A 72,089-nucleotide genomic window follows, 5' to 3' on the forward strand; every position below is an offset into this window, starting at 1 on the left:
CTCTGTGCGCCCCGTTGCCGCCGGGGGTGTTTATTACCTACTTTGCGGACGATACTCACATCCTGGCAACGGGGCGTACATGGGAGGGGACCAGCCGCCTCGCGGAGCTGGGAGTCTCGGTGATTGTTTCCGCGATCCGGGGGCTCAGGTTGGAGGTGGCTCCCCACAAAACCGACGTGATGGCCTTCCGCCACACATGTGGGGACTCGCCTCCGGCCGGAGCTCTGATTCGGGTGGACGGGGACGAGGTCCAGATCGGGTCCGAGATGCGTTATCTCGGACTCCGACTGGACAGCCTCTGGAGTTTCGTTGGCCATTTCAACGAGCTGGCCCCCAGGTTGGAGCGCGTGGCAGGCGCGTTGGCGCGCCTATTGTCCAACCTGCGGGGTCCTAGCGAGAAGCTTCGTCGACTCTATATCGGGGTCGTGCGAAGTATGGCCCTATACGACGCCCCAGTTTGGGCAGCCGAGCTGGCCGCCAGGCGTCGGTCGCAGATAGTTCTGCGACGTGTGGAGCGGCGACTGGCGATCAGGGTGGCGATGGGTTACCGCACGAACTCCTACGAGTCGGCGATGGTCCTGACAGGAGTAATTTCCTGGAAGCATCAGGCAGAGGTGGAGGCTGAAGTGTATAGACACCGAAGCGCCCTCCGCCGGGTGGGGGTTATCGAGGGTGTCCTGCCAGGGCCCAGCGTCGAGGAGGTCAGGCTCCAGGCTCGCCGCGTCGCTATCTCCCGCTGGCGCGCGGATCTCACTGCCAGCGGGGCCGCGGTGAAACGCACGGTCGGGGCGATCCTTCCACGCCTGAAGCAGTGGATGGATCGCGGCCACAGGCGACTCTCGTTCCGGGTCACGGAACGGGTTGGTGATGTCCCTTGTCAGAACTATGAACTATGCGAACTATCTATTTTTACGCTTGAGTTTCTTCTTTTTAAAACCTACGCTTTTCCTTAAGCCAACCCCCGACTAGGTGGGGTTAACCAATTAAAGAAACCTATATCCCGCCAAATCATACGACCTCCCTCTTATGCCCGAAGCACGCTTCCTTGAAGCGGGAGTACGATTTGACGGGGGTGCGTTTGCTGGCAAAGGTGGCAACGCAGCGGAATTTCCCCGTGCCCTAGGTTAGCTACGCGGCCAGCCGATGGTCGCTTGACCTCTCGATGAAGGCCCACGGGGAAACCCAGGGTTTATGACACTTAAGCGTTTTACTGTTAAGACCGTTGGCAAAATTCTAAGTACGATCATGCTTTCACTAAAAATTCTAAAACGGTTTCCTCAAAAACAGTTCCGCTGTCGTCCATGTCATAAACCGTGCTAGCCGTTTGCACGTTAAAAGCTATTTACAAAATTTACAGATTTATAGTTAGCCGCTACATCTCCGATGCTCCGCATACACTAATTTCATAATTCTTCAATTGGTTCCTTTTTTAATTTCTAATCTCCTAATTTCAAAGTATCTCAGCTACCAAAATTACTGATTTCACAATTCTTCAATTTCTTTACCTTTTTGCTTGTAAAATTCTCAACTTGCCAATTTGAAGCTTGCTATTTTTTTATTTTATAAATTTCTAAAATTTTCTTTTAGTAAATGTTCCAATTTCGTAATTCATAAATTTTCAAAACATTTAATATCTAAATTTCGAAATTTCTCACGTTTTAAAAACCCCAAATTTTATGGATCTTCAGATTTTTCATTTCTTCAGTTTCTAAATTTTCCATTCTTCAACTATTCCATTTTGCATGTATATAGTTTCTAATTCTCAAACTGTCTAATACTGTACTTTAAAAATTTTGCAGTGTTCAAGTTTCTCAATTTTTATGCTTGTTAATTTCCAAATTCCTCAATTTTTTATTTCAACCAGTTCTACAATTTCCAGAAGATCTGTTTTTTCAATTTTCCAAATTAAAATATCTGCGATTTAAAAATTTTCCACCTCTCCAAGCAATGCCCACACCATACCGATTTTACCGCAAAAAATATGATTACCAATGACATTAATACAATGATACAGAATACTACAACTAGCTAACGTAATTACACCTCGAAACCACTGGAATAAAAACTAATTACATCAGTAACGGAATTAGTAAATACTTCTCCTTCTGTATATACATTCAAATAAACAAATAATGTTTATTAACATTTTTGTACACACAAAAGTGTCCTATTTATAGACCAACAATTTAAAAAAAAATGCTTCCAATTATCTCCATTAATTCCGGAGATATTCCCAAAAGTATGATTTCAGTGCTTATCTTTAACGGCTATTTTCATCACTTCAATGTGAACGATGGCCGATAAAAAAAATATGTGTTAAATATTTTTTTGCGTTCTATATCATACTCAAAGTGTGTCAAAATCGGCGTGTGTCCCTTGTAAATATAATTTTCGTTCGTAACGGCTAATATTCAGTGTCTTACCTGAAAACTTATTTTTTAGTCAAAAATCATAATGTCAAAAATACATGTCGTTTTATTATTTAATGTGTATACTACCATTCTTAAAATTCTTCTAAAAATACTTAAGCTTTAAAATTAGATTTTCTTTCTCAAAATCAAAATTTCTTCACAAGGTTGATGTGACTGTTACGTGTGGGAAGCGCGCGTATAAAACCTCGAAGATTTGTTTGCCCTAACAATATTAATTCTTAACGGGACTTAATGTTTTGTGGATCCGGAGATACGTTAGTCCCATACGGGCCCTTTCACAAGATCGCAATGATTATAGGATATGACGGAGGCAATAAAAGAAATGTAATTCAAAATAATTAAAAGATACAAAAGATTATATTTTATAAAATATGAAGAGATTAGAATGGTAGCGTATATGATATAATGTGAATTACAATGAACTGAACAAAAATATTGTAAATATTCGAGACGCGCAATTCGTAGATTTGAAGGAGAAACAATTACTCAAATACAAAATAAAATTATAATTCAGTGAGGGAAATCCCAAAGTTAAATAATTAACTACTGATTTACTTGCCGAAGAATTCATAAAATAGCTGGAAGAATAAAGGAAACAACTCACCAAAATGTCTGTGCTTGTATGAATTTAGAATTAATCAACCTCTTGCAAAATGTGAAATAACGGCTGCGCCTGGTTCCTGGGAAGAACACACACACATGAAAGCGCTCCATCAATGAGAATTTTGAACTGACCAATCGTGAAATTCAATTAAACTATAAAATAAAATTATACTTTAAAAATTAAAAGAATAGAATTGAATATAATTAAATAGAAAAATAGAATAATATATTGAATTAAAATTTAATGTGATTATTAACGTGATAATTTAACGCGAAAGTTTTACGTGAAGATAGAGTCTTTGTCTGAATTTTGCACTTTAACAAATTCAAGAACAAACTCGTCTCTAAACCACTTCACGGACCCTCGACACGCACCTCGCGATTATACACCGAAGAGTGTCGCCACTTGCACCTCTCGGAGAAGACCAGAGTGGGCCTAGTCCGAAATTGTTTATGTTGCATTGATATGCGCCTAACGAATTAGGCTGCGAGGCTAATGCGTAAGAGACCGTGATTCGTTAATTAGGTGGTGTTGGTGGGTGCATGTGTTCCTCCCTTGTCCAGCTCTTATCTTTCTCTCTTTCTATATAGTTCTTTCCTTTACTCTTGAGCTATGGATTGTTAATTAGCTATTGAATAATTTTACATGCATAACCAATACAATATAAAATGTTAATCTGTATACAAAAATTTAGAATGAAACATTATCTATTTCGTTTTACAATTATTAAAGTTAAATCGCGCTCGGTACTGTAACAATTGTGGAACTGATTGACGTGTGCGTATTTATAATAACGGTATAAAGAAATACTATGAGTAATTTATATAGTTTTGTAGTGTTGCAAAGACAATTTCTATTACAATTTTATATTGCGTCGTGGGCCCTTGAGGAACATTCTAGAACGCTTGGCGTTATCGGACCACACGAGTGTGACTTCCGTTTATATTCGGCGGTTCGGAGAAATGAAATGATCTAAGATTTTAGCCGTGGGACCACGTTGATTTCAAGGAAGGAATGTGTTATATTAACAATCATAGTTTAGTCGCCAAAAGATAGTCTATCTAATAAACATTGAAAGACCGTTACTGCGTTCGATCAGGGTGTTCCCAGAATGCAATACGCATTATCGATACGCATCCGGTCGGTGAGAACTACAAAGGAAATTTTGAAAAAGATTCCTGTTCGGAACGTAACATGACCTTAAACACTCAAGAAAAAAAAAAAGAAAAAAATTTTTCTTCAAAACTGTGATTGACGGAAAAAGGTGGTTTACAAAATCTTAAATAGTGCGTTACAATCTACAGGAAATACTTATGTGATATATCTGAACATAACAAAAATCATAATGTGTTCCGTGGGGCTATAAATATATAGTTTTAACATGAAATACAGTCCACTCATGTTTTTTATTTATTTAATCTCTGTAATTGTTGTCTTGTTCGTCGTATGTAGAAATTGATACTCGCAATTCTGAGCTGACTTGCACCATCTCTGAATCTCTGTCCCGTGTCTTCACCAAACCTCCTGTGGTGCTTTCTGCGAAGTCAGAGATGAGACCTATCAAGAGGTCTTTTCATTAAGCATACTTCAAGGACGTGGGTTCCCAATGTATCGGGCTTGAACCATATACTAGTTACCACGTGCACCACAGCAGCAGGATTTATGGCGGGCATACAATGGAAGTGTCTACGGCTGATCAAAACTAATGTCATATCTTTTCAAAGGTCAAACAACCACTTGATTGGTTACCTTTGATGACATTCATGCTAGACCAACTTCCGGAAGCTCAATCGCTAATCAGATTGGACAGGACAGAGAAATGAATCAGTTTACAAGAAACTAATAAGAGAACAAGTTCAGTTCAGACAATTGTGCATATTACTATTGCAATCTATAGCGAACAGACACATTCAGAGTGAAAAGGTTTTCAAAGTGACGATCACTTGCATTTCGTCTAGCGATCAGAGCAGTTTCATTTATCAATCGAGTTCCAGTTTTTCTTTACAAGCATTATTTCATTTTTAAAAGAAAGGCATTTTCGGCTCTTGAAACATCCTTACTTCCGTAAAAGGAGTAAGGAACGCGATTAGTGCAAAGATTAATCAGTAATAAACGAACAAAAAATCGCGTAAAAGAACATAATGCGTTGGATAGTGTTTGCAATAAATTCAATTAACCAGCAAAGACATGAGACAATAATGTAAATAATTAAAGATGTTCCATGTAAAATGCAAACTTAAATTAATCGGATGTCCTTATAGGAAAGATTGTGTTATAATGCATGAAATTATTTGTACAATGTCCTTCTTTCTCTATGAATATTTTCATCAAGGTATAAGCAGTTCTATTGCCAGAAGATTAAAAGCGATCAAATTGATAAACATTATGGTTCATTACCACCTGTTAACTTAGTCGGTTCATCCTTGATTTAATGTCTATTATTACGTATAAAGTCTATTATTTAAAGTTGTAACTCTAATATTTAAAGCTTCTGACAGGTTTGACAAGGGCCATGTATCGTCGAAATCTTTTCAACATGGAGAAATTTCGTGTTTTAAAAGAATGGATAAATTTGATTGAGGAGGAGGGTAAATAAAAATTATTTATACTCGCACAAGATTCAACGTTCGACTGACTGTGTTTTTTATGTAGAAAAAATCGCCTGAACACTCTCGCCTTTCCGAGGGTGACAGTTAAGAAACACTCTATGCGTTTGTTTGTTGAAACTGTTCAAAAAAGAGGGGTATATAGCTGTTAGCTTTTTTATGGCAAGCACATTTTTACGGTAAGACTGGTTCGGACAGGATTTGATAGACAAAAGGGTCCTTGGTGACCCGTATTTCGAGGTATAAACTATTCACGGTGGTCTACGCGCCGAACCACTTGAACCCTGCAATAAATCCCTTAATCTCGGTTCGCGACCGAACAGGCTATGTCCACAGATCAGACATCATTCGCTACTATTTTGTCATGACCGAAAGTTTATCACGCATTACAAATAGTTTATATAATTTTTCAGCAAGCATAAACCGAAGAATTTTAGTAAAAAGCATTCGACCAACTGGATTTATTTATTTTATTTACCTTTGGAGTAAGTCCTTTTACAAAATTACTCAAAGAAAATAAGGTACAAATTATAGTTCAATAAAAAAAAGACAAAGAGAAGAAATACACTGCTCAAAAGAAATATGGCAGCGAATTTTCACTTACTAGAAATTGCAGATAAAGAACCGTATTTTATGCTTCTGTAAACTGTATCTTAAAAAAAATGTGGCAAGTTAATGCATTTCGTCAAACTATATAATTTTCTGTATAGTGTGACATCGTGCGACGACGTTTGATCTAGTTGCTTAACACGTTCCGTGCTGGACCGTTTTTTCAAGACTTTCCGTTCGCGCATACGCCCCACGCGGCACGGAACGTGTTGAGAACTATTTGTCTAAGGATTATTATTATTATTAAGTATTATTATTAAGTATATATATTGCGTTTCTGACATAATTAATTGTAAGACACAGTCCCGCGTGCGTTATAAATAAGATAGCATAAGTTTCACATTCCTTTACTCCTAGGTCCTCAAGTTCACCCTTTATCTTAACCTAAACATTCTGCTATGAATATCCGAATCTAATTCCGCGAAACTCTATTCACATCACGCAATCTCCAGACAATAACAGATCATAACTAATCTCCCTTTATTTTCTCCTCTGACACCATCGAGCAATATAAAAAGCCCAGTTCGAATAGGCTCGTGAGCAGTAGCAGTTTGACTAGTCACAGGGTTCCATCTCCTCGTGCTGGACTCTGCTAGTTTCCATCCTAATTCCACCCATTTCCTACCAACTCCAAACTACGCGTTTCATTTATATTATAACTCTAAGTTCATTTGTATCAGTTTATATTCCGACATCATCTTTAGTATTGAATTAATTATTTCCCATAAACCCGAGATCTCTTTAAGAGCTTTTGATTATTTAAAATACGCATACTCGATTACGCTGGATCTGGTGGTGCGAGACATAGCCGCACGAGATTAATTAAATTGCGAAGTCGAGATAGGTAATCCACATCGCCACAGTGGTGCAAGACATAGCCGCACGGCGCGCATATGATGTGTTTGATGCCTCTGCATTTTTAGTCAGCTCATGGAGAGACAAAGACGTGGAGGTCGTAGATACCAACTACGTAAGAACCTACGCACCTTATACCTACCCTGTCTAGCTCCTACTCCGCGACCAATTATCCGCGAAGTTAAGTATCAGTTATTACCTATTGATATACCTGTGAAGAAGATCATAGTGAAGGATTTACTACCTAAGGATCCGAGACGAGAAATCTATTGTAAAAGTTACGGAGGAAGCTTCGGGTAAGTACTGTGTCATACTTGTACACCCTGGGATCCCTGACATACGACGGGCGCACGTACCGCGTGGTCTAAAAGATTGTCAATTCAAGAGCGATTCCGGACCTTCAGCAAAAGTACCATCCGGGACGTAACAATAGCAGACAAGCCTTCACATTTATGGTGTTACAGTGGTAGGGCTCTAAATCTAAAATTGGACTATAGTATGTTAAAGTAAAGATTTCAAGCTTTAATTTAAAAAAAGAACATGATTTTACGATGATTTTTCACGGAGTTATCGTCAGTCTTTGGCCAATTTCTACCTAAAATTTTTCTATGACATGTTTCTTTTGAGCAGTGTACACTGTAACAAAGTATAATATATAAAACATATGTACATATGGCTTACTATCATGAAAGTATAACATAATTGATAATTCAAGAAGATTGATGATTGATTGATTGATGATTAATGTTATGGGCATCGACTGCCATGGTCATTAGCCCAAATTCAAGAAGACAGGGTAACAATTATTTTAAAGGTGCTACGAAGTTTTTGAATGCTATTGAGATGAACATAGATAACATAATTTCCTCTTCGATTTATGCAAATAAAATAATTGTAATTAGTGCCATGTTGTTCAGTATGAATTAAGGCAAAGTTTCTTATGCAATTTTTAATTATAATTATTTCTTATGCAAATTGCGATTATTATCAGATTATTATCAGTAAGATGTCAGGCCTTTAACTATCTTATAGAAGAATATAACGTTAAATGTTCCATAATTGTAAATCTTTAAAGTGGCTATAAATTCTATGTATTCTGTTTCTCGAGAAAAACAAAATCGCAAGTATCAGCTATTTCTGAAGTGATTTGACGAAAGGTTTCTCCTAAATACTTTCGGTTGCGTCGTAAACTTGCTTGTCGATTTGATTCAATGTCTTTAACATAGTTCGACTCAACGAAGCGAAATCGTGTTCTGGGTTGATGTGCCCTTAAGCGAAAATAAATTCGCACATATCGCGTCTCGCGTTTTCTGCGATCCTCTTGCACGCGTTTCACACTGTTACGACTTTCTGAGAACGGCTTGCGAATATGCAGTGCTGCACTGCTTTTTATTCGCCGTAAACGGCTTTAACACCTTCCGCATGGAACCATTAAAGACGGCCGGGCTACCTTTCTTACGATGCGTCAAACACATGGCTGTAACGTTGAGACTTTACGTCGAGTATAGTAGCCGAACGAAAGTTGAAATTACCAGTGTACTGTTTCCTCAGACTCTTCTCGAATGACGGTTTCCGGATTAAGAGAGCCGCGCAATGTTATTTCCTGTAACATGAGAAATAACGCGTTACAACTCCGTAGTGAAACAAACAGTTACTTGGCTGCCACGTTTTATGTTTTCAAAATTGTGGTTCTTCTGTTAGAATACACTATCCTTTTAAATTTTTAAATTCTCAATTCCTCAAATTTTCCAGTTTTTCCATTTCTTTTAATTCTGAAATTTATTATTTTTTAAATCTTCAAACATTCGGGTCCTCTAATATTTCGCACAGGACACTCCACTATATCACACCTGGCAAGTCTGGAGACCCACATTCAAGTTCGTCAATAAACAACATGTCCTGGCTCTCAGCCTCGACAAAGAAAACGCTTATGACATTGTTTGTAGACACTGAGTCCTACATAAACTTCATAAGACAGGAATCGGCTGCAGCATATGGTATGTCATTAAAAATTTAGTCGACAATAAAAGTAAATCAAGTTCGCTGTAATAACAGTCTCAAAAAATCGTAATCGATAACGGTATGTCGCAAGGTTCTGTACTGATTGTGAGTTTCATATTAGTTTTAATAGTCATTAATGATGACTGTGGAATCACCGAACGTCCTGTTATCACAAGAGTATTCTCAAAATTCTTCAGAAAGTTCAAAACTTTCCAGTTTTCAAATGTTTACATAGACAAATCTTCAAACTTACCTCTTTTAACATTCTGAAATATCTTACAAATAATATCAAATAATATTTAAATATCTTATGAATGTCCACATCCTCGAATTGTGAAATATTTCAAATCTATAAACGTCTAATTTTTCTTTGAAAATCTTGTATTATTTAGTTTCCCTATTAATTGTTTCTGGATGTCAAAGGACATGTCTTTTATGCAACGAAAAATACTATCGGTTGACAAACGTAAATTCGATATTTTCGTTAATGCAACATTTCCTATCATTGATTCAACTATTTGTTTATACGCAGGTAAAATCACAGTTTCTCCTATTGTATATGGTTGCGTATTCTTAGCAATTATCTCAGCCGCCTTATAACTCGCTAACAGCTCTTCTTCGGTGACTGTTATCATTTCCTCCGTCGATTTAGTATCTGATTTATGCTTTTCGGAGAAATAGTCATATTGTAATTTACTTAATATATCACTGTGGTCGGTACCTAGATCTTCCTTCAGTTTGTTTAACTCACTTTCTTCGCTCATTTGTATACCACATATAATACACTTTACAATTTTAGTATCCTCAGTATGTATACAAGGTATGTCCTGAAAGTAATGTCAGTAAGTCGATTAAAAATCATTTATTGAACTGCTCGTTACAAATGATTAAAAATCTTCAAAATAGGCTCCTTCTGCGTCAATACATCGGCTCTAAGCGAATCTTCCAGCTCTCGAATGCATTACATTAGGTCTCCTCCGGAATTTCCTTCAATGGCGCTGTACAAGCTCTTTTGATTCCGTCTATTATCCCGAAAATCTTGCGTTTCATGAGTGTTTTGAGTCTTGGAAACAAAAAAAAGTCGGGGGGAACTACGATTGGGCTGTATGGGGGCTGGGGAATCGTTGGCACCCCTGCTTTAACTAAGTAGTCGGAGACGATAAAGGCGGTATGGGCCGGAGCGTGGTGCAACCTCCAGTTGTCTACCGATATGGTTCGTGACGATGTCTAACACTTGAGTTTTTGGAATATTTAGCATATCGGCCATTAAACGAACACTTAATCGTCGGTCTGAGTTCAACAATTCCTTCACTCGTGTCACATTGTCGGCTGTAGTGGTCGTAGATGGCCGTCCGGGACGGTTCTCGTCGTCGATCTCTTCCCGGCCCTTCAAAAAGGCCTTGTGCTTGCGAAACACTTGCTGATCTGACAGGGCATCTTCTTTATAAGCTGACTTGATCATAGCAACCGTTTCCGTCGCAGTCTTTCCAAGTTTCACGCAAAACTTGATCGCAACTCTTTGTTCTAACGAGCGCTGCATTTTGACTTTTACAGTGACACAAAACAATTCTCACATATAGGCTCGTCCTCACTCTCCGGATGCTCGGAGCACCTTCAGCAGCGGAGATCTGTTTAGCTGACGTCCCATACTACCAATTTTAACCGAAAAAATCGCGGTCCGACGTGAAGTCGCGTCACAATAAAGTCACTGACATTACTTTCAGGACATACCTTGTAAATCCGTACTTTACAATAGGATCAGGATAGCTGCTCACATCATCGGATGATGAATTGGACTGTGATAATACCTCCGTGCTGTTGCTTGTTTCAGTAGCACCGGTTATGACCTTGCAATCGTTATTCTCGCTCTATAATAAATCCATCTTGATTAAAAATATAAATATGTTGCTAGAAAATTTTGCAATTTAACAAAAAGCAAACTGTTCGGTGACAGATCAGTGACAGAACACTGAGTTAGTAAATCATAGTTTTTATTCTATTCTTCATTGAATGCTGTTGATTGGTTGAAGTTTCCTATCACTTTGTTGAAGTGGTCAGCGCATTTCCTGAAATTATTCAAGAATTATCTCACTCGTCTTGAACTGAACGTAATAAAGAGGCCACACGTAATAAACTGACCTATGTATTATTTAGATGTGACATAACATAACCCTTGTAGACCGTTATAATTTTAGAGGTAAAACTATTTGTTAAATATCAAAGGATATCCACATCAACTTATTAATTTCGGAAATATTAATAAAAACTTTCATCATAATGCATCGAATTCTGCTTATACATCTAACATAACTATTTCCCTTGTACTATCTATCACTGTAAATAGTAGCTGAGTCAACCTGAATATTCCCATATGTATAAAACACATTATTTTGTAAATTGTAGCTCCCATTTACTTGTTGTCATGTGCTGAATATGAATATGATTCTTGTTTTTTATGAAAATAACAGGCTGTAGAAATATTCACAAACTTTGTTAGAAATATAAACAACTTTGCTACAAAATGTGGACCTACGCTAAATTTATCACTCGTACATATACGAATAGAAAATAATATTTCTTTTTGTCTACAAATACTTGATCATAGTATAAATTAGGTTATATGTTCTGGAGAGGGTGTGTTAAATTCGTCTCTCGTTTCAAAGCATGGTGATAATTGTTTTGAAATATTAAAATTATTTTATCTCACTTATTAAAAATACAGAATAATGCAGCGGTCGATGCATCAGTGAAATTCTTAGTCAAACATCCTACACGCACTCAAGTCATGACTGCCTATTGTGTCATCGATTACTCATCACTTGTCAGTAGTGGCTACCACAGCGAAAAATAATATAAACAAAATTGAAAATAATATGAATAAATTGAAAAAAAATTGGCAATCAATTGAAAATTGTATGAATATAATTACAATTATGTTATGATTTTATTTCTTATATTAAAATTTTCAAATCTATGCTGTTGCCTAAGACTTCAATATTATTACTTTGACAGGACCATTATTACTTTTAGCATTCACTGTTATTACTTTTGTTAATAAAATTTATTCATACGATTAGACTTTTATTTCCAAATGTTGCAACATAATTACATTCCCCATATAAAATAGGTATATCAAATAATTATGTAAAATAATTAAAATAATTTTTGTATAAAATAAATTTCAATCAATCCATGAACATTTGACAGAATTCTTCTTTTTCGAAAACTCAACAATGAAAATTACACTGCTATTATCTTGAAACACTCATACTACACATACTACTCATATTACCAGTTTTAAGTGCAGAACATGAAAGAACATAAATAAACAAAGATACAATCACAAGAGAATCTAATTTCAATGTACACTGAGGTAGTAAAGAAAAGAGATCATCTATAAATAGGAATTATAAATAAAGTATTATAGAAAGTAACTCAATTATTATGATCTGTTTGAGTGTCATTATCTTATCGATTTACGCGCAGAAGCTGGCATATTCGTTTGCGAAGAACCGCACCCACCATTGCGTAATTAAATCGTTTTCCCCTATTTCTGGAGTTCCTCATATCTCTCTTAACACCTTGTGAACCACTTTCGTGCCAGAGCACATTTTAGCACATCTCGTTGCCGAGCCCGAACACGAGTTACTAAAATTTTACCGAGTGAGTCTGTTTGAAGATCTCTGAAGTATATTAAATTATACGTTGCCCCGGTGCTTTTATTTTACACGGCGTTAATAAGAACGTGAAATTTAGAAAAGCAATAAAATAGTTTAATATGACAGTTATCAAATAAATTTACCTGAAGTAGAAATCAAACTGTATAATTTTAAACTTTTAGTACTCATTATGCACACCTTACAGAGTTTTATATATTGATTATAAAGTTGTTAACTATTTGACAGGTGTCGAGAAGGTTATTTTGACTTTATACTTTTTAACCCTTTCGTTACGGGCGCCGACTATGGTTGGCGTCCATGATACGACCTGTATATCGGGTGCTAATATAGTCGACATGTACATATGTGATGACATAAAATATTCACATGTTTTTTATATAATCATACGAAACAGTTATTACGTCGCTCCTAAAAAAGTGTACATACAAAAGAATATCAACGTAGCATTAAAAGACACAATTCGCCGTGCCGCGTCCAGTTCAATGGCATCACTACAGTGGAGCGTATTGTTGTAACGAAAGAGTTACATTTAAATGAACTAACAGGATGATCTACGCTTACATACGGAGCAAATAGTTCAAGCTAAAAATTTATTGCTGAATTTGCTCATCAAACATAGACTTGTCATATATTGAACTTTAGTATAAAAGAATAATACGTACAAGCACATGTTAATCGTACGGGAACGTTGCTGAACTGTTTGCGGTTCGATCGCAAATGTAATAGATTCTGATCTAGCAGTTATGATTTCGAAGAGCGAGTTATGTTATAATACATCTGTGCAATAGATAGGTTAATTTGTCACGTGTGGACTCTATCATGTTCAAGGTGAGTAAGATAATTCTTGAACGAGCTCAGTAGTAGAAAACTTCAACCAATCAACAACATTCAGTCTATCACCTACGATAGAATGAAAACTATGATTGACAAACTCAGTGTTCTCTCTACTGAACAGTTTACTTTTCGTTAAATTGCAAATTTGTATAGATTTAAATATATCGAAAATATCGGATTTGTAAAATATATTGTATGTAAACTCGTATAAAATATTACTATTTCTTCAGGAAACTTGAATCAGATACTAAATTGATGAGAGAAATGGGTACAAGTACAGAAAAGGAGCAGGAAGCGAGAGATAAGGTGGCTGAAATAATTGCTAAGAATAAGCAACCATTTGCAGTGGGAGAAATTGTTGTTTTATCTGATTATAAAAAGATAGCTGCATCGATAAAAGAACGTGTTGCAATGACGAAGTTATTGAATCTACATTTGGGAAACGACACAATTTCTCGTTGCATGCAAGATATGTCCTCTGACGTCCAGAAATAATTACGCGAGAAACTAATTAATACAAAGTTTTCATTTCAAATGTATACACTCGGTAAAGACTGGGTACTAAGCAACGTAAGATTTCCAGATGGAAATACTATTGCTGAAGACTTTTTGTCATTCGTGGAATTTTCTACAGCCATGAATGGAGAAGACATATACTATTATTTAACAACAGTACTTATAGAAAATAATCTACATTGGAAAGATTGCATATCACTATGTATGAATGACGTGTTGGCAAATAATGAAACAGTTAACCATTTCATTTCGAAGTTGAAGGATAATTTTCCACACGTGCACTACACATACTGTTTTCCATATTGTGGATGCCTAATGGATAGAACGTTACCTGAAGAGTTAAAAAATGTACTAGATTCAATAATCCTAATGGATAAGTATATTAAAAAAAGTAAATGCAGTACTGATACCCTGAATGACATGTGTCATGACATAGAACCTACTCATGAAACTAGGATGCTTCACACCAATATTTGTTGGATGTCCATAGGTAAAATGTTCACCAGATTGTACGAACAAAGGGAAAAGTTGTTAAATATCTTCAGCCAAGAAGCACCTAGATTTCCAATTCAGATAAAAAATAGCGCATGGTGTACAAACTTCGCGTACTTGGCTGATATCTAATGGATATTTGAGTAATTTTAGTGCCAGCGTACCAGGAAGTGAAGAAAATATCATTACGTGGAACGACAAATTGAACGAATTTATGAAAAAAATTGCACTATGGAAGAAACAAATTGCACTCAACGACTTTACTATGTTCCCTATTATAGCTGCTGTCAATACAGATGTCATTTCTTGTTTGATTATGGAACATCTTTCGGCTTTAGAGAAAGAATTACCGCGATACCTTCCTTCCTTCGATCTGAAAGAATATATTTGGGTTCAAGATCCTTTTGCTATTACTGCTAATGACATAATACATATGAAATTAAAAGCAGCAGAAGAACTGATCGAACTTCGGGCAAATCAAAACTTTTAATCGTTGTTTGAGAAAACACGCTAACTGAATTTTAGAATATCGTACGACCACACTTCCCTGTATTAGCAGAAAATGCTATATCTACATTACTCCATTTCTCACCGACCTCCATACTTGCACTAAAAATTTCCACATTGCTCAACATTACAAATAACGAAGAGGCACTACGTTGTTCTATTGAAGATAAATTGCGTGTGTACTTGTCTACGATTAAATCCAGTATTGAATCGCTAGAAACTAAGCAACTAGTTTTTGCCTTCAAATTGCTTAGACGTAATAGAAGATATTTAAATAGTAAGTAAATACATGTATTGTTACTGATCTGATTCTTTATTTTTAGTTAACCACTTTTGTGATTCTAATGACATTGATCAGACTATTAATTATTATTTCACTGAAACATAACTTTGTGTTATACATTATAAATAGGCCATCGTCTTTCTCAGATGTAGCTTAAATGTACTTTCATGTATATCTACAGTAATGCACATATGATTTGTTTTTGTCTAGATTCTGACGATGAGGAATAAGGCTTTTTTACTGAAAAATGATCAGGTGACAAAAAACTTTTTATTCAATGATTCCTTGGAATTTTTGAAGATTTAAAAATTTAAGAATGGATTACCAATTCGGAGATTTTAATACACAGTATTTTCTACAATTAACCCATCGCCATATTTTGACGAGTTTGACACGTGATATACCCACAGTTCCAACGTTATAAATCTTACTCGAATTCTTTATCGATTTAAAATTCCTTTTATTCGGCTTAAAATTTAAGTTCTATTATAATTTGCATAGTCAAGAATCGTTGAATACAAAATAAACATACCATTTTAAGTTTCTTTATTTGTTTTAATATTTGAACAGCTGATAGCTGACTGAGACATTCGACAAATAAATCGTATGATAAGTAATTTTTGTTCATAATTTCTTTATTTTCAGTTAAATTCACACTGTTATATCGTTTTCATTTTTTAAATAAAATTAATATTGTTGAATTTTCTTAAAAAAACTTTGTTCATTTTATCAAACAGTTAACCGATCGTAAAAGTCTAATAGCTACAATTACGCCAAACGACTTAATTGAAAGGATTCCACGTAGAAATGTACGTTTTCGGCAAGTTGGTGCAGATCAATTATTTAGAATTCGGCATCGGTAAAACTCGAGGGTCGTGCACGCAGAAACGTCATCGAAAGTCATTCGTCTTCTTCGGGGTACGCGGACGATGGGCACACTTATCTGGATTATCAATGAAAGCAACCGAAAGAACTGGTGGAGCAATGCCAAACGATACGATAGATGCGAATCAAATGATGGATGCGCGCAAAAATTTCACATTCCTCTTTTCCCACGTCACTTAAACGGGAAGATCCGTGGATGGCCGAGCCACTCCTTCTTCGTGAGAAACCACGACATTTCTATCGCGTGATTGATAAAAATGCGATTTCATGTACGTTGATAGTAATTTCGTTTTGGACGCGGCTTAAGATTCCCCATTTCGCCGTGGTCCCACCATCATTTTTCAGATTAAATGGACCACTCGAGAAATCGCGCCGCGGACTGTCATCGAGAAGCATCTGCGATAGAGGATCTACGTTATTGTGAAACCGTATTCTGAAAAGCAGCTGGATAACAAATCTGTGGACGGAATTAAAAATGGTTACTTCGATCCAGAATCAGTAGCACATTTGCTGTTGCTGACGTAGTATTACCTCTTAAAATGTATGGCAGTTACTGCTGACGTGGTGGAAATTCACTAAATCGGATACCTCGGTAAAATCAATGTCTAACATGCCATTATTATAAAACGATTTAAAACTTTTTCACACTATTGTGAACAACGAAAACTTTGCGAATTTTTGTAAATCATTTACGACAAAAATAAATGTATTCTTTATTTCTTTGTATTTTCATTATGGTAATGACAGGAAGAATTAAAATGTATCGAACAGTTATTGTAAATATTTTGTTGTAACATTTAGTGCACGGCCCATATATTGTATGTAAAATATTTGGCGAAGTTTGATTTACACCCGCAGCAATTAATATTATTACGCCCGTCGCACAAGTGTCGTGTTTGTGTATTGCAGCTTTTAGAATTATAAAATAATTTAGCTGTGAGTCACTGCAGAAAGAAGATACCCAAGATACCCTTGAAAGTATCTTTCAAGGCCATTGAAATCAACGAGGTGTATCTTATTCTACATTGTTACGGCGTAACAAATAACGTATAAATCAGACTACACATAAAAATTTTAGGAAAAGGTTTACGACGCGACGTGGCGAAAGAAAGTAATCGCTTTTGAAGACCTTCAATTTAGTATCCGTACCATCTGTGTACCAGCACTAGGATGGTACGTGACAATTTAGTTTTTAGTAAATTCATTTATTGATACATCATTAGTCGAATCTTTGGCTTCAGCGGTGCAGGCCATGTCATAAACCTTGCGGACCCAAAGGTCGAAGGGTAACGTGGGCCTGGAGAGTAACAGTTCCAGGTCCCTCAGGAAGACGTCACAGATTTTGGGAAAAACCTATTTTCTGTGACGTTGTCCTCCCCCATACAGACAACCCTGTTCCCCTTCCAAAAATGTAGCACGCCAAGGGCGCAAAGGAAGGGAGAACAGAGGTTTTAAATACAGCAACATATGCCGAAAAACGGCAGAAATACAAAGTCAAGCAGAAATACAAAGTCAGGCAGAAATACAAGGTCAATCAGAAACACAAAATCAATGAAACAGAAAGAAAGCAAAAATCAATCATCAAGGCAAAGTCAAACATTAAACACTCAACACATTAAATCGTTTAAACATAACATTCAAACACACCCTAATTATACAAAAATTGTTAGTTCACTGTCATTGTTAAGTAATAAATAAGTGTAATTGGTTGCTAAAAACAGCATCCATTTTTTAAACTGCAATATTCACTCGCCGTTAAGTCAGCGTGTGAAGTGGAGCATTCCTGAAAGTTCCTTTCAAAAATAAAATTTTTAACCTTTGCTCTGCTAAAACATACATAATTATCAGAATCCGAACTCATTATTGAACGGAAGCTGCAACATCCTATCGACATCTTATCGAACGCCGTATAAAAGTGTCTCCGATTAATAAAGTTGTTTGCTAGCGTTAGGACCTTTTCAATGCCAGTGATTTTAACCGAGCGATAAAGTCAGATCCTGAAGATATCCAGACAAGCTCATTAAGTAAAATCTTTCCGAAGCAGAATCGGGTCTGCTTCTACAGAGGAATACTCGAATCAACCGAAGGAGTCGTTAACGAGTATCAAGACTAGATGAACGCTTAGCTCTCTCTTTCTCTTTTGCGACTGCTACTCAGGGTTTCGAGTGGCATACCATTCCCCACCAGATATCATCGTAATTTATAGCGAAACACACAGAAGTGAGGCTTGATTATTCCTTGCCCATCTTTCAGCCACCCCTCGTAAACCGAAACACCATAGTCACTCCATTCTCTTAACTTTCATATTACTGAACACTTGAAATACGTTTCGAGGATACTCGAACTTCAGCTATTGTTTCGTCGTATTATTGTCGTCGAGGGCACTCGGGTAGTTGGATGTTCGACTTGGAGAATAATATCTCGTTTCTGTTTTATAACTAGCAATTGCATGTTCGATGATATTCCGATCTCATAAGAAACTTTTAACTTTTTTATGCTTCTGCTTTTCAATAGAGTTTTCAGAAACGAACAGGAGACATATTTTCTATCGTACTTTCAAATGAAATACGCAAGAGTTATGTCAGTACAGAAAATACGCGAATGAAATTGAAATTATTAAACATAGAGATCAAAGTGGTGGCAAATATAATGTGTAGACAGTAAAAGTTTAAGAAAACTAAAAATAAAGATAGATTAAATATCGAGTACGATTAAATCTGTTTACGTACTTCAATACGTGTAATTTAATTAGTTATATAATCTACCATTTGCGTAAATATAAAATTAATATAAATAAAAAATATTAATCTAACTAGCATTGATCATCTACATATGCAAAACAAAAGGTCTCCAATTCACATATCTTTGTTACAACTTCATATTATTACACCATCGCAATTAAAACTGCATGATGAAATATTACTTCTCTTTTATCTATATGTATATAAGAAAAGAAAAATATCTGCGTTGTGATTATTATAATATCTGTTCAATGCTTAAAATGCAGCAGATATAATGTTTGCAATTACACAGGTTACTATGCAAAATATTGTATTTGTATTAAATGTTGTGCTATATTAATTTTTAGTATGTTTTACATGTATAATACCACTAACAGAAAATTATACAAATTATGTTTATTAAACATTTATTTGCACGTTATCTCCGGTAATTAGTTTTTATTCGGCACAATTTATGAAGTTCTCTTTTGATTTTCCTCGACTTGCCGACAGTAACGGCATATTTCATTGCATTTCGAAATATGTTAGAAATTTACCGAGAATGATTTATGGAACAGTCGTTTGTTTCGGACCTGTTGTCTTGCAATGGAGTAGTAGAAGTGCTTGATTACTCTCCCTTTCCTGCTCTTCTTCGTCTCGGTCATTAGCCTGTAAACTAAATCTTGACACCCACACCATTTTCTTAATGTACTGGAATTCCTTGAATTTCCTTTCATATCTTCGGGTAATTTGGCAAAATGATACATGTCTGAAGCTTATAAATTTGAACTTTGTTACTGAATTAACGCGAAAAAATGATCTTTTCCATTATGTTTAACTTGGTAGATTTAAATTATTTGTATTTGAAAGTCAAATATTTAGTTGTTCTGAATTAGTGATGGATAGATCAACTGTCTGCTAAGAATTTATATTTCTGATTTCCACATGAAGTTTAGAAATTTTGAACTTGAATTTTAGAATTAGGAAATTGACAAATACAGAAATTTATTGAATGAACAGTATGGAATTTAAAGATTTTAGCAAATGTAGAAATTTAGAAATGTAGAAATATATAAATTTAGATACTAGGAAGATTATAAAAGGCATTTAGAAATTTGTAAATTTTAAAGTTTAGGAATTAGGAGCTTAGAAATTTAGAAATTTAGAAATTTATATATTTAGAAATCTAGAAATTCAGAAATTTAAAAATATAGAAATTTTGAAATTTAGAAATGTGGAAAATTAGAAATTTAGATATTTAGATATTAATACTTAGAAAATTAAAACATTACAAATTACAAATTACAAATTTGGAAATTAAAAAATTTAGAAATTTATTTATTTAGAAATTTGGATATTAATAAGCTTAACTGTACTTTCAGTTAAATGACTTTTTAAAAAATTTGAGAAGTTACGAATACGAAGTGCTAAAAGATTAAATACTACATAATATTGCATGATCAACCGTATCAAAGGCTTTTATGAAATCAGTTGTAGATATCATTATCGATATGTGCCGATATAGTATGTATTGCATATACAATTGATGCTTTTTCACGTATTGTTGTATAGTCTATATATAATTGCAATAATTTACTGTGCGAATTGAAAATAACTCTTATATTGAGAATAAATACAAAAATAGATAATTGATACTTACTCGTTGTAGCGTCAATATTTCTAAAGTATAAGTTCGTTTAAAGTAAAGAACTAGTTCGCAATTCATAAACAATAATAATTTTTTACATGTTTCATTCAAAAAATTTTCCATTAAGTAAGTCGTGTTGCACATTACACACTTATGTAAATAACCAATCGCTACTAATGAAAATACAATATAACAATTGCAGAACTTGAACTACTAAAACATGTATAGGACAGTATAAAAATTGCAAAACTGAAACTACTGACAAATTTATGCAACAGTACAAAAATTGCAGAATTTAAACTGCTGAAAATGTATGGAACAGTATTTAAGTTGCAAAACTTGAACTACTGAAAATTTATGGAACAGTAGAAAAATTACAAAATGTAAACTGCTGAAAAATTTATGGAGCAAAACTGCCGATGGCAAGGAGCAATATACCGTGCAATATGTTATCCGACTAACCAATTAGTGAACAATTTCCACCGACACGGAAATGACTCAGATTCGTTTAGATAAATGTATCCCTGAAAAAGAACTGTTCGTTGATATCAAACAGACCTGGATTCGTAAAGGCCATGGTGATTGCTTCTCGAGATCCTCGGGATCTTCCTCGTGCAGGTACCAGAGCGGCAACGAGTATCAAGATATCCTCGTAATTTATGCGACAGTCGTTTGTTTCAGTCCTGTCGTCCTGGCGATAGTGGGCCAAGAATATACTTTGATCATTCCTGTGTTGCCATATCCAAACCTGTGCCATTTATTGCCAGAAAGTTTCTTTTTTATTCAATTTCTACGCTACAACTAATTGATCAGTGACACGTCATGTGATCCTCTAGATAAATCAAATTATGTATTTCTTTGAGTTATTAATCCTCTTGTTGCGGAATTATTTTTCAGTCAAAATATTTTGATTGCATTTTAGGACACTATTTTTAAAATTTTATTCGCGCAATCAGCTATCCGATAAATATGGAATACAACGATTTAGAGTGTTCGAATCTGTTAGGAATCAGAGTCTGCTTCTCAAATTGTTATTTAGGTATATAATTTTGGTTAAATAAAGAAAAAACCGAGTAGTAGTGATTATGTTACATATTCAGTCGCTCTGAGAATGATTTACAAATCAGTTTAAATTTTTACATAATTCTAAAGATAGACGAAACAATAAATGAAAATACAACCCTGTCAGTAAGTTTGATGGTTGTTGGATGTTAAAGACACACCATACTCGTGCAAGTGATTATCTTTTCTTTTTCTTTTTGAACAAATTTTATTGTGTATTTTATTGGAGATAAAAGTAATATAAGAGCGATACACGAATTAGCATTAACATTTGTCTCCATCTAGCGATGTTAATCATCATTGTTTGTTCCTTCTTGTATTCGCATGTTTCGATTCAATTTTGTTCTCTTATATTCCTCTCACGTAATTCTGATTGTATTTTATATCGTTCTTGAATAAATAGTTTTTTCTGTTTTGTACATAATTAATTACGACACTTTATTCGTCCACGGATCTCCTCACCTTCAACAGGTTATGGGCCCAGAAGATTGCGGAATTAAAAGTGTACGGAAAATAATTAATTAAAAAGCCTGATCGTTAGTTTTTTGAAACGGTTAATTTTTTTTGTGTTAACGGGTATCATGGCTTCTGGAATTGTACGGATTGATTCTCTTAACAAAGAGAATTATGATACTTGGAAGATGCAAATGCAGGCTTTGCTAATAAAGAACGATGCATGGATTTATGTGAGCGGTGAATTCAAGAAACCGATCGTCGTTGCCGGAGACATCGTTTCTGAAAATGCTGCGAAAGAATGGACAAAAAACGACAGCAAAGCAAAATCGGACATTATTTTGTCGATAAGCCCGTCGGAATTAAAGCAAATTAAAAATTGCGAAACATCTCGTGAAGTATGGTTGAAACTGGAAGAGATTTATCAATCTAAAGGACCAGCGCGAAAAGCCACATTATTGAAGAAGCTGATGTTGCAAAGAATGGATGAAAACGAAGATGTTCGTGAACATATTCGGAAATTCTTTGATATCATCGATAAACTGAGCGAGATGGAAGTCCATATAAATGAAGATTTATTAACAATCATGCTCTTATATAGTTTGCCAACAACTTTTGAAAATTTTCGTTGTGCTATTGAGTCTCGTGACGAATTGCCATCACCGGAAACTCTGCGCATCAAAATTATTGAAGAAAGTGACGCTCGGAAAAACGACGCACGAAGCAATGTTCAAGGCGCCATGGTTGTAAATAAAAGTTTTCGGAAATGGAATCAGAAGAAAAAGGCAACGGAAAAGAAAGACGTGAGTGTTAAGGAAAATTTCAAATATCAGTGTCATCGGTGTCGTAAGTACGGTCATAAAGCCGCGGATTGTAGAAAATTTAAAGACGATCGCGGATCAAATCCAAATAAAGCTGAAGATGTCGGATTATGTACGTTTCTCGAATGTACTGATAAACATGAAGTGTTGCGAGTAGACAGTTCGAGTAATGCCGGTAATTGGTGTATAGATAGTGGCGCAACTTCACATCTATGTAACAACTTGAACGAATTCACGAACATCGAATATTCGAGTCTCGGAAAATTAAATCTCGCGAACAGTACGTCGACCAAAATAACGGGAAGAGGAACGGTTTCTTTCTCGACAAAAGCTTATAATAATGAGAAGAACATTCGGTTGGATGATGCGTTATACGTACCGGATCTTCGAACAAACTTGTTATCAGTCGCGAAAATTACGGATAAAGGTTTTAAGGTTACATTTACTAAAACTAAAGCCGTGGTGACAGACAGTAACGGAAGTACGAAATTAGTAGCAAATCGTATCGGCGGATTATATTATGTGCGCGGAAATTCACACGGCGAGTGTAATGCTATTTCGCAAAATACATCGTCAAACGCGCCGGGTACGTTAATGTCGTGGCATCGTCGTCTTGGACATGTTAATTGTAAAGATCTTATCCAAGCGGTACGCGGAAAAATGATACAAGGAATTGATTTACCGGAACGTGATTCGGAATTGGAGTGCGACATTTGTATTCGTGGAAAAATGACACGAACGCCTTTTCCGAAGAAATCAACGCGGGAAACAGATTTACTGGAGATCATTCATTCCGATGTTTGTGGTCCGATGAAGACTATTTCGAATGGGAAAGCTAAATATTTTGTAACTTTCATCGACGATCATTCGAGATGGACTGAGGTACGTTTTCTCAAATCAAAAGACGAAGTCTTTGAAGCTTTTAAGAAATTTAAGCAACTCGTCGAGAATTTGAAAGGTAAAAAAATTAAATATTTACAATCCGATAATGGCGGAGAATATATGAGTCGCGAATTTAATAATTATTTGAGGGAACACGGAATTTCAAGAAGATTATCTGTTGCAAGAAATCCGGAACAAAATGGTGTTGCTGAGAGAAAGAACCGGACTTTATTGGAAACTGCAAGGTGTCTTCTGTTGCAGGCAGGTCTTTCTTCATCATTTTGGGCTGAAGCAGTTAATACAGCGAATTATATTAGGAATCGTTGTCCAACTAGAAGTTTAGTAAACAAAACGCCGTACGAAGCTTGGACACATCGGAAACCAGACGTGGGAAACATGAAGGATTTTGGATGTAAAGTATTTCTTTTAAATCGAGAATCTAACAGAGATAAGTTTCAGTCGCGTTGCAAGGAAGGTATCTTTGTCGGCTATTCTGATAATTCCAAAGGATACAGGATTTGGTTGCCGAAAGTTCGAAAAGTTGAAATTGCGCGTGACGTTAAATTTCTGGAAAATAAAGGAACTCGATTTGTAGATCATGAAAAAGTAACGTTCGACAAAGAAGACGAAGCGGAAAAAGAAGAAATACCTCACGGAATTGACATTGAGCTGAAGCCATCAATCAGCGTTGAAAATAATGATTTTTCGGGTAATGATTTTGACGATTTTCAGGAAGATTTGCCAGATGAGCAAAACGTCGAAGAGGAACGACCAGACGAAACGCCTAGAGTAGGTCGTGGAAGATCACGTGGAAGACCGAGACTACTTCGTACTGGTTTGAGGGGAAGACCACGGAAATTATTTCAAATGCCAAGCGAACTTGCAGGTAATGTTGAGGAGAATTACGCATTTGTATCGGAAATTACCATGAAGCAAGCGATGTCCAGTCCAGAAGTGAATGAATGGATAAGAGCTATGGCAACCGAGGTAAAGTCAATTATTAAAAATGATACGTGGGAAGTGGTTTCTCGACCGAAAAATTGTGACGTTATCGGAAGTAGAATGGTTTTACGAAATAAATGTCGACCGGATGGAACTATTGAGAAAAGGAAGGCGCGTCTTGTCGCTCAGGGATTCTCACAACGTCCGGGAATTCATTTTAATCAGACATTTGCTCCTGTAGCTAGATTAAGTTCTATTCGTCTTTTAATTGCTATAGCAGCGCGTTATGGAATGACTATTGAACAGCTTGATGTCACAACAGCATATTTGAATGGTGTACTGGATGAAGAAATATTTATGTCACCGCCTAAAATGTTAAACGAAGCGTTGGAATCACTTATTGAGTCAGAAGGTAAAAATAGTCAAATTAAAATTAAGGCACAACGCATGTTAAAGGAATTATCGTCTGGGGACAAAGTTTGTCGTCTCAAGAAATCTCTATACGGCCTACGACAGGCTGGAAAGTGCTGGTATAATCGATTGGACAAAGCTCTGAAGAAATATGGAATGTCAAATTGTCACAGCGATCCTTGTGTATACCATGCAGGTCAAGGGGAAGACTTATTGCTGATGACGGTATACGTTGATGATATTTTGATAATTTCCAGAAATGTTAAGGCGATATCGGCAATGAAGAGGAATCTTTCCCAAGAGTTTGAAGTTAAGGACCTTGGTAGTGTTGGCTACTGTTTAGGTATCGAATTTGCTCGTCGGGAAAACAATATCACTATGCATCAAAAGGGTTTCATCAGGGAAATTCTGGATCGTTTTGGAATGACCGAATGCAGGCCAGTCAGTACTCCTGTCGATCCGAATGTGAAGCTGACGAAACCGGAAGGCGAACCTGATAGTGATATTCTCAAGCTGCCTTATCGAGAATTGGTCGGAGCTCTAATGTACCTGGCGGTTGCTACGAGGCCAGATATTGCGTTTGCAGTTGGATATTTAAGTCAATTTAATGACTGTTTTGGGTCTATTCATTGGACAGCTGCTAAACGTGTATTGCGTTATCTGAAAGGAACCATGAATTTAGGACTTTCTTTCTGTTCAGATTCTGATACAATAAAAGGATTCGTGGATGCAGACTGGGGAAACTGTTTGATTGATAGACGATCATTTACCGGATATGTTTTCACCCTAAGTGGAGCGGCCATATCATGGGAAGCGAGAAAACAGAGAACAGTAGCATTACCATCAACTGAAGCTGAATATATGGCTGTCACTGAAGCTGCAAAAGAATCTATATATTTACGTAATTTCTTACAGGAATTGGGATTCTCGAATCTTACAAATATTGTATTGTACAATGACAATTTAGGAGCCAAACGAATGGCTGATAATGCGTCTTTTACGGCCAGAAGCAAACATATAGATTTAAGACATCATTTCGTACGAGAAGTTTTGAAAAATCGAGAAATGAGAATTGAATATATTTCTACGGATGAGATGCCTGCAGATATGATGACCAAGGGCCTTCCAGGGCCTAAACACAAGAAGTGTTCTGAAAGAATTGGACTTCGAGCGATTTCCTGCTGAAACGTGCGAATTAATGCAATTAATGCGTGTCTCGAGGGGAAGTATTGGAGATAAAAGTAATATAAGAGCGATACACGAATTAGCATTAACATTTGTCTCCATCTAGCGATGTTAATCATCATTGTTTGTTCCTTCTTGTATTCGCATGTTTCGATTCAATTTTGTTCTCTTATATTCCTCTCACGTAATTCTGATTGTATTTTATATCGTTCTTGAATAAATAGTTTTTTCTGTTTTGTACATAATTAATTACGACACTTTATTCGTCCACGGATCTCCTCACCTTCAACATATTTTTTATTTATTTATTTTTTTATAGATTCACATTTTTGTTGTACTACCTACAATACAGTTTTATGAGTATTTTACAGATTTTTAATTGACAAGTTATTAAATACATTTGTAGTTCTAAAGTGACAAGTTTTATACTAAAATGCATTGCGAGTTTTTATGATAAATTGTTAAGATTAATAACATGGAATTAACGATGAATTAACCAGGAAATATAAATTTGTGTCCATATTCAATAATGGGGATATCAGACTAAATGTAACTTAATTAATAATTATTTTCAGAAATGATTAATGAACTAACATTCAATAATCAATCTCTTGTTTAACACATGGGGAAAAAATAAAACAACATAATATCATAGAAAAACTACTAAACTTTACATCTTAAACTTTTAGTAACAATTTTAATTTAAATCTAATTAAAAAGTCTAATTTTTTACGATCCTGATAATTTAGAATCGTGCTATTCCAATTCACTACTGCTTTATGAAGTGAAAAAACAAGTAAGTGACAGAATTGTTTCCTCTTATTATCTGATCAAGTGTAAAAATCATATGCGAACAATTATCTTAAATAAATATCAATTTCAAGCTTATAACTTACTTGTAGTAGTCGCAGGTGTTACTTGGAAAGTTCTAATGAACACATTCATAAAGTACCCATATTTCACACAAGTATTCAACACCGCATTTTTTCTTTTCTTTTGACATGACTATTAGCCATTAATTGAAAGCATCAGTAGATTTCAAAATAATACCACATCATGTTAAATTTTATATTCTCGATTTACTTCAAAGTTCATAAGTATTTGAATGATAATTGTGAATATTCATTACTTCTGCGACGATAATTTTGATCCCTTCCGAAAAAAATTGTTTAGGTTCACAGCAATATAGTTACCAATAGAGACGTAGAAGTTTTTTACGTGCTTGAATAAATACATTTAAGGACTGTGTCTTAAAAGTACGATAAAAATACAATCACATTAACTAAATTTACAATTTAAAAATGAACATTCCATTTTATCCGTGTATTGTACCTACGAGTATACTTTTCACATCGAAATTTAAAGGAAGATATAGCAATTTTTTAACGGAAATATCAACAAAAAAGCGTCATTTTTAAATATTACATGTACATGAGCTACCGACCAGTGACGACCAGTTTTCTCTTTTCATTTCAAAAACAATCCAAACCGAAACAAATATTTTTTTAAATAAATACGTGTATGACTTTATATCGACTAGTACACGTTGTATGAATGTATGTATTTAATGACTATGAATTATTATCTAACTTAAAACAATTTCTCATTTCATGGCCATTTCCAACCAGATGTTTCTGTTCCAAAATAGGACTATGAATATTAACTTCTAATTTACATGAGAATGTTAAAATTAGTGGATTCAATAATTATGTACTCGAGTGCAATGTAAGCACATTTCAAGAAATCAGATATGTAAAGTCGAAAATGCTCAAATTCCCAAATTTCTAAATTCTTGAAACTCAGATGAATACATTCTCTAATTTGAAAATTGTTATATTTTTTAATCACTGAATTTCCATATCCTGAAATACTTAAATTCTCAGATTCCCAAATTCACAAATTTTTGAAGTCGCAAATTCTTAAACTTCTCAAATCGTCAAATTTTCTAACCCCTGCACTCCCATATCTTGAAGTGCTCAAATCATAAATTTCCTACATTTTCAAGCTCCCAAATGCTGAAATTTTGTAATTTTCAAACCTCTTAAATCTGCCAAATCATCTTTCCTGATCCTTGAATTTCTGCATATTCAAATTCCAAAATTCTCAAATTTCCAAATTTCCTAAGCCTTGAATTCTCAATTTTTCTAATTCTCAAATCTTTTAATTTCCTCAAATCGTCAAATTTTTCACACCTCCAATTTTTTCATCCTCAAGTTCCTAAATTCTAAAATTACCAAATTTTGAAAGATTTATATTTTCGAATTTGAAAACTCAGAAGTTCTCAGGTTGAAAATTTGAAAGTTTGTGAATTTACCAATTTAATAACTGTAAACCAAAAAGTGATGGTTTTTTTCTAAATCTCCATTTTCTCTAGATATCTTCAGATACATATCTCTACAAACCTACGTCCTTATATACTCATTGAAATAAATATATACAACTTTAAAATATTTCAGTACCAACCGAAATATTGATTTCATATTTGTGTTACTGCGAAATTTGATTCATTTCTTCTTTTTTCTATAAAATGTCAAATGTGTTTCCTAGAAATAAACTGCTTCTTTGAAGAAGTCAGTAGATCTACAATTCTTTTCTTATAGTTTGAGTAAGGAGAGACATACATTCACATAGAATGACACCTCTGTTAGTGAACCTCACCTTCAACCTAATTTGTCAACTCTTCTCCCCTGAGGTGTAGAAATCCTCGTCCGTCAAGCAAGGTACCTGTCTTTATCCCAACCTCCCATCCGTTAACTTTGCTGAGGTATCGGATTTCTTCGTCAGGATTACTTTTGTTGCTAAAATTTACTGAGAGTATGTACCTTTTTCTTCTATTCGGAGTTTACAGGTGATTATGGGGAGAGCGTATATTAACCTACATTAAAACGTAGCTTTTAGTGTCATCGAAATTTGCAAAACTTAGAGTTATTGGATTCCGATGTTTATTTTATTTTATTAAACTTTTGTGAGCAAAAGTGTGACAATTTACACGACGTTAAATGGACCGTTGCTAGTACTATAACAATAATAATGGAACAATAGTAACGTCTGTTTTCTAAAGTTAAAATGACTGTTTTATGATTGGTAATAGAAATAAAGAAGTAATAGGTGGAAGTAACAGATTATGAATTTTTAGACTAGTGCAGTAAATTCAGCCGATGAATTAGAACTGTTGGGTAATAGATACAAAGTTCGTAAGAATGCGTAGTTATGTATAGAAAATACAGTGAATGAAAGGAAAATTTAGAATTACCTTAACTTAAACTGAGTATATGACATTTTTACAATTTCTCTAAGGAAATATTTACAAATTTAAAGAGGTATCCAATCGAAAGTGCAATTAGAATAGTATTAACACAATTCTTGTAGCTATGAGATCTATCTCAAGACAAAACTAAATTTGTAAATACTGTAATATTTTTGCTGTGGTGAAAAACTATAAAATAGTTTACAATAATCTACAATAATCTTTAAAATTATAATTTCGTTCTTCCACTTTTTTTCACATAACGAAGAAAACAAAAATTAATATAGAGAAAAAGAAAAAACGTAATAACCTTCTTTCTATTTTTTTATCATAAACATTATGCTTGTTCAGAAATGTATATGAAATTAATACCACTCATATAAAAGAACCTGAAAATAATATTGAGTAGTGTATCGAAAGTGTAATACAACGATAAAGTTTAATTAACCTAACATATATTTTGCAGTTTATTTTCCTTATAAATATGCTAAGTCAGTAAATATTATTCAAGTATCCGCACAACCAGAAAACTATTTCTTATTTCTAGTACAAATTTTCATTTCCGGAAATTACATTGTAAATAGTATCCGCTGCTCCTATTGCCTATATTCAATAAATAATATAGTGTTTCTATTTATCGTAAATTATTTATTTGACATAATTTCACAGAATTTTAAGGCACTTCACGCTTCGTTATTTCGTATTTTTACTGTAATACTTTTTAGATAAACCAGAGTGGTAATTTTATTTCTTCGTGGTCGAATCTGTTTTGTTGGTTTCATCGTTTCACGGTTACTGCGAGTGAAACACTGGAGCGTAAGTTATTTTCTTCTCGGCAGGAAATTTACTTCTTGTTAAAATTTTACTGTTACGTCTATCGTTGTATAACATTCTTTCCTTTTCCAAGCAGAGAAGTGGAAATTTCTTTTACACTCAAATATCGTATTATTTTGCTCTTGCGAGAGAAATTTTTAAATACACTCGATTTAATAACGAGTTTAATGACCTGTACCATTTTAATGTATTTGAAACTATTTGCGCTCATTATGTAACGAGATAACGTAATACTAGTCATAAAACAGGATAAAATTTGACGGAATAAAAATATTTCGCTGCAACTATAGTGACAAATACAAAAGAAAATTTCTGCTTTATTTCTTCTATTAAATATTACATATTACTGTAGATATTAGGTTACTGCACATTAATAATCAATCCTCATACGATCCAATAACACACGTTACAAAACAGCACGCATAGCACAAGCAAAACATTTCAGCACTTTTTTGAACGCAAACAGACTAATTCTTTATTGAAACCAATAAAGAACCAATTATTTTTGGAATATGTGTGTTTTATGTTTCCCATTAATTGAAAATATGCATTTTCATTAGAATTGAAATATTATGAAAATACCCGAATTTAAATGTATACTATTTTACAAAAAAATGTAAAGAAAATGGCTTTGTAGTTCATGAATGTCTTCAATGCTTCTATCTTGGAAAAGTTCACCTCATTCTATGACTATGAAATAATACTCAGCTTAAGACGATTCTTCGTTTTAAAACCATGTTTAATCAGGTACCCTCAAGTTTTAGTTCGGGACAGGACTATGAATTTCAGCCATTAAAGGTCCAGTCAAGTAGTAGATTAGGAATCTCTGGCGGCAAAACTGAGAAACTCCGATAAATCTTGTCTATATTGCTAGAGAAACGAAGACAGCAACAATTATGAAATAAGAAATTAATATTTTCTGATAGTTTTTTTCCTTAAAATATTGTCCTTATACTATGCAGATTATTACAGAACTCAATTTTACTATTTAGTTTATAAAACTGAATAAAAATATATATATATTCATTAGATCTATTAAACACTGTTCTGCTTTATAACAAGAAGTAACAGCATCAAGGTAATTGTATTTATTTACATAATTGCAAAATTGCTGATGGCAAATTGCACATTATTAAACATATAATCTTTTGTTGTGACAACATAGTAGTTCCACTACTTTTTGAATTTTGGAAATATGGGTTCAATTTTCACAGGGCTAAATTACAGTCTATTTACTCTAATTGTTACTGTATGTGCTGCATGTGCGTCACAGCGTCAGCAGTAGCAAGTGACAATTAAACGACGCGTGGAATCATTAGTATTTCCAACAAGTGAATACAAGAGGTTACCTAAAAAAAATCCAACTTATTTGTTTTTAATTTATTTATTCAAATTGTAAGCTCAAACTTTCAATCCTCTTCAAAGTACTCTGCACTTGCAATAATACACTCATCTAATCTTTTATTCCACTTTTCAAAACATTGCTTAAATTCATTTTTTGTAATGCTTGACAGCGCCTTTGTTGTCTTTTTCTTCATCTCAGCAACATCAGCAAAATGCTTTCCTTGCGTCTCTTTTCGTTCAAGGAAACAAAAAGAAGGCGCGCGGGGCGAGGTTGGTTAAAAATGAGGAGGGAGGAATAGGGGTCATATCATTTTTAGTAAAGAATTGTCAGAAACATAAAGGGAAAGCATTTTGATGATGTTGCTGACGTGAAAAAAAAAAAACGATGGAGACGCTGTCAGGCATCACAAAAAATAAATTTAAAGAATGTTTTGAAAAATGGTATAAAAAGGCGGGTGTATTAGAAAGTGCAAATAGAGAGTTCTTTGAAGGGAATCGAAGATTTGTGCTTATAATTTCAATAAATATGTTAAAAAAATAAGTTTGGTATCTTTTAGATTTCTTACGTATAAGTGGATTGCATCTAAGAAATGAATTTATTTTTTAACGACAAGAGTTTGTTCTGCAAATACTTTAATGACTTTGTTCAAGAGTTCCTCTTCGAAGATTGTTTACGATTTACAAGTACTAACTTTTTACTTTTTAAAAGTTTCGAGTGGTCGTACAATTTTCGCGTCTTTGGTAAGGGAAAAAGTTTTTGACTTTCTATTGGTTTGGCTATAATATGACTGGAGATGGAAATGCAATTAACGTACGAAATGAATCTGTTTTTTCGCAAAGTGACCGTAGCAAATAATAAAATCAATACCACATGAATAGCAAACTGCAAACAAAAGACTGCTGCTAAGGTTAAGGGTTCATAACCAGATATCACTAACAATAAACCAATACTCGCTAGAATGCAATGACTCCTCGGGTTTTATTGCAGCTACGAATAAAGAACTATTGATTTGAAACTATAAATGTGTCTAAAGGAGTAAAAAAACCTGTAAGCTATTATGTCGCTGGAAACTTATACTGATCGGGAAGCCTAATCCTTCCACTGTAATGTGCATTCTAAGTCCTAATGAACTTATCAAATTTCGCACAGCCTTCAGACACTTAAATTGTATAAAACGAATAAAATATTACGGTGTAAAAATTATTCTGAAAATTGTAAGCTGCATTACAAACGTTTAATCCTGTATTAAACCAGACCGATATAAAACGCAAATGGAAGACCACGTGCAACTATGTTCAACGAGCTCGAAATCAGGGGCGGATTTATAATGCGAACTATAGGGATCGGCAGTGTTCAGCGGCAGCATAGAAATGCAAAAACAAAAGAGCTTGGAAAGTGCAGTTATACGCAGAAGAGACGATACCAATTTCCCTCAAAAAACATTAAATGTCCTAATTGGCGGTGCTCAGCCACACGGGGCCATGTATTTTCCGTGACCATTCATAACCTTTTAACGCGATTAAGCGTACCAAGTTAGCTACAGGCTAAAGAGCATGAATGAGCTCATGCGTTGACCGTTTCAGAGTCAATGGCGTATTTTTGTTAGGAAGGATTAAGTCTTCCCTGGCACCGAGTAACTGCCCATGCGAATTAAACTGACCGCTTCATTATCTAACCGTACCCGGATTAATAAGACGAGATTGCGTCATGTGTCTGCCATTGAACCCCTCACGTGATGTACAAATACATTCCCTAAGGATATCCGGATTATGAGATCAACACATAAATAAGGTGTCATTTGTTTTTTGTTGCTGATGTTGCCTGTGGAAAATGGTGATGGGCAGATAAAATGCCCGCCGAAAGACTCACTCCTATCGGCATGCTTGTTAAGCGATGAAGTGCGAGACAAATATTGTGGTACCGAATTCTTTGTCATCGTTTAGATTTCGAAGTTTCATATTTAATAACTTATGAATTTGATAATTTGAATATTTCGGAAGTTGAAAGCGTAGAAATATGGATACTGAAAATTTTTAAACACTACATTCACAAATTTATTGGATATAAAATTCCAAATTGATGAAATTAGGAAATTTGTAGTTTGAAAATTTGGAAACTTGGAAATTTAAAAATTCATAAATTTAAATGTATAGAGATCTAAAAATTTGGGCAGCCGACATAACAGACAGTTTTAGATGTTGCAATGTACTAAGCTTTAAAAAATTAAAAATGAAGAAATTAGGAAATTTGAAAATTTATAAATTTTAATTTTTGGAAACATAGAAATATGGACATTAAATAACATAGAAACACGAAATTTGAAGGTTGATAAATGAAAAATTTATAAATACTAAAATTCAATTCATAAATACAAATTTAGTAATTTATAATTTTTTTAATTCACAAATTTAGAAATAATGGAAACAGCATTTTAGGATTTCTAAGTTCTCTAACTGAAATATATGGAAAGAAAGAAATCTAAGAATGTAAGAACTTAAAATTGGCCGCTCAGTCTATCTACCGCGCGCGGTGCGATCGAGAGAGTTTTATTGCACTTACTACCTGTAAGTGCGTGGAGGCTCGCGGCGTGTCAGTCGCCTCTATGTTTCGAATTTTCTCTTAATTTAGGTTCATAAAAAACTCGTTAAAATTCGAATTAACTCTTCCTCATTGAAGTTCGTATCCGCTTCTGAAGATATCATCTGGTCGTTTGTAAAGAAATTTAAATATTTCTTTACAACTCAAACCGTACACATACTATAGTATACTGCACTATATACAATATTACTATCATACTACTATAATATATCATATCCTCCTTTAATGTAGTATACATTAATGTGTATATGCGTTGTATGTGTATATGTGTATATGATATATAATGTGTAGTATACAATTTTGGGAAATAATATATACCAATTGTAATGTATAGCTTACAATAGCATATAATATACTATTGTATATTATTGTATACGTATTATAATATGTAGAATATATATATAACCTTTGTTAAAGTGTGTAATGTACAATTTCGAAATACGTGTAACGATTTTTATCAAATTCAGTTAAAATCTTTCTATTTTGCAGTGGATGAAACTTAATATAACCGAATCGTAATTAATTATCCAGGTTAATCCATTATCGTGGTTATATTCAGTGCGTCCACGTAGCCGCTTTTAAAGTCGGAGGATATCGTCGTCTCCCATCAGCAATAATTAGCTGGCGGCATCATTCGAATTTTCCATTAAGAGGTGCCGCGAACTCAATTTGTGAATTTAATAAATGACACGCTTTTATCTGGGGCCATCACGATAAAACTATTATAAATGACCTCGCCAGTCTGATACACAGACCAACCAGGTTATTTTTCATTAACATCCTGTCTGTATATTTTAGCGTGTCTCGCTGAGAAATTTTCCGGGTTAATCTACTAAGAGACCTTGCGCATCCACTTAGTAAGGTTTAAACGATAATTGGGAATTGTTGTGCAAGGATCCTGCGTTTAATTCAAGGCTGGCTTTGCATCGGGTTTATCCTAAAATAGCAGCCACGAATTCTATGCATTTAGTAAAATACGGTTGTTATTAATAATTTGTTTTATAAAATTTGGCATTTTTTATTTTTGAAGTTATAAAATGTCTGAGTGCTGTAATAAATCTCGATATTCAATAACTAAACAGAAATTTGATAATGACTGTTTTTTATCATAGAATATAAAACAGTATATTTTGTTTTTATCGATTTACATATCATTTCAATATTTATTGCTTTCATTTGAATTAATTCTATAACGTTGCAAAAACAAAAAATTTCACAATAAGTTTCGTTTAACCTAGGTTCTCAACCTTTTGCATGACAGTACTAATTTTTACAAATTATATACAGGGCGATACAGAAGTATTTGTAATGATAGCACAGACGTATTTTATAGGTGGTAAAATTACATGTAAACATACAAACATATGCTCAAAAATACGCACTACCGGGTACACCCTCTGTTCACACTTCCCTATCATCCATCACCGAAGTTTTAAGAAAAATTTTTTGCGTACTAAATAAACTTGCACTTCGAATTTTTGAAAATTGATACAAAGTAAATATCCTAGTCAATATCTAGTATCCTTCAATATCATATTCTTCTTTTTGAAAACACTCTAAACTTAGTAACTAGTAACAACTCCTAATATTTAATTAAAAAAATAGAAAATACTAAGTTACTTGTTCATAAAGGTGAGCATATTGACAACGTGCTCCATGAAATACAAAAGTATTTTTGATCAAATAAGGATCATCCTAATATATATATTTAAAGTTTAAATGATTACAGAACTGCCACATCAAAGGTACATAGTATCAATTATTTAAATGACTATATTTTAATTACAATCCATCTTACCAAAATATTATATTTATATTATTTTTCCGATAGTTCGGTTTCAAAATACATTCTCGTTATCATATTTCGATCTCCATGTGAAAATTATTTTCATTCTTTCCAAAATAATATATTTTATTTCTCCCAAAAGTTTTCAAGCTTCCACTTAATAATTATTTTTAAAAAATTACTAATATAACTAAATTATGTACTTTTTGATAAATTTTCTAATTTCAACAAAGCCAAATAACGTATCACGATATAGATTTGCTGTAGTTTTTCATATTTATTAAGAAATGTTTCTTTTTCTGTATTTTTCATCACAAATTTGAACATTTATCTCTAATTAAACAAAACAAAATCTAACGAGACCTTAAATGTCCGTATGCCATTCCCACAATCTTCAATTTGAAATGTACAATCCTGTAAACAGCAAGCGGGAGCATCACCAATTACGAGAAACAGCCCATCCCGAATAAGAGTTTTATTTCATCGTTCAGTCTTGTTACCGATAAAAGGACCAGCAAATTAAAAATAAACTATACTTGACTCATTGCGTGAAAAATAAAGATTCAGAGTAAACGAGGTTTGATGGCAGATCAAAGAAAAGCTTCAACGAAAGAAACTGAATGGGACAAAAACAGAAAGTTGGTTTAGTACGGTATATCCTTTAAATAATAAATAATTAAATCGTGTAACTGAAGAGTGGTTGAGGTATTTTCGGACAGCGCACAAAGTAGAGTATGCATGCAATATGTTTAGAAAAAGTGGTGCTTTACTCATTATAACGACGTTACTCACAAGTAATGGTGTATAAACTGATATAAAAGGCGCATGGTATAATGAGATGCCTGCATTACAAAATAAAGAGCCAACTGTTTAGGGTATTTGTGCATCCATTTTCAATACCGTAGGATTACTTTTAAACAATTGCTTACTTTAATTGTTTATAAATTTTGTGTATACTTAAAGTTACTTAAATTTTATTTGCTCAATTTCAATTAAATACACACAACTAATTCTGTTCTTTATTATAATAAATGAATATTATTTTTAATTGTTCTGTTCAGTTTTTACTGTTCAAAGGTATCACCAAAAAAAATCACCAGTATCAACAGTATCCCAAAAAAAATGTGACAAGTCCGTGCAATTCGTCAATCTTTGTAATTTTCAATATTGTAAACATGACCTAACATTTACGGTGTTATTGTGATAGGGATGCATCAAATCTAAAATCAAACTGCAGGGTCTTGAAGTAGAGATCTCAAGCTTTAATTTAAAAAAAAAGAGCATAAATATGCAATGGTTTTTCACGGAGTCATCATCAGTCAAATTTGGCCAATTTTTGCCTAAAATTTTTCTATGCCATATTTCTTTTGAGCAGTGCATTTCAAGTTTGGAATGTTCCAAATTTTGTAAAGCATCGGATTCAAGGTTCGAAAATTTAAAAATTTAGTTTGAACCCATCCCTATATGAAATCTCCGCTGTGCATAAAATGCACACATGACTTGAAATTAAAAATGAAATATAAAAATAAATAAACAAGCGATGAAACATAAATTAATATAGATATTAATTCTTTATCTCGATAGATTTGAGGAAAAGCATTTTAATACATTTCTTAATAAATTATGAATCTTCAATGTTCTAATTTATGCAAATTGGAGCTTTCTAATTTTTAGACTTTGGAAAATATTATTGCAAGCAGAGGGGTTATGACAAGCTTCAGTTTTCAAATATGGTTTTGTATTTACAAAGATTTGGATGTCGTACCCCAGTTACATTTTTATTTTAATCTAAAGTTACCACTTACTATGATTCTACGATAAATTTCTAGGAAGTAATTTATTAACATATGTATGAGTAACTACCAATATTAACAAAAAACCAATTAAATACAAAAGCAAGAAGTATTTTAACGTTCATAAAAATTTCAACTTCGTAAAGTCAAATTTAGTTTACGTAAGATTAAGTTGCTTTATGCCTTCCGCAAATGCTAATTATCTACTATGACGTAAAATATTTCTTATAACATGATAAATATTGAATTAAAAATGAATATTTTACATGGATACAAAATGTAGAAGTCTCCTGTTTCTGTTAACAGGTCGGTTTTACAATTTTTGGTAGGAATCAGTTATGGTACGGTGCGATCCATTAATCAGCCGCGGATCCAATTGTCTTTGCGATGGTTTTTTAGCTTGACAAATAGTTTTTTCCTGTCAGAAATCAATTTTTTTTCACTCGAGGCAGGTTTTTGCCAACATATGTTATTTGTTAACAGGAAATACTCGTTTGGCTATTTCCCCTCTGTCAAGTCAGTCGAAATCAATCAAACTTCGGAGCCGTTTTCCCATTTGATACCTTTTGGTAACGATATTTCACGTTATTCTATGTTAATCGAACAATACCCTTTTTATCATTACCAGAATAGAAATGCATATGTTGATTATAATAATACAGTTTAGTGAACTACATGCAAACAAAATTCTACTTACAATTTATGTCATCAATTATTACTACAAAATTAGTCATCTAGATAACTACCAAGATTAGTTTATGAGAATTAAAATTTAATTTAAACAACAAATTAATCTAAATTTTTTTACTTTATTCGTAATTATATTCGTAGTTTCTTTTTATTTTCTAATTATTTTAGTGCTATACAGTAAGTACCTGGTACTCTGTTTTTATTGATTAACACACTACTTCAATATTCATAAATTTTCATTTAATATAGTGAAGTTATATGAAGTTTTATTTAACATAGTACAGCATTAATTTTTGAACACTATTAGTATTCCCGAATTATTAGTTATAAGATAATCGAGATGATGAGTCAAAAGATGAAGACGGACAGATATGGATGGTACGAGATTTTAACAAAGTAAGAATTTTCGTACTTTGCAAGTAGGTGCTATAGGTAGCCGAATTTTGAGGTTTGAGACCGGAACGCAAATACAAATAATTCGATCAAGTTTTACTTTTGCAAGTTTCATCGTATACGTCCAAGACGCCAGCAAACGGAACGTTACTTTATAAAATAATCTACACAATAAATTGTCGAGGTAACTGGCAGTCTAGAGAGAGTCGGTCACTTGCAGTATTCTTCGGAATATGGGAGATATTCCGGGAACACACATTTTCTATCTATTTTTTATCACGATTTTGCGGTACTAATTTTTGATTCAACGCCTAAACTGCTGCGTTTCTTTCCCCTTTTACAGCAATAACAATATTAAGGGGTATTTGTGAACCTAATCAATTTTTATTTGAAATGGGTGTGATACGAATGTGTTTGTGTTAAGTGAAACACGACCAAGGAATGAGAAATAGCACGGTTAGAAGTACAAGCTAACTTATGACACTTTTATTGTAGAAGTTCGAACTATTTGTATGACCGTTCTTGATTAACTTTGAATTTGTCTGTGTGACTATTTGTTACGGAAACAAGTGATTTATACAACTATTTGTGACTGACGTGATTCCTTTTTGGTTTCTTGTAAACCAAGTTACCAATCTGCTCATGTCAGAACTTAGTCAGCGCACAAGCCTCGGGGAGCTGGTTTAGCATGGGTGTCAACGAAAGCAACCAGTCACTGTGGTGTTTGACCTTTGACAAAATGCTAGCCTGCTCTAACAAATCAAACGCTGTAGACGCTGATCTTGTATGTTAGTTGAAGGTCTCACTTGCTGTTGTGCACATGGTAGTTGGTATATGGCTCAAGCCCATCACGTTGGGAACCTGTCCTTGAAGTATACTTGTCGAGAGAACCTCCTAGTAGGTTTCATTTCTAACTCTGCGGACTGTGCACCACAGAAGGTCCGGATGTAATATTGTATGCCCTGGTGTCGAAATCGCAGACACGGTTAAACTATTCTTTGCCGACCATCATACCATTTCTGAGAAATTCCAAATGGCCCTCTCCGATAAAGCAGGGAAGAAGGGCACATGGCCGTGAAACGATGACCACATCGGAAACATAAAACAACCCCGTGGCCCATGAGTTTCGCGCGGGACTAGGAAACCTCCAGGAACTGGAAGAGGTCTTTCTAGAGAAAGTATCCAAAGACACGACTTCGCCCTTGAAACAGCATTTCCGTAGAATACATAGTATTTTCAAAACGAACTCAGAGTTATGCGTCACTCATTTTCCAGCATTGTCTTACTAATAATGGACATGCTACGAATATTATTTAATTACTTTGCCATAAGAACATTTTCAGATTTTAATTAACTTAGGACTCTTCCTTTCGCAAATGGAGATTATTATTATTTTAGCTGAGAATAAAAATTGTACCCTTCTGAATTTTTTGGTTTTACACTGTCTAAATGTAAAATAAATTTTAATTATCTTAACGCCTCCCTTAATCGTGTGACGACTGAGATTTACCATACACACATATTTTTAAGTGTTACATTCACTTTGTTGTCAAAGACAGATTACCAAAATTTCAAAGGGGATACAAAGCTACATGTCTGTGACAAAACTCCTGTGTAAATGTAATAAATTTACATACATCTGCTGTGTTACTGCGTAACAAGTATTGTACAAATTTATAATTGGTTTAGGTGACCCGTGATCTCTCAAGGCAACAAAAATTAACTGTCTAGGTAGGGCAATTTTGAAAAACATATTTCGAGGAAACATCCTAAGATCATAAAGCCAAAAAATTCAGTAATATACATAATTACCCTTATAGATGCCAAAAAAGGTCACCGGTTTTACACACTTGGGAAAGTCCAAAAAGTTTACAATCTTAACCGCCCTATACATCGCCCTTAACCGCCCTAAACTCCAGAGAACCTACCTAACGGTAGTCCCCGCCAAGTGTATGCCATTTCCCAAAAATACAGAACATTTCAAATACCCAATCAGGAACGTTGTTAGAAAATGCCCCCACTATAAGAAGAAGTTAACGTCGATAGAAAATTTTGCGAGAACAGACAGATAAAAACATACTAGCATACGAACAACATTAAAATCATACTTTACGTGCCGTCCGATAGAATTTACAAACTTGTACTTTAAAATTTTTTGTAGTTGTGTTATTAAATATAATAAGTGTTACATTGACCTTTAACATATTATTCACTATCTATTATTTTCAAATATTCACTCGCTGTGAAGTCTGCGTGTGAAGTGAGCATTCATGAAAGTATCTTTCAGTATAAAAAATTGACTATTTTGCTCACGAAGTAACATGCTGTATTTTACGTAATCTTTTAACAAATATTGTAAAATACTGATAAAAAGTATCATGTACCTGAAATTAAGCCCATGTATACTCGATATTTGTAAAGAATTATGACCCAGACTTTTTTCATAAATTTCGCTCAAATTTAATACTGTAACTTGTTTGATTAATAAAGTCACAGATATTTCATATGTTGCAACCTGATACAAATTTTGGTACAGCTGTTGGTTTGCAGCTGCCCAAGTATACACGTTTCCACAATAAATTATACACAGCAATGATTATTCATCGTTGCTGCAAACGTTCATTTGTACACATAGGTGATTACATGATCGACGTTCAACCCTATTGAAACACTTCGACAAGTATTCGGTTCGTGTATGTACATGAGTAATTCTATTTAATAAATTCTATGTGCCAATTAGAATAAAACATTACGTATCCTTATTGCGTATTAGAGAAGCTTAAAATTTATTTTCGTCTTTCCTCTTGATTTATATCTTTTATTATTTTTGTCAAAAGAATTTCATTCGTAAGCACAGTATGAACCTTTAAACTTAAAAATATTGGTTATTCTTTTATAGATTTTATAAATTTAATACTTACTTTGCATTTAACAAAATTTTCCGAACGTTACTTTAAAGAAATTCATCCAATTACTTTTACTGCATAATAAACTATAATAAAAAAAATTGTATATTTATAATAATGAATGATACAATATTACGTAGAGGTTCTATTATTGAGCAGGAGTAACATAAATCATAAAAGACAAGAATCACAGAAAATTTAGGTTGTAGCGTACAGGAAAACATGCAAAACGCGAACGAATAAAGTAATAGCAGTCATTGAGAATCAGACGTAGAAATCCATTCAAAATCCCTTAGAAATAGTATACGAGGTGTGACACAAAAGTAACGAGACTAGTCCAACAAATCATTGTATCTTCAGAATCAGTTCTCCGTGACATTATCACCTTCAAAGTAGTCCCCTTCAGCATTCACACACTTATGCATTCGGCGCTGCTATTGCTGGTAACAATTCTGGAACGAGGGTTTTGGAAATCCTTTCGGACGATTCTCCGTTTTTGCCTGAACCTCTTCAACTGAGGTGAAATGGGTTCCCTTTAAGCAAAATTTAACTTTAGGAAATAAAAAAAAGTCGCATGAAGCCAAATCAGACGAATAAGGAGGATTCCCTATCACAATAATAATTTTGCTGGTCAGAAACTGCTTGACAGATAGTGCCGTGTGAGCGGGTGCTTTGTCCCGGAGCAACAGCCATCCATCGCTTCACAACTGTGGCCTTTTTTTCCTAATTTTTTTCACGAAGTCTTTTTAGTATTTCAATGTAATAGTGTTAGTTAACAGTCTGACCACTGGGAAACCACTCAATCATTACAATTCCATTAATGTCGAATTTTGATTTTGACATGCGTTCTTTTTTGGATTTTGGGGATCCTGAAGACTTCCATTGCATCGACTGGCGCTTACTTTGTGAGTCATAGGTAAAAATACATGTCTCATCACATGTTACAACAGATTTCAACAAATTTTACAAGAAACTTGATGTTTATTCGCTGTTCGGTTTTTACGTTAGACATTTTTCCGGCAGAATGCAGTTGCACGTGTTCACTAAATAACGCAATATTTCCAAATGGTATGACCGATTCAATCGAAATTGGCAACATGGATAGAGGAGGTATGTGGGATGATGCCACAAAAACAATTGCTGCCAATTCCATTGTTTTTTCAAGCTACAGACCTAGTCTCGTTACTTTTGTGTCACACCTCGTAGAATAGGTCAGAATATTATATAGCGTCGTGAATATTCAAGAAAAGCGAACTTTCTAGAAGAATCGAAATTGTATCGCGAATCGAGAGGCAAGGCGCGACCCACGAAGCCGCGAGCCGCAAGCCGCGAACTTAGCGACGAGGTTGTTGATAACGCGGCCGCGGGATAGCAACCGGCGGATATAAAATAGAGGCGTGCGACAGGAGCCAACCTATTTGGCAGTCTGGGAGAGAAGACAAGGTAAGGACCATCGGCCGCTCTCGGACTAGCCTAGGGACTCCGGCAGGAGAGTTCGACGATAAGACCTGGACGCCATTCGAACGGGAGAGAACAGAGTTACTCCTGGACGCCTGGTTGAATTTAGCACAATTGAGAAACATTTAAAGTAGTCATGATGGTTGCGTTTCGAAAAGAAATAAAGAAAATTGTAACCCCGTTTTCCTGTACAATCCTTACTTTGGATTAACAATGGCTATAAGGTTAAATAATTCAAATTATTGATATTTTAAATATCAATCCGTCGAAATAATTGATATTCAATTTTATCAGCTTATAACATATTTAGCCATTATTTTGAAATACATTCAATTACTAAATATTGACGCACTGAAACACTCAATTTTGAATGTAACAACTTTGTAAATTTAAATGAAGCCACCGCTGCTAAAATCTGGAATCGATAAAATTATAGAACTTCTTAATATGTCCTGTTTAAAACGTAAATCGTGGAACTGCTTTCACTACTGTTCTCTCCATACAAATTCTAATGAAAACAGATAGAAACGTGTTCTTGAAAGTTTCAACTTAAAAAATACAGAAATAAAAATTTTTGTGTAACAGGACAGATACTGTGTTTATTGATATTAGAAAATAAATAATATAATAAATACTTATTCAATGAATAACGCAATAATCAAATTAAATAATTGTTATAGGAAAATTATAGTTAAGCAGTACAACAATATTTAGATGTAAATTCATATACTCTATTATAGAAATACATATTATTAATTTTCGAGTTTCTGTGTATTTCAGTTTGTTTAAGTCATAATATATTATATAATAAGTTATAAAAATAACCGAACAAATTGCTGTTATTGGAAGGAGTATATTTGATCTTATATAAGACACATTATTTGTATTTTCAAACAATTTTACTAACGAACTTTTTTCTGTAAACTCTAGTTGCATCTAGTAAAATATTAGTATTACAATAACACAAGTTCTAAGGGTATTCATGGTAATTTCATGATTCCTCGATTTTAGATGGGGCTTATATCCTTTATGGATGCCATTAGCAGCGTGCTTTTAGTGTTAATTATAATGAGATGGTACTTTTGGTTTTAAAATGGACTTTAGACTATTATCGTTAAAAGGAAGAACCAAGAAAGGAAACTTGGATGACCCTGCTTGTGAAGTTTGTTTTATCATGGAAGTATTAGCATATTTTTACGTTAGATGCTATTATTTAATGAAACTCTCAGAATGTATAAATTGTTAGTTTCTTAATGATTATTATTATTACAACTGGTGTTACACTATCGATTAATATCTATTTGTTCATTATCTATTATTATATTTCGAAATAACTGTAACTGCACAATATGTATATGTGTAACATTTGCCATACTGTTACGAATATTTTTGCATTTATTACTGCATTGTCAATAATTGTAATCTGAATTCATATTTTGCAATACACGTAAAATATACGGAACGTAAGGAATATAAAACTTGATATAAATATTTATAAATATACGCACACGCTATTTTTTTGAAAATTCGTTGTAATACATAATTATAATATGACAAAATTTTACTTTATTTTATATTTCTTTAGTGTTTCAAATCTCCTTTTTAATTCACATACTGTGTTTATCTTCTGTATGCAGAATGTCTTACGTTGTAAATTAAAAATATAATATAGTTACAATCAGTATACGTATGAACACCTTCCAAATATTTAAGTCATGTGGTTTAACGTCTTATATTATAATGTAAATGTTATTATCATTTTTTCAGAAACTTTACTTGTCTAACAAATATATAATACATATAGTGACTAGTACTTGACCAACTGCTATTCCAGCCATTTATTTTGAAAGTAAATTAATTCTATGTACATTTATGTTTAAATTGAGATATTTATGAGTTTATGTTTCAATGAAATTAAAAATATGTATATAGGATAACAAAATATTACATTCGTGCAGCGTACATAAGAGAGATATAAATAGTTGTTATTATAGTATTAGTATAACATCAATATTAATATTATATTAATATAATATTAACATTAATAATACTAATAAATATTCTTAAGTTATAACACAATAATATTAATATAATAACGTAACATAATGATAATATTACATAAAATTAATATACATTAATATAAAATTAATGTAGTAAGAGAATGTGCAGAGTATGATATATTTTAATTTGTTATTATTATCTATAAAATGATCATTTTATTTTTTTAATACTATCCCTATATGTTTTACAAAATTATGATACTGATGTTATAATTATAATATTCATGCTATTTAGAATTTTGTTTTATTTTCTTTTGTAATCATTCGATTATATTAAATGTTAATTAGGTTTTTCAGGCACTCAAGATGTTAATATATCACTATATTATTATTTACGAAAAATTAAAATCCTCCTATAAATTATCATATTAGTTATGATAAATAAGAATAGTAAATTAAGAGAATTTTGGTTCACTGTCAATGTAATGTTATTCCAAAATTATTGTCTTAATTATTGTCTTGCCAAATTTATTGTAAACTGTTAACTCATGAAAAGATAAGTGATTTGTGAAATAGCGAAGTCACAAATTATCGTTTTCTAGTTTTAGTGTTTGATTACCTTAAATGGTGTGAATCAATGTTACCAACTAATGATAACTCTAATACGAAGAATAATGTGCATACTGCATAATAAATTCTTACATTACGAAAGTGGTACTTTGAGATGTTTGGAGATATCTAATAATCGGTTCATAAAAATAAACGGAATTTCGAAGAAGTTAATTTTCGAGTATGCGCTTTGGCTATCACCCGGAAAGTAACCAGACTATTCTGAGGCTGTCTGTTCATTTTGGATAGAGAGTTTCAAACATTCTGACTCTACATTCAGTTTCACAGCTCGTTCGAGAAGTACATACACGGCCACGAAATTTAGTAGTACGTGACCGAGATAGAGCTAGACATTACCGTGTCTACATACATACGTGCCGGTACTTATCTTAACATTATTTCTGTCTGCTGTCATTATGATTTCTTCGCGTCTGGGGAGCAATTGATCGAATGCTTTTCCATGGTGTTTCATGAATGCTTTTTCATGGTAGCCATTTTAACGTCTATACAACTGGAATTCCCATGAATCTGCAGATATGTAATGAAAGTGCCTTTATTAAATAAATTATCATTTATTGAATAGACCACCCCTATAAACGCGTTAAAATATTCAATAAGGCAGTTCATTTTCAAATATTGAAATAAGTACCGATAATGAAGTAAGAATTTTGATAATAATTGTTGCAGTATCGTAAAATATAAAATGATACGTGGTATTTTACTTTTGTTGATTTTCACGCTACTTCAAGATTCGTTACTTTTATTTAAATTAATTCTAGAACATGGTAGAAGTAAAGAAATTTTACAACAAGTTTTCCGCAGATGGTACAATTAGATCTAAATATACAGGGCGTTCGATTACTGGTGCGCATAATTTCAGGGGATAATAGCTGGGCTGATACTGAATACTTTTTTCCTCTACCAAAATATTGGTTGAAGCTTAGTTTCTGAAGTATTAATGAAAAACACTGACCAAACGAAGCGCGAGAATAACGCGCGCACTGATGCAAGAGCGATGGGTTCGAGTGAGAGCGTTGACCGTGGTCATGAATAAGCATGTTTGTACTGTGACAGTGTAATTGCAAAACGGAAATTTGTTATTAACTTAAACCGAGTGAATCGTATTTGTTTGATACTTGTATTCATTATTCGAATAGATTAAGGAATAAAATATCAAAGATTGTTGTTGCTCGTTACAAAGATGCAAAACAACAAATTCACACATTTTAAAGAAAAAATAATTTTTCTACTCATCAAAGAAGATTTTAAATCTAATGACTAACAAATGTATTAACCCCTATCTACTTTAAATTCACAATACATGTAGAAACAATGTAATCAGACCCATCTATTGTGTAAAAAAAATCCTACTTTAATGAAAATTGTCCTTGTGACTGGATCATTTCACTAATAATGCATAACTGAATCTTACTTTTAATTGTTTTATTCGTTATTTGATTTCACTTTGACGTAGAAGCTTTTATTCGCATGCTATTAGCAGTTACACTCTCATAGCGCAAATGTATTTGTTCACGGCCGCGCTTAACCATCCCTCGAATCCATTGCTCTTTTGCTTGGACGCACCCTATACTCCCGCTTTGAGTGGTCAATATTTTTCGTTAATAATTCAAAAACTAAATTTCAACCAACATTTTGGTAAAGGAAGTTGTCCAGTATCACCCCAGCTACTATCTCTTGAAATTATGCCCACCAGTAACCGAACACTCTGTGTAAACATATTATGCTCTCAAATACACACTACCGAGTTACATTCTCTTTTCACACTTCTCCGTACTCATCCACAAAGTTTTACGAAAAAACTAAAATTTTCTGTATATTATCTAAACTTGCATTTCCAATTTTCGAAAACTGAGAGGAAGTAAATGTCCTATGAGCCCCGACAATTTACAATTCATTGGGAATTTTGTTAATAATAACATTTCATTTCACTCTGAACATTTAAACTAATTAGATTGTAATAGCAAAATGTGTTAGTAATACATAGGTATAATTCAAATATTATTGTACACTACTTCAAGATTCAACGTTTTTAAACTCGTTTTTATAAGTTTTTATACGTTATAAATAATTAATGTTATATAATTTTTTATATACATATAATCATTTAGTGCAACTTTCAAATCTCTACATTTCATTTTTATTCTTCCAATATGTTCACAGTAGGTACTATGCTTTAAACAAACATTCAAATTCGCGTGAGGCGCCTGGTCTAAACACCTAAGTATTTAACCCCTTAATCTATAAGTTTGTCGGCAGCTGCGTTAATCAGGGCTATCTAATGCTTACTACATTGCCAAGATAAATAAAGTACATTGAAATGTTAGGTATATTTTGGATTTTTCGATCTCCAATTATACAAATTACAACTGGTACCGTACTCGAAACTCCATCTTTATGCAAATGTGATTTAGGTTTGTCACGTTTGAACTGTGACATACGTCACGAGTCTCATTCGATGTTTTAAGCCGAAGGATTTATTGGAATATGAGGTGGTTATTTATTAAGTATCTTCAAAAACAAATGAATTTATTGAAGCGACTCGGAAGGACGATTGAAGAATCGAACTAAAAGTGAAAGGGCGTTTTTAAAATGCATAGTAAAACTAGCGCCCACTTCCTGAAGAAAAATAACAGTCTGAGTCTACAACGTACTCATCCAATTGGCCCTATAAACACGGCCTGGAATCCATTGACTCTGGAGACAGAATTAAAGATTTTCTTTCCTTGTAGACCCAGTGACACTCAACGCATAGATTTATAACTTACTCATTAATTAAAATGAAAATTCAACAAGGTGGATAATAGGAATTACAGATTTCAAACGAAGGATTCTCAATAAAGCTTCTTCTCGAATGAATTTAACACATTCGTGACCGCTGACGTGAATTCACATCCTTTAAAGTTCTATTCCTGGTTGTCGCTGACGTGAATTCACATCATTTTAGATTCTATTCCTGGTTGCGGCTGACGTGAATTCATGTCCTGCTTACAAGGAACATCACCCAATTATAACGCCGATTTTGATAAAATTTTTATATGTTATAGAACTCGAAAAAATAATTCACACGTATTTTCTTTTTATCGGCAAATATCCACTCCGAAGTGGTGAAAATAACCCTTAAAGTTGGGGTTGAAAAAAATATTTTCGCAAATATCTCAGGAACTATTAGGTCTAGACAAAAAATTCAAAGTGCAATTTTTTTCTATTTTAGAAGGCCAATAATATGGCATAAGCGGCTTTTTGAAAAATTTATTTGTTTAAAAAATACGTTAAAAATTAACATTATTTTGCAAATTTTTTTAATAAAACGATGTACCATTTTGATCTAATTTCACAAACAAACACTGTGGGTCCAAAGGAAAAATACGGATAAATTGGAATTTTTAATTTCGTTTATGGAAAAAATATTACTGTCGTTGAAGTTATGCGTACATTTTATACCTTCCGTTCGGTGCACGGTTGATTTCTATACATAGTATTGTGGCAATTGTATTATATTACATTTTATATACTAATTTATTTAAAAACAGAACTTACGGGTTCATAGGCGCCTTTGCAAAAATATAGGGCTCGAGTCTGATATCCTATTTGTTCCGCGTTATGGGCGCGTACTGGTGGCGGTATTCGACGCACGGAAGGTCTTAAACGCGTAAATTGTATTTATGTGAAATGTAATATCTTCATAATAATGTAGAATACATGCAATTAAAGGAATTGCACAAACAGAGAAATCAAAATACCCGCAAAAACGTTGTAGAGTTTGCAAAACTCGTGGAAAATGTCGTGACACTTCGTATATATGCAAATTATGTAAAGTTCCTTTATGCAAAAATTTTTGTTTTTATACTTATCACACTAAACAGAAATATTAATTTTTGTTTTTACTCGACTTTTCCAAAATACTTGTAATATAATGCTAAATAATTTCAGCACAATAATAACAAGTGGTCTATTGTCTACCTATAAAGCAAATATACAAATTATACAAATCATTTTATTTTTTTTTTATTTTATGTTGCAACATATTATTGCAACATTGATATTTTAAAACAAATTTTATTATTGTTATCCTTGCTTTAACGGTACAAGTTTGCGGCAACCAGCTTCAGAATTTCATCATTTTCGCTGGTATTTAGTATTAGAAACGGGAAAAATTTACCGGTCGCGAATGTGTTAATATACAAAATTTGTAGCATAGATACATCTACTTTCAAGTACACCGCACCAAAAAATGGAAAGAATCTACTTCCGATGGAATTGGCAACTTCTCTCTCCCGAAATATTGTTAAGATGCGTCATTATGTTTATAGACTTTCAAATCTTTATATTTTCGCAAAAACACCGCAAATAAAGAAACTGTTAGGTCTTGGATTGCATGTTAGCGGGATATATGTTAGCGATGATAGCGAGATATTAGACCTCAGTACAAATTTCTAGCGGTACAATTGCTTGCAGGTTTCTTTATTGCGTCAGACAGATTTGTAGTTTCAAATCAACAATTCTTTACCCGTAATAAGAATAAAATCCAAAGAGTCATTACATTCTAACAAGTATTTTTTTTATTTATTGTTAATCACGTCTAGTTGCCTGAACTCTTAACCTTAGCAGTAGAGTTTATTTGCAGTTTTCTATTCATGTGGTATTGCTTAGTTTTATTACTTACTACAGTCAATGTGGGAAAAATCTTATGATTTTTTATGTATGAATCCAATTCATACATCACTTGCATTTCCACTTCCCCCCGTATTTTAACTAAACCAATAGCAACCCAGAAACTGTTTTCCCTCCCCAATGACACAAAAATTGTGCGCTTACTCTGAAGTTTGAAAAAGTAAAAAGTTAGTACTTATAAAACGTAAAGAGTCTTCGAAGAGACACTCTTGAACAAACAGTCATTCAAGTACATTGCAGAATAAATTCTAGTCGTTCAAAGTCAAATTTATTTCTTAGATATGATACACTTATATTCACTTGTTAGGAATCCTAATGATTCCACGCGTCATTTAATCGTCACTCACTACTGCTGACACTGCGATGCACATACATAAATCCGGGAAAATACCAATGAAACTAACATTTTATATGTCCTGGTTAATTATCGAGCTGCTACTGTTAACTATGTGTATGTATTCTAATCTGCTACGTATTTCTGAAGCTGACCGCCCCGAACGGGACTAACTGTCTAAAGTAGGAATTCTCGAGGCCAAAGGTCAGCAAAGAGCATCAAGGAACATCCACTATGCCAGGATGCTAGCTTAGGAGCGCCAGTATCCTGCAAAGCACAAAGGAAACTACAATCACTTCTGTAGAGGTCAAGGAACGTTCCCAAACTACGTAAACCGAGGGGGTGGAAATACGCACCACTGTGGCGTTACGCCTGAGAGTGAGATCAGTAATAATAATTGGAAATTAAATAATAAAACATCTTATCAACAACTTTCGTCTATTTCTCACGGCGATCTGAATATTTGTGTTCCAAGACATCGGTAATTTTCATCTGAAATTTTAATTAAAAATGGAATTATTATCAATGTGCTGGTGGTTTTACTGCTGAGCAGCCATCATGAGATGTGTATGATAATCTTCACACTGAAAATAAATGAAGGAGAATGAATAATAAAGCTAGGAAAGTTAATTAACATTATGGTGGTTAAAACGTATTTGATGGGGGTGTATTTCAATGACATTATAGTACTGTACAAAACCATCTTCTTTTTATTAGAATTAATATAAGAATTGTTATAAGTTCAATTAACTGAACATAACTATTGCTATGATCAGTTTACAGATACAATACTGCGCCAAAAAAGCAGATATAATTAAATGTATATTAATTTATAAATAATAATATAATATAATATTAATACCCATATTAATTTTTTTGTTGCAGTTCAATAAGTAGGAAAAATAATTATAGACAACTCTTAGAAATAATGTCGCATATGTGGTTTTGATTTTGCATACTATCTGTTTTTTAAACCGATATATTTCGAAAATGCCATTTTCAAAAAATCCGGAAATATGAATTGAAGACTAAATTTAAATGTCACACCATTCCTTTGTTAAAATGTTCACGGTTATAAGTGGATCCATAAATTAATTATCACAACAGCGTTAATAATTCATAAATTTTTAAATTGTTTCTTGTTCTTTCTAAACTACTTTTAGGTTTAAGAAAAATACAAAAATACGAATCAGAAAAAAGATATAAATGTCATACCGTTTCATGAATTGTCACGAATTTCATAATAAGAATAGTCTTAATTTTCCATAAATTTTGTAAATGTTTTTTATTGTCTCCAAACATATTTTGAGTTAATTAAGTAAAAATAGTAATTTTCATTTCCGTCTGCATATAAAATGTATACAGCTTATACTTTGTAGCTTCTTATTCGGGTTAAACGAAATTAATGTGGTAAAAATTAAGCAAACCAGAAATTTTATTAAAATAAACGTATTATCATTTGCATGTGGAGACTGGAAACTTTTGCGGACCACTAATAACGTATAATATTGTAGCGCACATGTGATATGATTTAAGGTAAGCTGAGCAAAACCAGCTTGTAAAATACTCATTAGCTATGAAGTAATTAATTAACTGTCGGCTGTCTGGGTTAATTAGAAATTCTCTCTCCCTCCAATAGGAAACATAGATTATTGCCCGTTTATAGGATTAACATCTATTCTGTTTGTTTAGTTAATTAACGTCCCGCTATATTGATGCTGGCGAGAGCATCGTAGCATTAAGTAAAGAAGATTTTGATTCATTGATCGCATTATAGATCCCGATTATAATTACATTCCATAATACGAACTGCAACATGTTATTGACAATATAGGTGCAAAATGCGTTAACAAAATTTAAATGCAACGAATTCAATTAAATTTTTTAAAAAGTAATTGTTCTTAACCAAAATTTATATTCCACAGTTATATATTCCTTCAAAATACAATGTGTTTAGGATTTGTAATGGAAAAATTTGAAATGTGGGAATATTAAGCGTGTCTTGTAAATTGGTATTTGGAAGGAATGCTAATTTTGATGATTTATGTACATACAAGATTTTTTTTATTTTACTTGATTATGTATACAAATAATTTACAAATTATATACAATGCATGTGTATATTTATTAGTATAATAATTTGTACATATATATATGTATATGTATATATATAAATTATTTATTGTACGTATCGATTTGTAAGCAATAATAGTATTACTGTATAAAATGATAAAATGTTGCGGTGTAATTAGTAGTAAAATTAACCTTTTACATTAAAACTAAATTGTAATGGAATATAACTGATTTTCAGTTCACAAGCTTATTTATAATGTATTGTAAAATTTCATATGTAAATTTAGTTAACATGAATTTTGTTTAAAAATAATTGCAAAATTAAAAATGGCCTATTTTTGTCTTAATTACAGGATTACTTAAATATATATATATACGGTGTAATATATAATATATATTTAATGTATACTATTTTCTTAATACGCAACATAAACATTTTACATAATATGCATATCTTTTCACTATTTACTTTTAGTAAATTTATTTTTCTGATATTTAAAAAATATATATTTTAATATATAACATATACATGTATTTCCTGCAGGTATAAAATTAAAGAGACATTAATTCCACAAAAAAAATATGTAAACTGCATGCAACTAAATCTTTCCCCATATGTTTTCGAAAAATCTAAATTTAAATATCAAAATTCTTATAGTTGTAAACTTTGTTTATGACAAGAAAATGGCGCTTTTAGCAATCGTTAAGTTAATGTAATAATTAATGGATGTTGTAAAGTAATGAACGTGAAATATATTAAAATATATTATCAGTCTTCTATCTTCATGACGTTATTAATACATTAATGTATAGTGTGATGGGTTTAATGAAAAGTATGATAAAGTTATGTATAAGTTACACTGTTACAAAGAACATTGATTGATGTATTTTAGCGATAGTAGTAATTTTAATTACCAATTTATAACATCCATTAATTATAAAATTGATAAAAGAAGTAATTATCGTTTTCCTTATCGGAAATAAATTTGCTTATGAATACTTTGAAAATTTTGTAAATTTAATTTTCCAAAAGACATCATTTAATTTAATATATTTTATTTTCCATTTTTCACTCAATTTTTTCGAGTAGAATCATTTCTTAGTTGTATCATCCGATATATCAACGTGTGTTATAAACACCCGACATACAGTCCCTGGCCATCGAATTAGGACAACTATAAATTTTCAGCATTTTAAAAATTTTTCGCAAATTTAAAAGGCTTGTTCAAATTGTAATGTTATAATTTATTACCTACTAACATGATACTACTACTGTACATAATATGATTAATACATGTTAATATCTTGTATTTCCACCCTTTGCTTTGGTGACAGCTTGTATTCGTCATGCTCTGTATACATTAATCATATGCTTTATATCTTTATTATTTTCTCAAATATCTGTAATTCTTGTCAACTCAGATAATGTGGTTGAAGAGTTGTAAATCAGTTTCTTGAGTAAGTTCCAGACATTTTCTATGGTGTTCACCAAATTTCATCTCACGGACTATCGGTACTCGAGCCTAACGCTTGTACGGCCCTTAATCGCTCATCACCTGCACAATTTGATTATTATTACAATAGTAACAAATCAGTTATTATGTGTATATCGTTATCAACGTATTTAGCAATAATTTTGCATGACATGAGACAATTTTCCATATATATGACACAATGTTATAGCTATAAAAGTGAAATTTTCGTAAGTGGTCCTAATCCGATGGCTAGTGACTGTATTTTTATACTGTTTTACTTAGGAACTAGACGTTGTTTCGATGAATTTTAAAAAGTTAATTGAGAAATAAACAGTACTTACTAATAATAATTAGATTTACTAAAGTTTTATTTCGTTATTCGTGAATATTTAAAACAATATTTAAGAAATCAAACGCTTTTAAGTAATAATTGACCACCTGTTGGTCCAAGCAAGGTCAAAATAATTTACGGTTATCATTAATTTACGAATTTGTACCGTAATTACTTTCGTGGCATGACATTTATTGCGGCAGCTGCTGAAACTGTTACGTTATACGAATGCTGCCGTGAATGGAGCAATAAATTTGCAAACTAAGTTATTCGTTCTCGTGTCATCTATTAAAATTGATTTTTGAACTAACAATTAAATCGTGCGGATGAATAAATTCAACAATGGAACAATTAATTTGACATTATACACAAGTTTTCGATTCTCAGAAACCGATAGCAGCTACGTGACTATTATTTATTAATAATTTTGAAATTTGTATAGTAATTCTTATAGATCTGAAAAAAAGAATAAAAGAATATCTTTCAAATAAGATAATTATGCAAAAGAATCTGTCAGATGTGGCAGTATTTATAATACATTTGTAGGTTAGAGTGAATTTTGATAAGAGAATTTTTTTATACTCTTTTGTAATTACTTCATATTTTTTAATTTCTTTGTTAGTATGTATATTTATATTGCATAGTTTTATTCCTATCTCTTGTAAAATATAATAATTAAATATGACCCTCACTTAATCTGAAATGTAATAGAAATAAATATACATTAATAATCAATTTTTAACGATTGAAATGTGGAAATGTTGAAGTTTGCAAAATTGAGAATTCGAGGCATTGGGAATCTATCAAATTTGAGGAATTTAACTTGTAAATTCGCAAATTTTTTAATATTTAATATTTAATATGTAAACATAGAAATTTAGAAATTTTTCAACTCGTAAATCTGTAAGTTTGCAAATTATGAGTTCATGAATTATGAATTTATGAGTTTTTAAACATTCAAATTCTACAAGTTCAGAATTTGGGATTTTAAAATTATAAGAACTGAAAATTTGAAAATATGGGAATATAGGAATTTTAAGAATTTGAAAATATAAGTTAAGTATTTATTAATTTATACATTTAAGAAGCTGGAAATTTAGAAATTCAGACACTTGGAAATATTGCGGCATACAATTTTTATATACTTTGGGGATTTTGTGAATTCTTCGAATCGGAGAATTTGAAAGTTTGAGAATTTAAGGATTTAGAAATTTAGTAATTTGTAAACTGAGAAAATTAAAAAGTGGAAAATTTATGAATTTGGAATTTAGAAATTTTCGCTGTTAGAAGATTTGAAAATTTAACAAATTTCAGGGACTTTCGAATTGTGGGAACTTGAGAATTTGAATATTTAGTTATTTAATAATTTGAACATTTAAAAATGTACATTTGCGAATTTGAAAATATAGAAATTAGGGAATTTAAAAGTGTTCGAGTTCCAAACATAAGATATATGTACGAGGGTCATTCAATAAGTAAAGAGACAAATGGCTATAACTCAAAAACGGTTTATTTCAATCTTTCAAAATTAAGACTATTTTTCAACATAATCTCCCCGCACAGTTATGCACTTGTCCCATCTTCCTTGCAGCTTCCCAATTCCCTTGGCGAAGAATTCTTTCGATTTACCCCGAAGCCACTTTTGCACCGCTTCCTTAACTTCATTGTTAGCAAATCTTTTTTCACGTAGGGCGTCTTTGAGTGGTTCAAACAGGTAAAAATCAGATGGGGCGAGGTTGGGACTGTAGGCAGGATGAGGTAAGACCTCCCAACCCAATTCTTGAAGCTTATCACGGGTCAGCTGGACTAAAAATCTAATGACTGAGCGCTGCTCTTCTAAGGTGCAATCTTCTAGTGGACTTGCCATGGTGAATTGAAAATTTTGAGGTTATGTTGACATAAAATGATGAAACAGCTGATCAGAGCATATCCCAAGGTTGCCAACTAACACTCCTGAAAAGATTGTACACATTCATTGAATAGTTTTAAAATTATAGAATTTGTCTCTTTACTTATTGAATGACCCTCGTATGTAGTATGAATTTTTTACATCTTTTGCAACTATTCTGGTTGTCACAACACCGATCGTTCTCTATGACATGGAACGATATAGATGGCCGCCCCGCGAAACGGAGTGACTCGCGTTGAAAATCGTACCGAATACATATCCGTGAACGTCGATAGCGAGCTCGCGGCTTGCTGACTGCGGACCGCGGAAGGTTCGTGAAGCCGCGAGAGGGGGCCGCATGTAGCAATGCGATGTTGTTGATTGAGCAACGCGTTAATATAAATATCGGCATCGGTGCTGCGATCGAGGCAGATTCCTGCTGAGCTCTTTTAGGAGAGAACGAAATAATTACCACAGTTGCCCTTTAGGGTAAAGGAGAATACGAAGCCCAACTTTCGGATGCCTTTGTCAGCACGGGAGGGTACGAGAATTCTATCCTGACTGCCCTCGGAATGGAGAGAACGGCGATTATCCACCGATCACCTTCCAGGGAATGGATGGAAGAATCTCCCCAACGCCTCTGGTAAAATTTTCAAAATTATTGTAAAGTCCAAAAGTGTAAGGATGGCTAAATAATACACACACAACGGTTTAACAAAATATATTATCATCGGATTTCTTTCTGGGGAACGCATCCCCACTTTACACTTTTTGGGAAAAACACACTCGTCAGTATTGCGGGTCTGAAAGCATCAGCTAAGTGTACTTCAAACCTAGTCAGAAACACTTCGAGGGACTCCTTAATTTATGGTGGGCCTAAATCTATTCCGGCCATTGTCCGTTCGCTGTTACAAAAGCTATGTTTCCGTTTTCTATAAATTCTTATGTTTGTTTGTGAAAAGAAACCAATATAATTAAGTCTTATTATTTATGTGCTCCAGAAATTCCATTGCATCCTTTGGAAATATACTACCAGAAAAATCCATCCTACATGGTTAAAAAATAAATACAAGCCTTAACTTCACAGAAGCACATAGAAAATGCCCTAAAGTACTCCAAAAACATGAATATCTGCCATAGAATAAAGCAAAACGTAGGAAACACAACCCAATGGTACCCAGTCACCAGAAGGTCGGTAGGGCATCCTACCTCTACAAAAAAAAAAATTAAGCCTAGTAAATTTTGAATGCATGTGGTAGGTGAAACGATTCTAAATAACTTTTTCATTTGCCAAAATACAGGCAGAGGCTTCATTTTCGAGTTATTAGCAAAAAAAGAAACTGACCAATGAGAACGCGCATAGACTGAGAGCGCGACAGCCAGAGCGACAACTTCGAGTATGACGGACGATAGTGATAGCGGACAAACGTATCGACACCCCGTCAAATTAAAAAGTTAAAAATAATACTAAGTTCTTCATTATTCTTAAATAGAAAATAAACTAATTAGTTCTTATTTATCTAGATTCAACAAATTCTATTCATTTTATGCATTCCAAAAGAAACAAAGAATACATTCACGAAAATTAATTCTGTCAACTATTTTAATGTAGGAAATGAATGAATTTATGTTTCAAAACGAATAGAGTACTTTGTCTATGCAATGATATAGAACTGACATGGAGTAACTAATTCAAATGAAATAAATCAATTCTACGCATGTTCAAATATATGCGATACACCTACTATTTATACGAAAGACTAAACAAATTTCTAACTGTAATTTTCACTGCTACATATTGTATCAGACATTACCTTTCTTACCATTGTAAATCATAAAATAATTACCGTAAAAAAATTACAGGAAAAACATTTATTATCAAATAAAATTCGCTCAAACAAAGATACAATTATTATACAATTATTATTATTAATATTTTCGTCAGTTTCGATAAAAACTCGGTCATAACAAATAATAATGAAGAATGAACGTATATAACAATCAAGAGTAACAAAATTCCATTCCCTGCAAAGGCGAAACTCGATAAAAAATGCCATTTGTTTCACTTTTATATGCAACGAGGTAAAATTAAATACGTTATGATATTTCTACCAAATTACATAGACTTGTTCGTTTATGCTTTACTTACTCGTCTTCATAATTTTTAACTTGTAACATCGGTGCGCCGACATTCGAAAGTGCAATTCGCTGTTAAAGGAAATTTCAATCAGCTGCGAGTTATTCGGCATTGAACTCGTGCAACTGCGTACATACAGTCTGAAAATGTTCAGTGCATATAATGAGAAGTCCATGGTACGGAATTAGCGTTCACTGAAGCCGTTCTGCGTTAATTAACGTGTATCACATATTACTCATATTCAAGCATATAATTTTATAATTATCTTAGGGAGAATGGAAACAGTTTCAACAATTACCTCAACGTAAAATTACATTCAAATAGTAATTTTACAGCTGCAGATGGAAGCAGCTGTGTGCAGCCGGTAATTCGGATAAAATGAAATTATAAAAAAATTTATGGAAATATTTATGTTCGGTGCGAAATAATCGTGAATTTCGGGAAACATTTAGTCCGGCAAAAAATTTGAAACATTTAAAAGCACCTAAAATTAATTTTCAGTTCTCCCTTTTTTTCTTCGTTTTAATTACAGCAAACCGTCAGTTTTTATAGTTAAATATTGTTTTATTAAAGAATTACAGATGAAGATTCGTTCCTGCGGTAAAAGCATCGTAATACTGCGAGGTTTTGTACCTGTATTTAAAATTCTTCCATACAAAACTGTGGCCCATTTAGCCCCATCCGCAGTCTACAAATTTATGAAAAGCTGTTTCAAAAGCATGTCAGAGAAATTTTTTAGTAAACTGAACACTGTTGGCCTGTATTTGTGTGCTGGTAAAGGAATAGCACAAAAGAATGTCAAACAACCAGAGGAAAAAACAAGAACACTTAACAATATAATTAAAAGAATGCTGGGTTTATACTAAATCACAGACCGGAAACAGCATTTAAAATGATAACATTATACAAAGGTTTAATTTACTAGCAAATAACTATTATCACAGAAAACACGGACCTAATACTTTATAGAAAGTTTTCGTGTAATAGACACTCATAAATGTTGAACTTTTACTATGCATACAGTTTAGAAATTGTAAACACTGGAATTTCTAGATTCCTAAAAACTTCTAAATTCTTAAATTCATTAAAACCTACGTTTTAAAACTTTAAGATTTTTCATATTAACAACTACATATCTAAATTTTCAAACTACAAAATTCCTGTTCCAAAGTTTTAGAAGTCTAAATACAATAAGAAATTCACAAAGATTGAAATCTTAATATACTCAATTATCTAAAATTCTAAAATTTTAGAATTCTAAAATAGTAAAATTCTAAAATTCTAAAATTCTAAAGTTCTAAAATTCTAAAGTTCTAAAATTCTAAAGTTCTAAAATTCTAAAATTCTAAAATTCTAAAATTCTAAAATTCTAAAATTCTAAAGTTCTAAAATTCTAAAGTTGTAAATTTTTCAATTTCCGATTTATATTTTTACTACCTAAAACATGTAATTTTAAGATTTTCAAATTTCCAGACACCAAATTTCCGTCGAACAATATTTCTAAATGGCCAAAATTTCAATACCATTTTCCAAATTTCCAAAATTCTACATTCAGAAACTCCCAACAACTGAAATTATACTATACTCAAATTTCAAAAATTTTAAATTTTCATATTTCAAATTTCAAATTTTCAAACTCGAAAACTATTTTTTAATATTTTTGAATGTTGAAACTCAGACACAAAAATATTGTAGTTTTATTATATTAAAGTTTTTTGAAGGTTAAATTTTTACTTTCCAAATTCTGAAATTCTTAGATTTCTAAATTCTGAAACTCCAAGATTTCCAAATTTGCAAATTCCAAATTTCCATAGTCCACAATTTCTAAATTATTAAGCTTTTAAATGTTTTTTCACAAATATTCTGAAGTCTAAATTTCTAAAATTCCAAGATATTTAAACTTTCAAATTTCAACTTTCTAAAGTTCAAAATTTCTAAATTTTGTTCACATTTTTAGAAAGTTAAATTAAAAATCTCTCAAATATTGCAGTTAGACTACATTTAAATTCCTAAATTTTCAAATTCCTGTACTTCTAAATTCCTAAATTTTCAAATCCCTAAATTTTTAAATCCCTAGCCTTTTTTTTGGTTATGTCTCGTTACGAGGATCCCCCCGAATTGCCAGCCCCACTCCTCCGCCCAAGCGGACCCCCTCGCCGCTGGAGCAGGTATGAGTGAGAGTGTGCCGTGTGAGTGTTTTTTTTCTCTTCCTTCGAGCGTTTTTTTTTGTATTTCGGACGCCATGCTTTTCTCTCCCCCTGCTGCCTCCCATCCACCGAAGAAGCTGTCGTCGTCCCCGGTCGCGGAGGAACCTCTCCCTGGGTGACGAAGGTGCGGGATGGGTCCACCAAAGAAGACGCCGGCTGTCCGGTCGCGGTGCCACCCCATCACCCTCTGCGGGAGCGACCGGCAGCCCGCCACCGGGAAACGCCAGGCCTGGGGACGAGCCACCCCCAACTGCCATCTCGAGAGGACCCCAGGACCTGGCCACCAGACATCATCGTGGAATGGCCCATCCTCGACGCCGAAATCCTCGGGGTGGGGGAATACCGCGAACCGGGGAAGAAGATCACGAAGACGAGAAGCTAGCGAGCCGCCGCGCGACATAGAGCCGGATTTTTCGCCAAAAGCCCCGTTCAAATTTAAAGCCCGTTTTTTTTGTCTTTCCTGTGCGCTTCGCGTTTTAGTTTTGTTCTTACCGTTTTTTTTTGTAGTGCGTTCCGTTTTTCTGCTTTGTTCTTTTGTATTGTGTGTGAGAGTGCCTGCGTGGAGAGAGTTCGTCGCCGCCCCAGTGTGGACACTTTGGATACCACTGCGCCAAAGGTAGGAGCCCTCTTCTTACCTATTTTTTCTATTATTCATTTGCGCGTGGGCGAGGGCGATAGGACACATGGCCCCAGTGACGAGGACCCTAGAGGCCGCGAACGGTCTACGTCGACACCGTTCCCCCTAATCTATTTTTTTTTTCGTGCTGTATTTGGTATTTAGGACCAACGTCCCCTTGTTGTCCACGACCCCTAAGAGGGCGTGCTCCCTGCGGACGAATCAGTCGACTTTTCTGCATCTTTTGTCTTTCTTTTGTACTCGTGCGTACCGTGTGTGCCCGCGCCGCGAAAGCCTCCCTCGCAATTGGCGAGTCGATCCCTTTTCCTCGACCGTTGCTTGTAACGCGTGGGGCCCACTATAGTTTTCTTTTCTATTCTGCTTACGTGGCCTACTTGGGGGCCCGAATAAAAGCCTTTTCTGTTGGATACAAACTCGCGGGTCCTTTACTAATTTTTTTTCTGACCCCCTCTGATTCCCGCTCCCGACAGAGCAGCCGGAAGGGCGATTACTGCGGACGAGTGCATTGGCACTGGCGTCCCGTTAAATAAATCGGCCGTGGGTGTGAGCATCAGTACGTGGAGGGCCGTTTTCCCTAACTGCCCCCACTCTAGAGAACCCCCTTCGGGCCTTCCCCCACCGATCCGTCACAATTTTCAAACTTTCAAACTCCTTTTAAGAATTTTCAAAAGCCTAAATGCAGAAGCTCCCAAATATTGGAATGTTACTGTACTGTCTTCAAATTTCAATTTAAAAATATTATCTTCAAGATATTTACCTTGTTTATAAGTAGTACTGGAAAGTTTTGCAACTTCGTTGTCTTCCTTTTTCAATACTTCGCTGTGTGATTAAACTCATTGTCTTAAAATTCCAAGTCAAATATCTTTCTTATTAATATTACATATTTTAAATAATTTCAAGATAAAAAGTTCTATATGAACGATATACAATGTTCAATTATACTCACTATAAGTAATTATATTTTCTTGTATAATATAAGGCCTGATTTACATTTAAGTGTTTAGTTTTTATCTTCATTTGTAGGTATGGTTGTTAAAAGACAGCAATTGTAACAAAATGTATGCACATACAGGGTGTTACCAGTAACGCTACTCACGATTTTTCTCCCACTTGCAGCTACCTTAGAAAAGAAAGTTTAGAATAATATTTGCAGAGTATGAAGTGTACAATAGATATTAGTAAAGCAAATTTAGTAAACAGTTTATTTTCTTAGCAAAGTCGCGATCACCTTGGGTTTTTTAAATAGGAACATATATTTATGTTTATATATTGCTTTAGAGGCATCGAGACAATTTCAAAGCACATATGGCATGATATTTTTATTAATATATCTACTCCATCTACTCAATTTACAAAAGAGGGAATGTGAAGGGTGACAGGGTAACAGGCAACGCCCTGTATATTATACTATATTATATTGTATTGTATAAATATTGTAACAGTACAGTGAAAATGTCTGTTGCATCCCTCAGTTTAAAACAATAAAATGCAGAATTTATGGTGGGAGAATAATTACTGTATGTGTCCTTTCCCTTTTTCCGTTCTCTCTACTTTGCTATCTTTTTTTGGTTTTTCTGTTTCTTACTTTCTTTTTCTCATTGCATCTATCTTGTTCCTGAAAATCATTTCACGCACATCCATTCCGTTTTCGTGAAACGTTTCTGCCATTCTTGCGTCTCGTTTCTAGCTTTCGTATTCGCTTTCCCATTGTTCTTTTCGTACTCTATCTGCTATCCTTTCTTCACCTCTGTCTGACACTGTTGGCTTTTTTTACCGGCTGTCTTGGTTCACTTTCGTTTTCACCTCTTGTTTAGCTTCCGTCATTTCATGTCGTTTTTCAATGCTCCTGTTGCTTCGCCTTTGCCTGCCATTATCTGCATCTCTGAGTTTTTCTGGAATTTCAGCTCAGTTATTCCCCTTCTATTTTAATTAATTTTTATCGGCGAGTTGTTCCACGAATACCCTCTGGATTTTCGTACGACGATGCGACGTTTCTATTCTTCATTTCGTTCGAAATTACTTTTCTTCATACATTAGCCAGCAAGGAAAAGATGGAGTAGTTAATCACAGTTTTGGTTTTGTAGTGGAACTGAAACAATTTCTTGTGTAATGTGTATTTTATTACATGCATAATGATCATTTAGGTGATGTTGAGTAATCTGTAACCTTGTAATAATCGATAAGTGTTTATAATTAATTAATTTAAATATTTTCTCTTTGTAACAACATAGGGTTATGCAAGTTTGAACAATGAAATTTCGCATAAAAAATGTATATACACTATTTACATTTTTGAACTATTCACACTATTTACATACATACATGTGATATTTGCATGTAGATAGAAGTTGATTTTACGTCAAGATGTAAAGACATAAGATAATGTTTCTTATTGAGGTTATCTAAGTTAGCTAAGTTATCCAAATTATCTTAGTTATCTAAATCGTCCAAGTTATTCGAGTCATCCAAGTTATCCAAGCTATGTAAGTTATCCAAGTTATCCTAATTATCAAAATTATCAAAGCTATCCAATTTGTTCAAGCCATCCAAGTTATCTAAGTTATCTAAGTTGTCTCAGTAATATGAACGATCCATATAAAAATACAGTCACAGTTCACAAAAATCTCAAAAAGTCATATATCAATCAAATACACGATTCTTTTCGTCCCAGAGTTTATTTGTACAGAAAATGTAAGAAACGACGCGACATTAAGAAATTCAACATTTTTAAATTGACACAATTAACACTAGACCTACTGACATTAAATACACGTTTACCTTTCAATGTGAAAATAAAATGAGAAAAAAATAAATACTGAAGTATCGACTAACATATACAACCTTTTTCTACCTCAACAAAATATGACAGACATTTCCATCAAATCATGACAGTGAAATTTTTTAACCGACTTCGAAAAAGGAAGAGGTTACTCAATTCGATCAGTATATATATTTTTTTTTTTTTTTTTCCCCCTATGTGTGCCCGCTGATTACGCCTAGCTGGATGGACCGATCGGAACGAAACCTTTTGCATCTGGTAGGTTCTGACTCCCCATTGGTACCATTATCAAAAAATTTTTCATTTTTTAATTGCAAAGTGTTGTTATTGCAAAAAAACCGGCAACTTTTGAAATAAACTTTTCTCGATTTTAGTGCGCTTTTAATATCTTATCGCGGACATGATTCTGAACAATTTTGTTCATATACAAATTTCGCGGAAAAGTTTAGTTTTCGAGATATTAGCGAAAAATTGTTGAAAAGTTTTGAAATCAACTTTGGACGATTTTCATGTCCTTTTAATATGTTATCTGGGACACGATTCTGAACAACTTTTTCTTTATCCACAATTAAGGGGAAGCTTTAGTTTTCGAGTTATTAGCGAAAAACTATTGTTACTAATATATTGAGTTCTACGTATGCCTCCGAGTCTCTGGTGGTGTATGAGTCAACATGCAGTCGCCGATTTTCTACTGTTTCTACAAACACGTCTTGCCGGCCGATAAAAAGCGTGAAATAAAATAATTTTTAGAAAAAAAGTACGCCGACTTCGAAATGCACTAAAAAGTATAAAATAATTTCTATTTCCTAATGAAGTAATTTCTATTTCATTCAATCATACAATTACGTAACAGATATGAATGAAACCTATTTACTCGTTAGGTATTATATTAAATACATTTCAACCTTTTCGGAGGCGGCGCAAAATTAAATAACATATTCAAAATAATCTTTTAATTTTGCGCCGCCTCCGAAAAGGTTGAAATGTATTTAATATACTACCTAACGAGTAAATAGGTTTCATTCATATCTGTTACGTAATTGTATGATTGAATGAAATAGAAATTACTTCATTAGGAAATAGAAATTATTTTATACTTTTTAATGCATTTCGAAGTCGGCGTATTTTTTTTCTAAAAATTATTTTGTAATACAAAATGGAAAATTTAGTAACTATTAAAATAGTGCATAAATTGAAAGAGTCATGTCGAGCTGAAATTAGGTCGGATGAAAAAAATCCGCTCGATAGAAATGTTCCTGCAGTTTGTTTAACGAGGAAGCAGGAGGAAAATTGGAAAAACAAGGAGCAGTGTAACGGAAGCGAAACACGTGAATTTAATTAGTATCGCGAAGAATACGTTTCATGAGCGTTTGCAAATCTACAAAAACGAAACTAGAAGCATCTCTGATATCCATATCTCTTTCTCCAGCATTTTTTCCGCGCTTTTCCCAGAATTGAGTACATAACTGCCGCGAAACCACGAGTTTGCATTGCAGATTGGTAACTACATTCCGATTTTTCGCAGACGATTTTTTTCTATCGCGGCATTCACAATTTTCAGTTCAACATTCGCTCTTGAATAGGATCCATCAGTAAGCTTGACAAAATTCCTCGTCGTATTATTTTAATATGAAAAACTTTAGAAATTGAAAACTCATTAACCTTTTACCCTGCAATGTCGTTTCACACTCATGACGCACACTACAGTTCCAATTTGACCAACCAGACTCATGTTTTTACTGCAATTGTATTTTGAGTTCGAGATAATCTGCAAGATTGCAAAATGCATAATGTACCTAATATTTTTATTTTCTTCAGTTGCCTCATATGTAGTTGTATCAATAACTAGCTATGTGTGACGCAACTGTTCAAAAAGTTGTATTTTAAGGGATTAATGATGTAGTGACAGTTTATTTTTGTAAATAAACAATTCAACAATTGCTTTCCAATGTAAATAACAATCAACTGTATTATTGGCTTTTAGTAAAAGGAACTTCTTAGGAATGTGGGCTGAAGTCGAAAATAAAAGGGTTTGTTACTTTGGATGTAAAGTATTGTTTGTTAAATGGAATTAGTTAATGAGATGAGTACATACTTTTATGATAGTTTAATAATTTCTAGACAACTCTGATATCTGTATTGTAGGTCCGATTTTATAAAGTGTTTCTTCCATTTAAGTTGGAAGAAATTTTCTAGTTGGTCTTTCAAATATGTTAGTCCTCCAGCAGTTCTGATATTTTGTAATATACATGTACATACATGTATATTGATTTTATACTGATTTAAAGCTTTCTACACTAAGGTATAATGTAATATTCTGTTAGGTAAGTACTTGACAATTTGTCAATTCTCAAATTTTCATATTTCCGACTCTCCGAATTTTCAAATATCCGAATTCTCAAATTTTTAAATTTTCGAATTTCAAAATTGTCAAATTTCCAATTTCCCAAATTCCTACATTTCCAAATCTTCACATTCCCAAATTCTTAAGTCTTCAGATTTTTCAATTTTCTACATTCCCAAATTGCTTAAATTTACAAATTTCAAATCCCAAATTTCAAAATATTTCAAATTCCCAAATTTCTGATGTACAATTGTATTCTCAAATTATTCAGTTTTCAAATTTTCGAAGTTCCTAGCTTTTTAAGTACCCAAATTTCTCAATCTATTAAACTTACTAAACCCATATATTCGTAGATTCCAGATTCCAGCAACAAAGTAAAAGTTGAATTAGAAAAATTATATGATCGTATCGTTTATAATATTCATTGAATTGTGTCGAACTACGCATCACTATTTTCACTTCTGTGGCAGCCAACATGACAACTTCAAAATTATACAGTACTTTAGTAAGTTTACTTTTTAGCAAAGCTCATTTAGGTATCGCTTTAGTAAGTCAAATATATTTAGTTAAACACGACTGCTCTAATTAGCCCCTTGAGCGTATTTTTCACTCCGTGTTTGTACACAAAATTGTGAAAGCAAATATGATTATAAAATGCGATGTTTGGGACGTTACATGAATTTTGCTGTACGTAAAACTACGTTCTTACATCAAAATAACTTTAATGCTGAAGAGTTTGATAATTTATTGTTGTTCGCACCGTTGACGAAAGAAGTGTGACATTTGCAGATTTTTAGGAATTTAGGAATATGAACATTTGGAAATTTGGAAATTCTGGGATATGGGAATTCAGAGATTTGGACATTTAATTTTGGATTGAAGGGGTTTGGACATTTGATTATTTTGAAAATTTGAAAACTTGGGGATTTGAGAATTTAGAGATTTGAATATTTGGGAATTTAAGTATGTAGGGATTTGGAAATTTAAGTATTTAAAAATTTAAGTATTTGGGAATTTACGGTTTTGGCTAGTTGGGAATTTGAGAATTCAGAAATTTGAATTTGTTGAAATTGGTGAATTCTAAGATTTGGAAATTTAAGGATCTGTCAATTTGTAAGTTCAGAGGTTTGGCGACTTGGAAATTCTAAAATTTGAAAGTTATGGATTTTGAAACTAGATGGCATAAAAATTTAGTCATTTCTTCATATTGATATTTGTAAATTTGAAAATCTGAAAATTAGAGAATATAAAGAATTATATTTGATTACATTTAAAACTACATAGAAAATAGAAATTTAGTCATTTTTACATTTGGATATTTGCAAATTTGAAAATCTGAAAATGTGAGAATATAACCCCTGGGAAATTTAAGAATATAGATATCTTAAAATTGAAAAAGTTGAGTTTGATAATTTCCAAGATTACATATTTTGTCTCTATGTGACTTGATCCAATGCAAGTCTCCATTGTACACTGTCCTGCATAATTGAATAATGTAATATTACGACATAAATCGTTGTAATATTGAAAAATGCAAATAATTTTTCTTTAACGTGCGATACGATCGGTTCGATTGGAATGTCATTTATATAAACAGACGGCACATTTTACTCACAGGAAAAAGGCCGAGTCGTATTGCAAATAAATCAATGTGAATGCACATAAATCTACCAGATGTCGCATAATGAAACTATAAAAACGTTAATTCTCCTTCTCTTAAGAGCGAAATTTAAATACGACATATTTGTATGATGAAGTATGTCCGATTTATATTCCATCAGGATTATTAAAAAAACATCTGAATAAACATTGTATTACTTGACATTCATAATATCGTATACGAATTAATATAAATTATTTTATTAATGAGATCCTTATCTTTTTACATTGAACATATTGTTTGCATTATCAAATATTTTATACTAGCTTCATAATTCGTTATTTTTAATAATACATATGTGAAGTTTATTTAGTCTTTTACCAAAAAGGTTTATGCGGTTAATGAGACATGTGACAATCGGTACTATATTGACATAATATTTTACTTATACATATTGCAAGAATTGAATGCAAAATTTAGTATATGTTGGTATAAAATATCATCTGTACATCTCGTCGGTAAAACTTTTATATGTATATCCAATATTATCTAATACACATTTATTTAACAGTAGATTTGTTAATTACATAGACTTAACCCTTTGCACTGCTATGTCGAGTATGGCTCCACATCACTTTTCCCTTGGATCTTATAAATAATTCAGTTAAACAAATTGATTAAATATTAATATTATCGTTTATTTGCTACCTGCAATAAAAGAAAAATGTATTTGTCACATACGTCACCCTGTTGCAATATATTTTATCAAAAACCCCTTTCTTCATCTATTTTGTAAATTAAGGAGTCGGTAAGCAAAAGAAAGAAAGGAGTGCAAAGGGTTAACCCTTTACTTCTCCTTAATTTTATTTATCTGCCAACTTCTTAATTTATAAAATTTACAAATGTAACAGTGCGAAGTATCAAGCAAATACATTTTCCATTTGTTATGAGCAGTAAGGGTTAATATAGTTTTAAGGGTTAATTTACAAATTTCATTAAAATACATTTCATAAGAGAACTTATTGTTGAGAGCTACGTTTCTAATTCACGCCATTCATCTGAACATCGTGGACATCGTGAAAATATGGTGCCATGGCGCTTCAATGCGATGCTTTTACTTTAGTAGAATCATTAGTAAAGAACAAGTCTGTATCAGTTTAACAAACACAGCATAATGTCTTTAATTCTACCATTTATAATATCACTTATAAAGAACCTTACTATTACTAGTACAATTACTATAAATTGTATTATATTAATACATAGTAAATAGTAATACAATAATACAGTTTGCTAATACAGTAATGTTAGTATTATAAGGTTATACTAATACAACTTATAAAAGACCTTATAATAATAATACGGTTTACTAAAAACTTTATAGTGCTAACACTACTTACATATAAGAAACCTTATAATACTAATATCACTCGTCTACATACTTATAAGAAAACTGTTATTTATATTCAATCGATTGAAACTTTCGCATACTTCAACTAATATAAACATTGTCACATATTTACATATACTTAAAAGACTTAATTTATTTTCTATTGTTAACACTGATAGCGCAGTATATCTGCAAAGTACAGATGCATTATTTCAAACGTTATGCCATCTAAAAGATAAGAAGAAACGTAGTAACGTTCTGGTGTGATCATCAAGATTAATCATTCTCGCTTGGCGGGTGTAATAATTTCGTGCCTGGCAAAATTTTGTCGATTATCTAACCACAGCTTCCGCTTACAATGCGAACCTTTTGCGGCTACTCGCGGGCTCCAATTTGTGCATCACGTGACACGCGGTAGTTACCCTAGGGTTAATTTTCCCACACAATTCCCTAGATTCGTCGCCCGCGCAGCTTGCCACCACCTCCAATTCTGATCTGATCGGTGATTCTCGTATCTGAATGCGTCCATGTAACACAGGTGGCATTATGTACAGGCATAAATTGCAACAACAGCACGAGTCACGTAAGTCACGAGTATAACGCCCACGATAATGGCAAGCCTATGCTTGCAGCAGTAGCAAGTTGTGTGTGTCTTATTCTGGACTACTCGTGTGTTTAATCCACGCGGCAAACCGCTCGTTAAACCTGTCCCCTCACACTTCCTCCGGATTATTTACGTTATTTTGTCTACACAAGATGCCGGGGTAACAACATAATACGAAACTAGTTTTGACGTACCGTCGAGTCCTCGAGTAATTTACTGTTCGTTGAATAAATATACCAACTTCTCATATTTTCAATGAGCTTGGGTAAGAAATTATGATACGTATTCCTTAAATACTTGGAAGTGTGAGAAAAATTTTATAAAATGAAATTCACGAATTAACGTAAATATTAAGCTGGATTTCGTAACACATGCTTTCAAAATTAAACCTACATTTTCTTTACTTAAAACTTACATTATTCATAAAAATGTTCGCTTCTACTTAAAATAAGATGTTACTGCGTAACAAATATTGTACAAATTTATAATTCGTTTAGGTAACCCGTGAGCAACAAAAATTAACTATCCAATTAGGGCAATTTTGAAAAACATATTTCGATCAAACATCCTAAGATCATAAAGCCAAAAAATTTAGTAATATACATAATTACCCTTATAGATGCCATAAAAAAGGTCACCGGTTTTACACACTTGGGAAAGTCCAAAAAATTTACAATCTTAACCGCCCTAAACATCGAAGCTCCAGAGAACCTATCTAAGTCTAACGGTAGTCCCCGCCAAGTGTATGCCATTTCCCAAAAATAGAGAAAATTTCAAACACCCAATCAGAAACGTTGTTAGAAGAAGCTCCCACTGTAAGAAAAAGTTAACGTCGATAGAAAATTTTGCGAGAACAGACAGATTAAAACATACTAGTGTACGAACAACATTAAAATCATACTCTACGTGCCGTCCGATAGAATTTACAAACTTGTACTTTAAAATTTTTTGTAGTTGTGTTATTAAATATAATAAGTGTTACATTGAACTGTAACATATTATTCACTATCCATTATTTTCAAATATTCACTCGCCGTGAAGTCTGCGTGTGAAGTGAGCATTCACGAAAGTATCTTTCAATATAAAAAATTGACTATTTTGCTCATAAAGTAACATAAGAATTAACTGAAGTAATATAGTGTGACAACTTCTGAGCTTTAGGAAATTAATAAATTAAATTGTTAGGAAATTAAGATCAGTCTTAAGATCACGCCTTCAATATTAATTCATAGTGTGTAGGAAATGTATAAAATAAAATGAACGTAATAACATAAATATTAACCTAGGTTACATAAAACTTGATTTTCAATTGTTTCATAAATATATCAACCTTGTATGTTCTTTTTATGTTAGCATTTCGCGAGCTTCATAATTAAAAAATTTATTACATAACCTTAATTTATTCTCTCTTACATTTACAAGATTATAATCTATAAAGGTTAGAAGTGAAATACCTCGTGGAAAAATCTTTCGAAGAGAAGAAAAGATAATCGATGCGTCTTGCATTCCAG

The 72,089-nt window shown here is 33.2% G+C and overlaps 2 protein-coding genes across 2 annotated transcripts; both read left to right on the plus strand.

Moving 5' to 3' along the window:
• Window positions 1-434: 434 nt before the first annotated feature.
• Window positions 435-953, plus strand: LOC105663837 (uncharacterized). The gene has a single exon (XM_012295532.2). The coding sequence runs from the start codon at window positions 435-437 to the stop codon at window positions 951-953; it is 519 nt and encodes a 172-aa protein (XP_012150922.2).
• Window positions 954-13,885: 12,932 nt separating this feature from the next.
• LOC105663838 (protein FAM200A-like) lies at window positions 13,886-15,524 on the plus strand. Its single transcript, XM_012295533.2, has 5 exons — window positions 13,886-14,040; window positions 14,539-14,727; window positions 14,783-15,101; window positions 15,155-15,413; window positions 15,460-15,524. The coding sequence occupies exons 1-5, from the start codon at window positions 13,886-13,888 to the stop codon at window positions 15,522-15,524; spliced, it is 987 nt and encodes a 328-aa protein (XP_012150923.2).
• Window positions 15,525-72,089: the final 56,565 nt, after the last annotated feature.

The sequence above is a fragment of the Megachile rotundata genome, chromosome 10 (genome assembly GCF_050947335.1).
Source record: "Megachile rotundata isolate GNS110a chromosome 10, iyMegRotu1, whole genome shotgun sequence".
In the NCBI taxonomy this organism is placed as follows: domain Eukaryota; kingdom Metazoa; phylum Arthropoda; class Insecta; order Hymenoptera; family Megachilidae; genus Megachile; species Megachile rotundata.

What these genes read in the sequence shown, in the direction of transcription:
- LOC105663838 (XM_012295533.2), top strand. Translation starts at nt 13,886, where the DNA reads ATGGGTACAAGTACAGAAAAGGAGCAGGAAGCGAGAGATAAGGTGGCT. An exon ending in CAGATAAAAAATAGCGCATG is followed by an intron (nt 14,728 to 14,782) that starts GTGTACAAACTT and finishes GAGTAATTTTAG; the next exon opens with TGCCAGCGTACCAGGAAGTG. An exon ending in TAATAGAAGATATTTAAATA is followed by an intron (nt 15,414 to 15,459) that starts GTAAGTAAATAC and finishes CTTTATTTTTAG; the next exon opens with TTAACCACTTTTGTGATTCT.
- LOC105663837 (XM_012295532.2), top strand. Translation starts at nt 435, where the DNA reads ATGGCCCTATACGACGCCCCAGTTTGGGCAGCCGAGCTGGCCGCCAGG.